At 43.8% G+C, this 72,089-nt stretch overlaps 1 protein-coding gene across 24 annotated transcripts; it reads right to left on the reverse strand.

Annotated features, from left to right (window-relative positions):
• Positions 1-4,283: 4,283 nt before the first annotated feature.
• On the reverse strand, positions 4,284-47,646 carry ZNF43 (zinc finger protein 43). 24 transcript variants are annotated; one of them, XM_065536171.2, is made up of 10 exons: positions 47,486-47,646; positions 46,517-46,602; positions 42,780-42,915; positions 41,353-41,490; positions 40,657-40,730; positions 37,607-37,788; positions 29,821-29,906; positions 26,365-26,491; positions 24,882-24,980; positions 4,284-9,028 (listed from the first exon to the last, which is right to left on the reverse strand). In XM_065536171.2, exons 5-10 carry the CDS (start codon positions 40,659-40,661, stop codon positions 6,840-6,842), a joined length of 2,688 nt encoding a protein of 895 aa, XP_065392243.1. In that variant the 5' UTR covers positions 40,662-40,730; positions 41,353-41,490; positions 42,780-42,915; positions 46,517-46,602; positions 47,486-47,646; the 3' UTR covers positions 4,284-6,839. The 24 variants fall into 24 exon arrangements, with proteins under 24 accessions (XP_065392243.1, XP_065392242.1, XP_065392244.1 ...); XM_065536170.2 differs by having other exon boundaries at positions 40,619-40,730; XM_065536172.2 differs by lacking the exon at positions 41,353-41,490.
• Between the last annotated feature and the right edge of the window lie 24,443 nt (positions 47,647-72,089).

Raw genomic sequence — 72,089 nt, forward strand, 5'->3', positions numbered from 1 at the left:
CTGTTGTGAAAAGGTAGTATCTGCTGCTCAAAAGATCTTGACCTGGCTCATGAAGAGGTTTGTGTTGGGAGTAGATGTGTTTCTACAGACATTGTGGAGCGTCTAGGAAGAGCTTTTGGATGTTCTTGGACTTCATCTCCAACGTGTCCCAGCATTTCAACCCAGCCTCGGTGGCCAGCAGCCTAGCCTAGGCCCTTCTTTTAGAGGGTGTCATCTGCTTGGCCTACTGGTTCTAGTTTCTGACCCTGGACTTAATCTTTACAGCACCGCATCTGTTGTTAAGCACTTCTTCCGGATCGTGTGGACCATCCTGTTCTCCAGGTGCTGCAAGCACATTCTGCACAAGCATAAGGGTGAGGAATGAAGTGCGCCCTGTGCTTTGCAGTAAAGTCTACCTTATGTCCTGGCCCATGGGCTTTCACAGGCATGGCAGGTCCACTGTAAATAAGAAGTTGGAGCACCTGAGAACAAGGTCAGACTTTTCAACATTTGCCTCAACAGGGGGCTAAAAATTCTCCACTGCTCCAAAGAAGAGTAAAGGTTAGCCAACCATAAGTGCTAGTTTCTTTTTTCTTTCTTTCTTTTTTTTTTTTGAGATGGAGTCTCACTCTGTCACCAAGGCTGGAGTGCAGTGGCGCAATCTCAGCCACTGCAATCTCCACCTCCTGGGTTCAAGGGATTCTCCTGCCTCAGCCTCCTGAGTAACTGGGATTACAGGCACATGCCACCACGCCCAGCTAGTTTTTGTATTTTCAGTAGAGGCAGGGTTTCACTATGTTGGTCAGGTTGGTCTCAAACTCCTGACTTCAAGTTATCTGCCTGCCTTGGCCTCCCAAAGTGCTGTTACAGATATGAGCCACCACGCCTGGCCCATCAGTGCCAATTTCTACCAGTGCACTGTCTCAAAAAAAAACAAAATGGAGGGAAAAGAACAAACACCAGACCCCAAACAGACAAACAAAAAATGGCTGAGCAAGTAGGGAAAAATTGCAAAAAAAAAAAAATTTTTTTGAGACTGAGTCTCACTCTGTCACCAGTCTGGAGTGCAGTGAGGCGATCTCTGCTCACTGCAACATCAGCCTCCAGGGTTCAAGCGATTCTCCTCCCTGAGCCTCCAGAGCAGCTGAGACTACAGGTGTGCACCACCACACCCAGCTAATTTTTATATTTTTAGTAGAGACGGGGTTTCACCATGTTGGCCAAGATGGTCTCGATCTCTTGACCTCATGATCCGCCAGCCTCAACTTCCCAAAGTGCTGGGATTACCGGCGTGAGCCACCACACCCAACCGCAAAGATATTTTTATCCTTCCATTAGTTCTTGGCACAGCTCTTCTTATTCCCAGAAGAATAAAAACAGCATTTGTGTAGATCTACACATGAAATGTCATTAGTAGAAAAGTGTTTTTAAACAATGTATATAACCACATTTATCTGTAAAAAGAAATTTGTGAGTAGAGAATAAAGTTAACTTTTCCTAGCATTTAAATATATTTTTGAAAGGGTAATTAATAAAGGCAGATTAAAGCTTTTAAAAACTTTACACTGAGGAAAGAATATGCTAATTTGACATTTTAGAAAAGTTTAAATGCAGGCCAGGCATGGAGGCTCACGCCTGTAATCTCAGCACTTTGGGAGGCTGAGGTGGGCGGATCACGAGGTCAAGAAATTGAGACCATCCTGGCCAACATGGTGAAACCCCGTCTCTACTAAAAATACAAAAAATTAGCTGAGTGTGGTGGCATGCGCCTGTAGTCCCAGCTGCCCAGGAGGCTGAGGCAGAAGAATCGCTTGAACCTGGGAGGCAGAGGTTGCAGTGAACCTAGATCGTGCCACTGCATTCCAGCCTGGCGACAAAGCAAGACTCTATCTCAGAAAAATAAGTCTAAATGCAAGTGTTTGTTTTTGCAGTTTAGTGTTTGTTGGGTAAGATCTGCGCAAATTATATTGACTTAGTTCATGAATGTTGTCACTTCTAAATGTGGACGGCTGGGCTGGAGGATTAAACTCAATCTCTTTTGAATTCTGGTGACCCTCTGCCAACCCTCCATCAGATTTCTAAATGAAATAATTATTTTTAGAAGACTTAAGGTTTTTTTTTTCCCTCTGTAGTTTGATGTATTTTAACGTCAATGTTTTGACGTTGGAAAAAGAACGGAAGAGCAAAAAAAAAAAAAAAAGCCTTTGGGGTTTGATGCCAAGAGCCATCTTGGTAAGCACTGAAGATCATTCAAGATTCAATATAATGTGCAAATTTTACTGCTAGCCAGCTAGGCATATATACAAAAGCTATACACTTGAAGATTTTTGGTTTCATTTTGGTTTTGGTTAATGTGGGACCTTAGAAGGAAAACAAACAGTAGTAGCTAATAACATTCTCAAATCTATTGCTGCTTAGAAAGCATTCTCAGGAACAGTAAGCTGCAATAGACAAGCCTTGGTGAAAATCTGAATTAGCTGGTTTTCTTTGAAATACTTACAGTAGTGCTTTTTCTGAGGTCTATTCTGCTCTCATTTTAGGTGGCCTCTATTGGCAAAGACTGAGACATACATAGTGGACAGCTGTGAGGACCCTGGGCAAGGGAGATTCAAAAGACATGGGTCAGGGACTGGTGGAAACACTAGTCTGCTAGAACTCATTAGGAAGTGAAGCCTAGCATTTGGATAATGCACCTTTGAAGGTATCTGGTGATCATAAATGTCTCCATGGCCCTTCTCAGCCCACCAGTGTGCCCTAGCGGCCACTCACAAAGCCCTGCATGCAGGTTTGTAGGCAGACCTGCCAGATCTGCTAGAATCAAGACCTTATAGTACAGGTCTCACTTCGAAGAAAAAAGCTGTCTACCCACTCTTGTGAAAAGATTGTGAAATTTAATTTTGAATTGCAAGTATTTGGGAAACAGGTGTAGATTTCTTTGAGGATGCTTACAAAACCAGTTTTTTGTTTTGAGACGGAGTCTCACTCTGTGGAATGCAATGGCATGATCTCGGCTCACTGCAACTTCTGCCTCCCAGGTTCAAGCGATTCTCCTGCTTCAGCCTCCCGAGTAGCTGGGATTACGGACACATACCACCACGATCAGCTAATTTTTGTATTTTTACTAAAGACGGGGAAAATGTCCCCTCCACATGAATAATCAATATTATTTCTTCATCACTGGTATTTTCTATCTCTGACTTGAAGTTACAAACTAACTCCAGCAAAAATATTTTTGGCTTATTATGGACAATCTGTTACACAGCAAGCACTGTCATGCTTGTTTGCTACATTTATGTATAGAAACATCCTCAAAAGGCCAGGTGCAGTGGCTCACGCCTGTAATCCTAACACTTTGAGAGGCTGAGGCGGGCACATCACACGTCAGGAGATGGAGACCATCCTAATACAGTGAAACCTTTTCTCTACTAAAAATACAAAAAGGAAAATTAACTGGGCGTGATGGTGTGTGCCTATAGTAACAGCTACTCAGGAGGCTGAGGCAGGAGAACTGCTTGAACCTGGGAGGTGGAGGTTGCAGTGAGCCAAGATCACGCCACTGCACTCCAGCCTGGGCGACAGAGCGAGATTCTGTTTCAAAACAAAACAGAACAAAAAAACTTCAGAACATATAAAGCCACCCTAGTATTTACCTATTATTAGCTCAATAAATTTACGTATGTCAATTATAGAAAGTGAAATGAATAACTAAAGTAGGTTTATATAGAAGTCTCCAATTAAATAAACAAAATCGAATGTCCTAACTAAATATAACTTAAAACACTAATTGTGGAATTCCACCTAAAAATTTTGTGTGCACAACTAAATTTCATAAAAATCATTCTTATAATCCCTGGTGAGCTTACATAATGAATACCTCATAAACTATAAAAGAAAAAATAATAAAAAAGAAAGTGATGGGTTTAGCATGAGTACCAAGCAAGTTAAAAAAAAAAAAAAGTTTGCATGGGGAGATTCTGAACCATAAGCCATAAAATCCTACAGTAATGAATTCAATAGAAAGCAGACAGTATAGATTGCCTTTCGGCATTTTTGAGGTTTTTAGTTTTCTAGTAAATTAGTCACGTTATTAAAATTACTTGTCTTGCTTCAATATTGATTTTTTTCTTCCTAAAATAGGTACAAACTCATACTCACAAGAACAGTTATTTACTCCATAATTTTCTTACACCTAAGGTTTATCTTTAGAGTGATGTATGTATATATTTAACTCTACGTAGGCCAAAACTAAAACTCTGTGTTTCAGGCAGAGCAGCCACATATTCAAGGAAAAATATATAACAATGTTTATTCATGACTCAGAAATGTATGGATTTTATTTACACTCTATATAATTTTTATAATTAAAATGACCCTGTAGTCAATAACAATTTAATTGTACATTAAAATAATGAAAAGTGTAGAATTGGCTTGTAATGCAAATGATAAATGCTGAAGGTAATGGATACTTTATTTATCCTGATGTCACTAATACATATTATATGCCTGTATCAAAACATGTCATATATTGCATAAATATATACACATTTGGCTGGGCACAGTGGCTCATGCCTGTGGTCCCAGCACTCTGGGAGGGCGAGGCAGGCAGATCACGAGGTCAGAAGATCAAGACCATCCTGGTCAACATGGTGAAACCCCATCTCTACTAAAATACAAAAATTAGCCTGGTGTGGTGGCGGATGCCTGTAATCCCAACTATTTGGGAGGCAGAGGTAGGAGAATCACTTGAACCGGGGAAGTGGAGGTTGCAGTGAGCCAAGATCATGCCACTGTACTCCAGCCTGGGTGACAGAGTGAGACTCTGTCTCCAAAAAAAAAACCAAAAAGCAACCAAACAAAAAAATTATGAATAGCACAAATAAGGTAATTAAAATCATACTATGTATCCACAGAAATTAAGAACAGTAAGTTTAAATAAGACAAGAATATTTAACCTATAGAAAAAATATTCTTTAACTTATTTGCAGTTGAAAGCCACTGATGGAGATTACTAGAAATGTTAGTCCATTATGTTACCAAATAGTATATTGTTACCATCTTTTACATACACCCTTGAGTAACGTGGAATAGGTTAAAGTTAGAAGCATGTTTCATTGAATGCACAATGGTCTTAACACATTTTTTAAAAAGTTATGTTTACATGTAAAATGTTAAAAGATATACTTCATTACATAAAATTACAATAAAATGATTTACTACTAATTTAACCAATTTTAACTATAATAAAAAACTTTTCTCACTATAATGCAGAAGATTATTACTCTGAAAACCTACCTCCTACATCACTCCTTTATAAGTTAGCCACAAAGTGCCTCTCCAATTACTGAAAATGTAATTTCATTACTGAAATGTAATTTCAATCACATGCTTTCACATGTGAATATAGCAGGAATGAAAATTCATGAATCTTACATTCTTTTTTTGAGATGGAGTTTGACTTTTGTTGCCCAGGTTGGAGTGCAATGGTAGGTATGATTTCGGCTCACTGAGACCTCTACTTTCCAGGTTCAAGGGATTCTCCTGCTTCAGCCTTTGAATTAGCTGGGGTTATAGGTGCCTGGTAAATTTTTGTATTTTTAGTAGGGACAGGGTTTCACCATGTTGGTCAGGTTGGTCTCAAACTCCTGACCTCAGGTGATCCACTGGCCGCAGCCTCCCAAAGTGCTGGGATTACAGGTGTGAGCCACCATGCCTGGCTACATCTTATATTTTAGTATCCTTACTGTTCCATAAAAAAATGTTTTAAATAATGCCCACCTAATAAAAGAATCTCTCATATCTTTGATGCAGCAACAATTGGTCACATGCTTTCACATGTGAATATAGCAGGAATGAAAAAAGAGCATAGTTATTTGAGAGTTTAATCATGTCATTATTCACTAATTCAAAAATCAGTAATTTTCTCAAGATAAAAGTATACTTTAAATGTAGTTATAACTCTGAAAATTTTCTACTTTAATGTTATATACAATTTATCCACCAAGTATTATTTTGGGTTGTTTTCTGTACTTAGCACTGATTTAGTGTAACATCTGAAGTGTCCATGCCTTAGATATTTCCACTGTGAATTCTCAGATGTTTACACAAACTTAATTTAGGATTACATTTTTTTCATATTTACTGCATCTGCAAAAACATATTTTAGTATGAACCCTCTGGTGTTTTCTATGCTGTGGTTTTTGAAAAAATGTTTTTCCAAACATTACATTTGTAGGGTTTCTCTGCAATATAAATTCCCTGGTGTTGAACAAACTTTGTACTATCAACCAACTACTATAGACCCTCATGTTTTATAAGCTGTAGTTTTTCAAAACTGTTTTTACAAATTTATTACATTTTCCAGGTTTTTCCAATATAAATTTTCTGATGTTGAACAATATTTGAGCAACTGCTTCAGGGTTTTCTTTAGTACAAAATGTGTACAATAAGATCTGTGATACACGTAATGGTATACTACAACCCTCTTTGTATTTGTAATGTTTGTCTTCAGAATGAATTCTCTTCTTCACTTTAAAGGCTTATATTTTCTGAAAGATCTTTTGACACTACTTGCATCTATAATGGTTTTATTAAGTACCGACTCTCTGATGTTGAGTAAGATATGAGCAGATATTAATGGCTTTTCCACATTCTTTGTGTATACACCTTTTCCCAAGTAAAAATTATTTCCTGTGCAATAAGGTATGAGCATTAATTAAAAGTTCTGCCACATTCTTCATACTTGTAGAAGTTTACTCCAATATAAATTATCTTACCTACAATCAAGTGTGACAACCATGTAGAGGCTGTGTCACATTCTTTACATTTCTAGAATTTCTCACCAGTATAATTAATTTCATGTTTTAAAAAGTTTGAGGTGTTGTCAAAATCACTGTCACATCTTCAGGTTTGTAGAGTTTCTCTCCAGTATGAATTTTGTTATGTGTAGTAAGGTTTGAATATTGGTTGAAAGCTTTGCCACATTCTTTACATTTGTAGGGTTGTTCTTTAGTATGAATTCTCTTGTGTGTATTAAGGTGTGAGGAATAGTTAAATGCTTTGCCACATTCTTCACATTTGTAGGGTTGCTTTCCAGTATGAATTTTCTTATGTTCAATAAGGTTTGAGGATCGGTTAAAAGCTTTGCCACACTTTTCACATTTGTAGGGTTTCTCTCCAGTATGAATAATCTTATGTGTAGAAAGGGTTGAAGACAGTTTAAAAGCTTTGCCACATTCTTCACATTTGTAGGGTTTCTCTCCAGTATGAATTATCTTATGTTTAGTAAGGGTTGAAGACCACTTAAAGGCTTTGCCACATTTTTCACATTTGTAGGGTTTCTCCTCAGTGTGAATTATCTTATGTTTAGTAAGAGTTGAGAACTGGTTAAAAGCTTTACCACATTCTTCACATTTGTAGGGTTTTCCTCCGGTATGAATTTTTTTATGTGTAGTAAGGTTTGAAGATTGGGTAAAAGCTTTACCACATTCTTCGCATTTGTAGAATTTCTCTCCAGTATGAATTTTCTTATGTGTAGTAAGGTTTGAGGATTGGGTAAAAGCTTTGCCACATTCTTCACACTTGTAGGGTTTCTCTCCAGTATGAATCCTCTTATGTTTGGTAAGGATTGAGAAATGGTTAAAAGCTTTGCCACATTCTTCACATTTGTAGGGTTTCTCTCCACTATGAGTTATCTTATGTTCAGTAAGCTTTGAGGACCACTTAAAAGCTTTGCCACATTCTTCACATTTGTAGGGTTTCTTTTCAATGTGAATTTTCCTATGTTTACTAAGGTTTGAGGACCGGCTAAAAGCTTTGCCACATTCTTCACATTTGTAGGGTTTCTCTGCAGTATGAATTCTCTTATGTGTAGTAAGGTTTGAGAACTGGTTAAAGGCTTTGCCACATACTTCACATTTGTAGGGTTTCTCTCCAGTATGAATTCTGTTATGTTTAGTAAGGGTTGAGGGCCAGTTAAAGGCTTTCCCACATTCTTCACATTTGTAGGGTTTCTCTCCTGTATGAGTTAACTTATGTTCAGTAAGCTTTGAGGACCACTTAAAAGCTTTGCCACATTCTTCACATTTGTAGGGTTTCTTTTCAGTATGAATTTTCTTATGTTTAGTAAGGTTTGAGGAGCGGCTAAAAGCTTCACCACATTCTGTACATTTGTAGAATTTCTCTGCAGTATGGATTCTCTTATGTGTAGTAAGGTTTGAGAACTGGTTAAAGGCTTTGCCACATTCTTCACATGTGTAGGGTTTCTCTCCAGTATGAATTCTCTTATGTTTAATAAGAGTTGAGGGCCAATTAAAGGCTTTCCCACATTCTTCACATTTGTAAAGTCTCTCCCTAGGATGAATTTTCTTATGTTCACTAAGGTTTGAGGATTGGTTAAAAGCTTTGGCACATTCTTTACATTTGTAGAACTTCTTTCCAGTGCGAATTATCTTATGAGTAGTAAGGATTGAGGACTTGTTAAAAGCTTTGCCACATTCTTCACATTTGTAGAGTTTGTATCTAGTATAAATTTTTTTATGCGTAGTAAGGTGTGAGGACCAGTTAAAGACTTTGCCACATTCTTCACATGTATAGGGTTTCTCTCCAGTATTAATTCTCTTACATTTAGTGATGATTGAAGGCCAGTTAAAAGCTTTTCCATATTTTTCACATTTGCAGAAATTCACTCTGGTATGAATTATTTTATGTTGAGTTAGCTGTGAAAGCATGCAAAATGATTTGTCACATTCTTTGCATTTGAAAAGTTTTCTTTCAGTATGGCTTATCTTATGTCTGTTTGAATTTGAAAATTCATGAAAGGTTTTCACACATTTGTCAAATAGAAATATGTTGCTCTGGGTAGCTGGCAAACATTGGTTAAATCCATTATAACCTCCTCTGCGCACCTTACACTCATCCACACTTTTACAGTCTTTTTTTAAATGTACATTTTTATGTCCACAGTTTTTATATCTTCTCAGTGTCACTTTTTGGAAAGGATGTTTTATATGCTGCTCTGGCCAAAAGTCTTGGGCAACATGAGAACACATAACTGAAAAAAATAAAAATAACAAATTATTCCACTTGCTAGACTCAGAGATAAATATACTTTACCTAACATATAAAATCACACAAGTTATAAGAGCAAGATGTCATAGAAAAATGCCACAGGCCCTAATTTATTTATAGACATACAAATGTAACAAAAACATACTGATCAAAATGCATCAGCGAAAAATTTATAAATAAGTGTGTGCAGTGCCCCAGGTGAGCCCAATGCAAAGAGCCACAAAGAAGGAAAAGATAATGGTTACATTTACCCAACACAGTTTTTTCTGCTCTCCAACATAACACAGTGCCTTTAGAAGTACATTGCCAACTCCAATTATTTTGCATATAGGGGAATACCTGAGAGTGGATAATTTATAAAGAAAAAAGGCTTATTGGCCGGGCGCGGTGGCTCAAGCCTGTAATCCCAGCACTTTGGGAGGCCGAGATGGGCGGATCACGAGGTCAGGAGATCGAGACCATCCTGGCTAACACGGTGAAACCCCGTCTCTACTAAGAAATACAAAAAAATAGCCGGGCGAGGTGGCAGCGCCTGTAGTCCCAGCTACTCGGGAGGCTGAGGCCGGAGAATGGCGTGAACCCGGGAGGCGGAGCTTGCAGTGAGCTGAGATCCGGCCACTGCACTCCAGCCTGGGCTACAGAGCGAGACTCCGTCTCAAAAAAAAAAAAAAGAAAAAAGGCTTATTTTGCTCACAATTTGGCAGACTGTACTACAAAGAAGTGTGTACCAGCATCTGTTTCTGGTGAGGGTCTCAGGAAGCTTACTGTTATGGTGGAAGGCAAAGAGTAACTGGAAATATCACATGGTAACAGATAGAGAAGGTATGAGGTGAAAGAGCCAGGTTCTTTCAATGAACCAGCTCTCTCTTGAATTAACAGAGTGTAAACTTTCTTATTACCAAGACGATGGTGTCAAGTCATTCATGAGGAATTCACCTCTATGACAAAAATACCTCTTTCCAGGTCCCACATCCAACACTGAAGATTACATTGCAGCATGAGGTTTGGAAACATGGACATCCAAACCATATCACAGACAAAGTAAACTTAACAGACTCATATAAACCTTTCCAGTAAAAAGCAAGAGAACGGCCAGGCGCGGTGGCTCAAGCCTGTAATCCCAGCACTTTGGGAGGCCGAGACGGGCGGATCACGAGGTCAGGAGATCAAGACCATCCTGGCTAACACGGTGAAACCCCGTCTCTACTAAAAAAGACAAAAAACTAGCCGGGCGTGGTGGCGGGTGCCTGTAGTCCCAGCTACTCGGGAGGCTGAGGCAGGAGAATGGCGTGAACCCGGGAGGCGGAGCTTGCAGTGAGCTGAGATCCGGCCACTGCACTCTAGCCTGGGCGACAGAGCCAGACTCTGCCTCAAAAAAAAAAAAAAAAAAAAAAAAAAAAAAGCAAGAGAACATACAATATTCTTCTTTGCACCTTGTGTATTCTGCTAGGATAAACTGTGTGCAGTTGCTTATGCCCCTAATCCTAAAACTTGGGAAACAAAAGTAGGAGGATCACTTGGGGCCAGAAGTTTGAGACCAGCCAGGGAAACACAGTGAGACTGTCTCTACAAATAATAATAAAAAATTTGCCGGGCGCGTTGGCTCACGCCTGTAATCCCAGCACTTTGGGAGGCTGAGACGGGCAGATCACGAGGTCAGGAGATCAAGACCATCCTGGCTAACATGGTGAAACCCCGTCTCTACTAAAATACAAAAAAAATTAGCCGGACGTGGTGGCAGGAGCCTGTAGTCCCAGCTACTCAGGAGGCTGAGGCAGGAGAATGGCGTGAACCCGGGAGGTGGAGCATGCAGTGAGCCGAGATCATCGCGCCACTGCACTCCAGCCTGGGCCACACAGCCAGACTTCGCCTCAAAAAAAAAAAAAAAAAAATTAGCCAGGGATGGTAGTGCATGTCTGTACACCCAGCTACTTGAGGGGCTGAGGTTGACTTGAGCCAAGGAGGTTGAGGCTACAGTGAGCCAAAATCATGTCACTGTACTCCAGCCTGGGCAAGAGTAAGATCCTGTCTCAAAACAACAACAGTGACAAATAAATTTAAGAAGACCAAAATTATACACTGCGGTTTTTGACCAAAATTGCATAAAACTAGGAATTAAAAGCAAAATTGGCAAATCCAAAAATATATGAAAATAAAACACACTCTTCAACATATTCTTGCTCAAGGACCAAAGAATTTAACTTTTCCAAAGTTGTCAATACAAGCTACAGTGGTGAACTAATTCAATATAATATCTACATAAAATGCAATAGTACAATTTTTCACAGAAATATTCTTCACAATTTAAAAATTTGATTAAAAACTATAGCCAAGCCAGGCACGGTGGCTTACGTTTGTTTTGTTTTTGTTTTTTTGTTTTTTTTGTTTTTTTTTTTTTTGAGACGGAGTCTCGCTCTGTCGCCCAGGCTGGAGTGCAGTGGCCGCATCTCAGCTCACTGCAAGCTCCGCCTCCCGGGTCTATGCCATTCTCCTGCCTCAGCCTCCCGAGTAGCTGGGACTACAGGCGCCCGCCACCTCACCCGGCTAGTTTTTTGTATTTTTTAGTAGAGACGGGGTTTCACCGTATTTAGCCAGGCTGGTCTCGATCTCCTGACCTTGTGATCTGCCCGTCTCGGCCTCCCAAAGTGCTGGGATTACAGGCTTGAGCCACCGCGCCTGGCCTACGTTTGTTATCCTAGCACTTTGGGAGGCCAAGGCGGGTGGATTGCCTGCTGAGCTCAGGAGTTTGAGACCAGCCTGGGTAACAGGGTGATACCCTGTCTCTACTAAAAATACAAAAAATTAGCTGGGTGTGGCAGTGTGTGCCTGCAATCCCAGCTACTTGGGAGGCTGAGGCAGGCGAATTGCTAGAACCCGGGAGGCAGATGTTTCAGTGAGCCACAATCGTGCCACTGCACTCCAGCCTGGGTGACAGAGCAAGAGCTCTATTTCTTAAAACAAAACAAAACAAAACAAAAAACTATAGCCAAGCAATTATGAAACAATAAAGAGGCATTATACTTTCTGATTTCAAAACATATTAAAAGCTACAATAACAATGTGGTACTGACACAAAGACAGATAAGTAGATGAAAGAACAGAATAAAGAACCCTAAAATGAACCCTTCTGTATATGATCAAATGATCTTCTACAAAGTTGTCATGAGCAAACAATAGAAAAAAAATACCTTCAAAAAATGATGTTGAAACATTGATACCAACACTAATAAAGTTGGATGATTTCCTTGAAGTATATATAAAAACATTTTAAACAAAACACATAAGACAGAAAAAAGGAACTAACAAATCTTCTAAAAAGAAATATGGAAAAAAGACACGACACTGGTCTTGGCACCATTTTCTTAGATACAACCTTAAATGCATGAACAACAAAGAACAGAAAAATTTAACTACACTATACCTCAAAATTTGTGTACATCAAAGAAAACATTCAATAGAGAGACAATGCCTCCTAGAAAATGAGTGAAAGTATTTGTAAATCACATGTGGTATTAATATTAATAATATATAAACAACAAAACTGACAATAAAGTTGAATAATCTGATTTGGAAATGGACAAATAACTGAACTAAATTTTTACCAAAAATATACACAAATGGGAAGAAGCATTTAAAAAGACACAAAATTACAATTTGTAGAGAAATGCATAAAAATCACAATGGAAAACAAAATCACCTCACACCCACTTAGAATGGCTACTATAAATTTTATAAAAACACAAAATCTGTTGATGATGCAATAAAAATAAAACCAGCCAGGTACAGTGGCTCACATCTTTAATCCCAGTGCTTTGGGAGGTTGAGACAGGTGAATCACCATAGGTCAGTTCGAGATCAGTCTGGCCAACATGGCAAAACCCCATCTCTACTAAAAAGACAAAAATTAGCCAGACATAGTGGTGGGTGCCTGTAATCTCAGCTACTCCTGAGGCTGAGGCAGGAGAACTGTTTGAACCTGGCACACAAGAACAAATCACTGCACTTCAGTGTAGGTGACAGAGCAAGACTCTATCTCAAAATAATAATAATAATAATAGTAATAATAATAAATTACCAATTAAAAAGAAAAACCCTATGTTGACTGCTGGTGGAAAACAAGGAGGTCGAGGCCAGCAGATCACCTGAGGTCGGAAGTTTGAGACTAGCCTGATCAACATGGAATAACTCCATCTCTACTAAAAATACAAAATTAGCCAGGCATGGGCCACCATGCCTGTAATCCCAGCTACTCAGAGAGCTGAGGCAGAAGAATCGCTTGAACCTGGGGGGCAGAGGTTGCAGTGAACCGAGATCACGCCATTGACTCCAGCCTGGGCAATGAGAGCAAAATTTTGTCTCAAAAAAAAAAAAAAATATATATATATATATATAAATGTTTCTCAAAGAATTAAAAATAAAATTATCAAATACAAAAAATCTCATTTATGAATCTATATTCATAACAGAAAATGCAGGACCTGAGTAACATATATGAACATCCATATTTTTTGTATCAGTATGCACAAAAGCCAAAGGTTGAAGAAACTTAGATGTCCCTTGATTTATAAATACATCAAAAAATGTAACATATACCTAAATGTAATATTATTCAGCCTTCAAATAGAAAATCTTGCCTCATTTTAGGATAAATTTTGAGAATATTATGTCACCAGAAATTAGCAAGTAATGAAATTATGGATACCATATGACTCAACTTATCTGAGGTATCTTAAGTAGTCACACTCATAAAATCAGCAAGTAAAAGGGTGTTTGTCAAGGGCTGAAAACGGCAAAATGAGCACTTGTTACTTAATGTGTATTTAGTTTCACATGTGTAAAATTTCTAGAAGTTTTTTGAATAACAATGTATATATTTTTATCGTGTCTGAAATGTACAGTTTTTTTTTTTTTTTTAAAAAGACAGGGTCTCACTTTGTTACCCAAGCTGAAGTACAGTGGTGCAATTATGGCTCACTGTAGACTCTAACTTCAAAGCTAATGTAATCCCTCCCCCTCAATCTCCCAAAAAGCTTGTACCATGGGTGCACACCACCATGCCTAGCTATTTTAAAAAATTATTTGTAGATAGGGAATGTCCATGTGTTGCCCAGACCAGTCTCATACTTTGGCCTCAATCAATCCACCTGTCTTGGCCTCCCAAAATCCTGGGATTGCAGATGTGAGTTACCACCATGTCTGAAATGTACACTTCAATAGATTTAAGTTGGTAAATTTTATGTTACATGTTTTTACAACACTAACATTAAAAAAAACAAAAAACAAAAAACAAAAAAATACAGCATTATAAACCTTTTTAAAAACTACCTTCAAATTACAAAAGTGTTTCTTTCATACAAAGAAAATATATTTTCATCATTAAACACATGGTGAAAATAGACTATTTCCATGATTACTTGCTTAGAGAAGATAAAACAACCATTAAAAATTAGCTGAAAAATAATATATACAAGATAAGCTTTAACCAAAACTGGGGTCATATTTATAAACACACAGAGACACACACACATATATATAATATGATTGTGATAGACATTTGGTGATTGGTTTTTTTTTTTTTTTTTTTTTTGAGATGGAGTCTTGTTCTGTCTCCCAGGCTGGAGAGCAGTGGAGTGATCTGGCTCACTGCAACCTCCACTTCCCAGGTTCAAGTGATTCTCCTGCTTCAGCCTTCCGAGTAGCTGGGACTACAGGCACACACCACCATGTTCAGCTAATTTTTTGTAGCCAAGAGGGTCTCATCTCCCGACCTTGTGATCCGCCTGCCTCAGCCTCTCAAAGTGCTAGGATTGCAGGTGTGACCCACTGTGCCCGGCCAGTGATTCTGAGGGAAGAGAGAGACCCTCTCACACTGTTTTATATTGTTTTATAGTCAGTACCTGTTTTAAGAAAAAAAACAAGGAAGTGAAACCAAAGGCTGGCAGCCTGGCACCAGGCACCAGACCCAAAACCAGACCCAAAATCAGGCCTGGGCCTGCCTGGCCTAAACCTAGTAGTTAAAAATCAACTCATGACTTAGCCACCGATGTTATCCATAGATTCCAGACATTGTATGGAAAAGCACTGTGAAACTCCCTGCCCTGTTCTGTTTCACTCTGACTACCGGTGCATGAAGCACCTGTCACGTACCCCCTAGATTACTCAACCAATCACGACCCTTTCATGTGAAATCTTTAGTGCTGTGAGCCCTTAAAGGGGACAGAAACTGTGCACTCGGGGAGCCTGGATTTTAAGACGGTAGCTTCCTGATGCTCCCAGCTGAATCAAGCCCTTCCTTCTACAACTCGGTGTCTGAGGGGTTTTGTCTGTGGCTCATCCTGCTACATTTCTTGGTTCCCTGACTGGGAAGCAAGGTGACTGATGGATGGCCAAGAAAGCCCCTTAGGCGTCTTAGGCCTGCCCTGTGGAGCATCCCTGCGGGGGGTCCAGCCAGCCTGAGTGACACGATCCAAAGAGTGCTCCCTGGTAGGCAATTGCCCCGGTGGAACGCCTCGCCAGAGCAGTGCGTAGCAGGCCCCCGTGGAGGATTAACGCAGTGGCTGAATGCCAGGAAGGAACTGGCACTTGGAATCCGGACATCTGAAACTTGGTAAGACTAGTCTTTGGAACTTGCCCACTCCATCTGAGTGGAAGCATGGCCTGATCACCCACAGCGTGCCTGCACTGGCACTTTTGTTCTGGTTTTGACTTGACTTGAATTGCGCGATACTTTGGTTTTAGTTCTGATTTGGCTTGAATTTCTGGATACTCTAGTTTTGGTTTCGCTTTTAGTTTGGTACAAACTGTAAAGGTGTGTGTGTGTGCCCTCTTTACCCGTTCTTTGTTTTATGGTGTGTGTGTGGTGTGAACATGATATTTTGTCTTGAGAAAACATGGATCAGGCACAAAGTACGCCCACCCCATTAGGGACTATGTTAAAGAATTTCAAGAAAGGATTCAAAGGAGACTATGGAATCACTATGACTCCAGGAAAACTTAGAACTTTGTGTGAAACAGACTGGCCAGCATTAGATGTAGGTTGGCCATCAGAAGGAAGCCTAGACAGGTCTCTAGTTTCAAAGGTATGGCACAAAGTAACTGGCAAGCCAGGACACCCAGATGAATTCCCATATATAGATTCCCGGTTACATTCCTGGTTACAGCTAGTTTTAAATCCCCCACAGTGGTTAAGGGGACAGGCAGCAGCAGTACTAGTAGCAAAGGGAGAGTTAGTTAAGGAACGTTCTCGCTCCACCCACTGAGGGAAGCCAGCACCTAAAGTTCTGTCTGACCCAGAGCCCAAGGACTCATGGCAGGAGATGGCACCAACAGTGCCCCCCACTTATCAAGCGGAGAGGCCCCGTTCTCCTGAGCTCACAACCCCCAGACTACCCAGAGTAGACAAGAAGGGAAGTGAAGCTGCAGGAGAAACTCCTCCCTTGGCAGCTCGCTTATGGCCCAAGGCTGGAATCCAAATACCCCTGCGAGAGCAGTGATATACTGGCATAGATGAGGATGGACACATGGTGGAATGGCATGCCTTTGTATATCACCCTTTCACCTCTGCTGACCTCCTCAATTGGAAAAATAACACTCCATCTTACACTGATTATCAATTAAACAATTATCCAGACTCATAATCCTACTTGGGCTGATTGCCACCAGCTACTCATGAAACACAGATGAAAGGTGAAGGGTGCTCCAGGCAGCAACTAAATGGCTAGAGGAGCACAGATGAAAGGCGATGAGTGCTCCAGGCGGGAATTAAATGGCTAGAGGAGCATGTCCCAGCCAATTACTAAAATCCCCAGGAATACTTTAAGAATTCAGCTGCCAGGAACGGACCCTCAATGGGATCCAAATGAAGGACTAGATATGGAGAGGCTAAGACGGTACCGAGAGGTATTAGTTGAAGGTCTGAAAAAAGGGGCTCAAAAGGCCACCAATGTAAATAAAGTTTCTGAAGTCATCCAAGGAAAGGAGGAAAGCCCAGCCCAGTTCTGTGAAAGACTGTATGAGGCCTATCGTATGTACACTCCTTTCGATCCGGACAGTCCTGAAAATCAGCATATGATTAACATGGCCTTAGTTAGTCAGAGCGCAGAAGATATCCAGAGAAAATTGCAAAAACAGGCTGGGTTTGCAGGAATGAATGCCTCGTAGTTACTAGAGATAGCTAATCAAGTATTTGTAAATAGAGATGCAACAAGCTGCCGAGACAGCTGCAAGGAGGGCGAACGCCAGGCCAGATGAAATGCTGATTTGCTGGCAGTGGCAATTAGAGGAATTCTCCCGAAAGGGCAGGGAAAGGGGCGTTCTGGGAGGAATGCCCAGTCCAATCGCTCACGTCTGCAGCATAACCAATGTGCCTACTGTAAAAAAATAGGACATTGGAAACATAAATGTCCCCAACTAAAGGAAAAGCAGGGTGATGCAGAGCAAAAGATCTCAGACAAAGATGAAGGGACTTTGTTCAATCTGGCTGAAGGGCTACTAGACTGAAGGGGACTAGGCTCAAACGTCCCCAAGGAGCCCATGGTCAGGATGAAAATAAGTGGCAAGGACATTAAGTTTCTGATCAATACCAGAGCCGAACACTCAGTAGTAACCACCCCAGTGACCCCCTTATCTAAAAAGACCATTGATATAATTGGAGCAACAGGAGTCTCTGCCAAGCAGGCTTTCTGCCTGCCGTGGACCTGCTCCGTGGGAGGACATAAAGTGACTCATCAATTTCTGTATATGCCTGACTGCCCCTTGCCTTTGTTGGGAAGAGACTTGCTTAGCAAGCTGAGAATCATCATTTGCTTTACAAAACAGGGTTCTTTACAGCTGAAGTTACCGGAAACAGGAGTCATCATGGCCCTTACAGTCCCCCGGGGAGGAAGAATGGAGACTTTTTCTAACCGAGCCAGGTCAGGAAATAAAACCAACTCTAGCTAAGCGAAGGCCCTGAGTATGGGCAGAGGACAATCCTCCAGGGCTGGCAATCAATTAAGCCCCGTACTCATAGAAGTCAAGCCTGGGGCCCAGCCAATCAGACAAAAGCAGTACTCAGTTCCCAGGAAAGCCCTTAAAGGAATACAGACTCATCTTAGACGCTTAAAAGCCTTTGGAATTATAGTTCCTTGCCAGTCTCCAAGAAACAACCCCCTCCTACCTGTCCCCAAACCAGGGACCAAAGAATATAGACTCGAACAGGACTTATGCGTGGTAAACCAAGCTACAGTGACTCTGTACCCAACAGTTCCTAACCCTTACACACTGTTAGGATTGCTGCCGGCTGAGGACGGCTGGTTTACTTGCCTGGACTTGAAAGGTGCTTTCTTTAGCATCAGACTAGCTCCTGAGAGCCAAAAGCTATTTGCCTTTCAGTGGGAAGATCCGGGGTCAGGTGTCACCACTCAGTACACTTGGACTCGGCTTCCCCAAGGGTTCAAAAACTCCCCCATCTTTGGGGAGGCGTTGGCTCGAGACCTCCAGAAGTTTCCTGCTGAAGACCTAGGCTGCGTCCTGCTCCAGTACGTGGATGACCTTCTGCTAGGACAGTCCACGGCAGTTGTGTGTGCAAAAGGGATGGATGCCCTGCTTCGGCACCTGGAGGAGTGTGGGTATAAGGTGTCCTATAAGAAAGCTCAGATCTGCAGACAGCAGGTACACTACCTGGGATTCACTATTCGAAAAGGGGAGCGCAGCCTAGGGTCAGAAACAAAGCAGATCATCTGCAGTCTACTGGAACCTAAAACCAGAAGGCAAGTAAGAATTTTTAGGAGCTGTGGGGTTTTGCAGATTATGGCTCCCAAACTGCGGTGCTAGCCAAACCGTTGTATGGGGTTACAAAGGGGGGCGATTGAGAGCCCTTTGAATGGGGGCCTCTACAATGGCAAGCCTTTTGTAAGTTAAAAGAAAAACTTATGTCAGCCCCAGCTCTAGAACTACCAGATTTGACAAAGCCCTTCACGCTCTATGTGTCAGAAAGAGAAAAAATTGAAGTAGGAGTTTTAACTCAAACTGTGGGGCCCTGGCCAAGACCAGTGGCCTACCTCTCAAAACAACTAGATGGGGTTTCTAAAGGCTGGCCTCCATGTCTAAAAGCCTTGGTGGCAACGGCCCTGTTAGCACAAGAAGTGGAAAAGCTAACCCTTGGACAAAACCTAAATATAAAAGCCCCCCATGCGGTGGTAACTCTGATGAATACCAGAGGACACCATTGGCTAACAAATGCTAGATTAACTAAGTACCAAGTCTTGTTATGTGAAAACCCCTGCATAACTACTGAAGTCTGTAACACTTTAAATCCTGCCACCTTGCTCCCAGTATCCGACAGCCCTGTTGAACATAACTGTGTAGAGGTGTTGGACTCCTGATATGCTTTTCTAACTCTTCAAGTACATGGAGCATTATATAAAGAAAAAGGCCTGTTAAATTCTGGGGAAAAGGACATAAAATATCAGTAAGAAATTCTACAATTATTAGAAGCAGTGTGGAAACCCCAAAAGGTGGCAGTCATGCACTGCAGGGGACACCAGTGAGTTTCCACCTCGGTGAGCCAAGGAAACTCCCAAGCAGACACAGAGGCACGAAAAGCAGCATCAACTCCTTACCGGGCACCAGTCATAGCCCCACTACTCCCTCAAACGCTTGATCTGGTGCCTCTAAAGAAGAAAAAGATTTTCTTCAGGCAGAGGGAGGACAAACAATAAAGGAAGGATGGATAAAGTTACCAGATGAAGAAGAATAGCTGTGCCACAGCCGCTAGGAGCCACAGTTGTGCTGGCTGTACATGAAACTACCCATTTAGGCCAAGGATCACTTGAAAAGCTGTCGGTATTTCTACATCTCACACTTGCCAGCTCTTGCTAAAACAGTAGCGCAGCAATACGTTACCTGTTGACAGCACAATGCAAAGCAAGGCCCCTCTGTGCCTCCTGGCATACAAGCCTACGGAGCGGCTCCTTTTGAAGATCTTCAAGTGGACTTCACAGAGATGCCTAAATGTGGAGGTAACAAGTATTTACTGGTTCCAGTGTGTACTTACTCTGGGTGGGTGGAGGCTTATCCAACACAAACTGAAAAAGCTCGTGAAGTAACCCATGTGCCTCTTTGAGATCTCATCCCTAGATTCGGACTGCCTCTACGAATCGGCTCAGATAATGGGCCAGCAGTTGTGGTTGACTTGGTACAGAAGATGGCAACAAGGCCGGGCGCGGTGGCTCAAGCCTGTAATCCCAGCACTTTGGGAGGCCAAGACGGGTGGATCACGGGGTCAGGAGATCGAGACCATCCTGGTGAACACAGTGAAACCCCGTCTCTACTAAAACTACAAAAAACTAGCCGGGCGAGGTGGCGGGCGCCTGTAGTCCCAGCTACTCGGGAGGCTGAGGCAGGAGAATGGCGTGAACCCGGGAGGCGGAGCTTGCAGTGAGCTGAGATCAGGCCACTGCACTCCAGCCTGGGCGACAGAGCGAGACTCCGTCTCAAAAAAAAAAAAAAAAAAAAAAAAGATGGCAACAAGTAGTTGAAGATATAAAAATATAACAAAACTGGCACATGTACCCGTGCAAGTGTGGCACGGATTTAATCCGGGAGCCATGTTTGGAAATTGGTTCGTGGCAATAGGAGGATTTAAAACTCTTATAATAGGAGTAATAATAGTAATAGGAACCTGCTTACTGCTCCCTTGTTTGCTACCTGTACTTCTCCAAATGATAAAAAGCTTCGTCGCTACCTTAGTTCACCAGAATGCTTCAGCACGAACATACTATATGAATCACTATCAGTCTATTGCACAGGAAGGCATAAGTAGTGAGAATGAAAGTGAGAACTCCCACTAATAAAATGAGTGAAAGTCTCAAAGGGGTAAATGAGGGAAGAGAGAGACCCTCTCACACTGTTTTATATTGTTTTATACTCAGTACCTTGTTTTTTTTTTTTTTTTGAGACGGAGTCTCGCTGTGTCTCCCAGGCTGGAGTGCAGTGGCGTGATCTCGGCTCACTGCAAGCTCTGCCTCCCGGGTTCACGCCATTCTCCCGCCTCAGCCTCCCAAGTAGCTGAGACTACAGGCGCCCACCACCACGCCCGGCTAGTTTTTTGTATTTTTAGTAAAGACAGGGTTTCACCATGTTAGCCAGGATAGTCTCGATCTCCTGACCTCGTGATCCACCCACCTCGGCCTCCCAAAGTGCTGGGATTACAGGCTTGATCAGTACCTGTTTTAAGAAAAAAAAACAAGGAAGTGAAACCAAAGGCTGGCAGCCTGGCACTAGGCACCAGAGCCGAAACCAGGCCTGGGCCAGCCTGGCCCAAACCTAGTGGTTAAAAATCAGCTTATGACTTAGCCACCGATGTTATCCATAGATTCCAGACATTGTATGGAAAAACACTGTGAAACTCCCTGCTCTGTTCTGTTTCACTCTGACTACCGGTGCATGAAGCCCCTGTCACACACCCCCTAGATTAATCAATCACAACCCTTTCATGTGAAATCTTTAGTGTTGTGAGCCCTTAAAAGGGACAGAAATTGTGCATTTGGGGAGCTCAGATTTTAAGACGGTAGCTTCCTGATGCTCCCAGCTGAATAAAGCCCTTCCTTCTACAACTTGGTGTCTGAGGGGTTCTGTCTGCGGCTCGTCCTGCTACAATTTCTCTCTTAATTAAATCCCACATTGACTTAAAGCATACAGAATTGAAAATTGTCTGAAATTACAATACACAGGTAAAACCAAAAAACACAATAAACTGATTTTAAGAAACCTACACTGAAGAAATACACTAATATGTAACTGGAAAACAATAATAAGAGAAATGTTTACCCATAAAATCTGGTATGCAAGGCCAGGCACAGTGGCTCACGCCTGTAATCCCAGCACTTTCGGAGGCCAAGGCAGGTGGATCACCTGAGGTCAGAAATTCAAGACCAGCCTGACCAATATGATGAAACCCCGTCTCTACTAAAAATACAAAAATTAGCTGGGCACGATGACAAATGACTATAATCCCAGCTACTCAGTCCTGAGACAGGAGAATCGCTGGAACCTGGAGGGGTGGAGGTTGCAGTGAGTCAAGATCATGCAATTGCACTTCAGCCTGGGCAAAAAGAGCAAAACTCCGTTTAAAAAAAAAAAAAATCTGGTATGGAACACTGATGCACCATTAAAGAAGAATTTGTTTAGATAACTACAATATTTGACTGTAGCTTTGTACTTCTGAATCATTGGCATGAACTGTACAGCAGTAAAATTTTAGAGAAAACACAGTATAATCATAAATACAAGATTCTGATAAACTTTTAATAAACATTTAAAAGAAACTACAGATAATTTTTATATTTTAAGTAGATGCTATACTTACAAAAAATGAAACTGCTGTAATCCAACTTTAGAGGCAAAACTGAATTACATATTTTTTATATATATATTTATATACGGCAAAATACGGTTAGAGCCTCTGATATATAAAACAAATATCTGGGAATAAATTATATTATTTAGATATAGGGTAGAAAAGTAGGTACAAATCCTATCGTTCTCTTTTACCTACAGCAAACTTAAATTTATAAGTAACTATATTAGTAAATATGGAGTGCTTACTAATTATCTAATTTACTTCAGACATAACATGTAAATTCTAGTATAACTGTCCTAAATGTCTGAATCCAAAATTACAGACAAATTTGGAAATAAAAAATAGAAACTGGGCCAGGCACGGTGGCTCATGCCTATAATCCCAGCATTTTGAGAGGCGGAGATGGGTGGATCATTTGAGGTCAGAAGTTTTAGACCAATCTTACCAACATGGTGAAAGCCTATCTCTACTTAAAATACAAAAAAATTAGCCAGGTGTGATGGGGGACACCCGTAACCTCAGCTACTTGGGAGGCTGAGGCAGGAGAATCAGTTGAAACTGGGAAGTGGAGGTTGCAATGAGCTGAGATTGTGCCATTGCACTCCAGCCTGGGCGACAGAGAGAGACTCTGACTCAAAAAAAAAAAAAAAGAAAGAAAAAGAAAATACAAACTAAAAACTAAAAATGTATAGGGAGAGTAACAAGAGTAAGATGGAAAAATAAAAGGTGCCCTACTTGCTTATCACTGCAGAGCAAGAAAATCTGTCAGCCATCCTAGACAAAAATGCCTTTATGAGAGACAGGCATCATGGCTCACACTTGAAATGACAGCTATATGGTACATTGAGGTAGGAGAATTGCTTCAGGCGAGGATTTTAAGATCAGGCTGGGTTATGTAGCAAGACCCCCTCTCAAAAATAATTTCCTTTAAAAGAGTTTTGAGATCCAGGGAGGCAGCTGTAAAACTCTCATAAAGCCCAAGATTAAGGAGTTTTCTTTTTCAGAAGGCAGGCTCTCATTCAGGTGGCAAACTACAGGACCCCTGTTCTTAACTACAGGCCAGAAAACGGCCCACCCAGCTTGGTCCCACAGAAAATTCTGAACTTACTCTGTAACCATCCCAAACTGCTTCCAGCCACAGTCTGGGAGAGGTCCTGTTCTTCAAAAGGCCTGGAGGAAGATACTGGTTTATAGCCATGCAGACCTTTACTGTGGACCCTGAAGCAGTTCAGTGACTGTTCCAGCTCCCTAAGCCACGGTTTATGGCCAGTTCTGCCTAATTAGAAACCCACACAGTTACCTGGGGAAATCCTCTCTGATACTCAGTGAAAGCCACACTCATCCACATCCTAATATAAAGCCCACCATATGCAGACCCGACTACAAAAACCTGCCCTAGTGTCTGCCCTACAGACGAAAGTCCTGAAGGATATTTACTCTGTCCAAAAATAAAATGGAAATTACAACTACCCAAGCTCCTTGTAACAAGCCAACTAAAGGTGGACCCTAGTGCAGACCCACCAGCCTTGTTACCAAGCTATGACCCCTCTCCACTACAGGCCAGGCATGGTGGCTCATGCCTGTAATCCCAACAATTTGGGAGGCTGAGGCAGACAGATCACCTGAGGTCAGGAGTTTGAGACCAATCTGGCCAAACACAGTGAAACCCTGTCTCTACTAAAAACACAAAAATTAGCCAGGTGTGGTGGCATGCGCCTGTAATCCCATCTACTTGGGAGACTGAGACAGGAGGCAGAGGTTGCAGTGAGCCAAGATCGTGCCACTGCACTCCAGCCTGGGCGACAGAGCAAGACTCTGTCTTTAAAAAAAAAAAAAGCCATGGTATCCAAAGTGATCTATAAATTTAATAAACTTTCTATCAAAATTCTAGTGGGATTTTTTTTCACAGTAATGCAGTAATGGACAATGCAATTCTAAAATATACATGGAACTAGAATAAACTTTGAACAAAGCAAACTTGAGGAAAAAGAACAAAGCAAAGAAACACCATAATTCATAATTTCAAATTATTTAAAGGCTATAGTAATAAAACAGGACGAATTGTGCAGAAAATATACAAAGAAATCCAATGGAACAGAAAGCACTTCTCACGTATTTCAGACATGAAGCAAAGAAATAACTTAAAAAACAGTTTAATATAGAGTTTCTCAAAAGCATACAGATACTTGTGTGTCCCCCAAAAGAATGGAAAAGCAGTCAGACTGTGCAGTCTCTTAAATGTCATGAAGATGACTTTGGCTCTCACGGTAAACTTGAAGGAAGATCACCAAAGGGAAATAAGAATCCTGAGAGAATTTAAAAGCATAAGACAGAAGATGCCCCTTATGTGAAAGCAAAATGAAAAAACTCAGGCTTCCCAGAAATTGTTTCCTTTGGAACACAGCTTCCCAAGTCACATTTTAAGGACTGGCTTTCCCCTTAACTTTTGGACCTATCATCTGTGTTTGTTGTATTCACTTTCACTTTCACCTACCTGAGGGTTTGGCTACCATTTCATGTCTCCTCATAGGCTCCCAAGGCTCTTTTTCTTGCTCCAGACAGGTAATCAGGTCTGGTTTAGAGACAGCAATACCTGTTTCAATAAAAAATAAATTACATGAATCTTGCTTATATTCTCCAATTATTAACCTAGCAATGTGTCCAGTATGAAGGGTGTGATAGAATATCCTAATCATTAATCCCAAAATACTAATTTTTCTTTGGAGATGGAGTCTCAATCTGTCACCAAGGTTGGAGTACAGTGGTGCGATCTCGGCTCACTGCAATCTCCATCTCCGGGGTTCAAGCAATTCCAATGCCTCAGCCTCCCAAGTAGCTGGGATTACATGTGTGTGCCACCATGCCTGATCAATTTTTGTATTTTTAGTAGAGACAGGGTTTTGCCATGTTGGTCTCAAACTCCTGACCTCAGGGTGATCCGCCTGCCTTGGACTACCAAAGTGCTGGGATTACAGGTATGAGCCACCGTACCTGGCCCCAAAATACTAATTATTAACAAAAATTTCTTTTTGTTTGAGACAGAGTCTCACTCTGTTGCCCAGACTGGAGTGCAGTGGCACAATCTCGGCTCACTGCAACCTCTACCTCTCGGGTTCAAGCCATTCTCCTGCCTCAGGCTCCTGAGTAGCTGGGATTACCGGCATGAACCACCACACCTAGCTAATTTTTGCTTTTTTTTTTTTTTTTTTTGAGACGGAGTCTCGCTCTGTCGCCCAGGCTGGAGTGCAGTGGCTGATCTCAGCTCACTGCAAGCTCTGCCTCCCGGGTTTACGCCATTCTCCTGCCTCAGCCTCCCGAGTAGCTGGGACTACAGGCGCCCGCCACCTCGCCCGGCTAATTTTTTTTGCATTTTTTAGTAGAGATGGGGTTTCACTGGGTTAGCCAGGATGGTCTCGATCTCCTGACCTCGTGATCCACCCATCTCGGCCTCCCAAAGTGCTGGGATTACAGGCTTGAGCCACCGCGCCCGGCTAATTTTTGCATTTTTAGTAAAGATGGGGTTTTGCCATGTTGGTCAGGATGATCTGCCTGCCTCGGCCTCCCAGAGTACTGGGATTACAGGAGTGAGGTACCATGCCTGGCCTTTAACAAATATTTCTAAATATTTAGAAAATATCTTATTTTGTATTTCACTACCTGGTAATACGGAATCAAAAATTAGTGTTGGCAATTAGATTTTAAGTTGTGGGCAAAAATATTTTATGCCACTTAATTTCTGGAATTACTACTATTCTGGAGTGAAAGATACAGATCAGCTCAGAAATGTGGAAAGTTCAGGTCAAGATGAAATATCTTGAAAAAAATTATTTAGTGCACCAACAAATCCCCCCAGTTTTTTTGAAAACAGGAATCTGAAACTCATGTATGCAAAGTACAAATTACCAAAAAACAGTCTACAGAAAAAAAAAATGAAAGATTTAGGGTGTATTAGGATTGAGTAGTGAAGTTATGCTCACCCAGGAAGACCAGGTTTCTGTAGTTCTCTAACATCACATTCCTATATAAATTCTGCTGTGCAGTGTCCAGGCATTGCCACTCCTCCAGACAGAATTCTATGGCCACATCCATAAATGTCAATGGTCCCTAAAAAAAAACACACACACACACTCACATTTACCAAGTGGCCACTTGCAGAATTTATAATTTGACTCAAGGTAAAATGAGAGAGTAAAGAGAACAGGTTCTGACTTATAGAAGACACTGAAATTATCCAATAAAATAATTCTCTACATGGAAATATTCTCCAATGCATTCTCTACCCCTGAGAAAAGAAAGTGGCGTAAGATCCACAATATCAGTGTATATATAATACTTTTCTGGATGATAAACTATAAAACTGAGGGCATAAACACAAACATGTAAATTTTTGAGTTCTCAATTTCCATCATACAGAATCAGTTGCGAATATTTTTCAGATAAAGACATGTTGAGTTAGAAGGGACCTTTAAAATATTAAGGTGTACAATAAACTGAGGATCCTGTTAATGCAGATTATTTTTTCAGAAGATCTAGAATAAAGTCTGAGTTTCTAAGTTTCTAACAAACTCAACAGTAATGCCAATGATTTTGGCCCAAAAAGACTATTTGTCCAACATCCAGTAAGTGGAGAAGTCTGTGTTTTTTTCTAGTTTTTCTGGCCAGTAAACAAAGAGCTTTCATTTTCAAAAGACAGATAAACGCAAAGAAAACCTAAGAAAGAAGAGCAGCTGCCAGGTTAAATGTGATGGTTTACGTACATCAGTTGCATAAAGATTCTTAAAAATATGGCGGGGCGTGGTGGCTCACACCTGTAATCACAGCACTTTGGAAGGCTGAGGCGGGTGGATCATCTGAGCTCAGGAGTTCGAGACCACCTGGCCAATATAGTGAAATCCCGTCTTTACTAAAAATATAAAAAATTAGCTGCCCGTGGTGGCAGGCGCCTGCAATCCCAGCTACTAAGGAGGCTGAAGCAGGAGCATCCCTAGAATCCAGGAGGTGGAGGTTGCAGGGAGCCGAGATTGTGCCATTGCACTCCAGCCTGGGCAAAAGAGCAAAACTCCGTCTCAAAAAAAAAAAAAAAAAAGAAAAAAAAGAAAAAACAGTTGATAATGTGAATTAGGGAGAAGAAGGTGGCATTTGTGAATGTCAGAAAAAAAGGAAAATTTAGTTTTCTTCTTTTTTTTCCAGAGGGAGTTGCGCTCTGTGGCCCAGGCTGGAGTACCATGCGAACTCGACTCACTGCAAACTCCGCCTCCTGAGATCAAGCGATTCTCCTGCCTCCCAAGTAGCTGCGATTACAGGCGCCCGTCACCACAACTGGCTGATTTTTTGTTTTGTTTGTGTTTTTTGAGACGGAGTCTCGCTCTGTTGCCCAGGCTGGAGTGCAGTGGCGCAATCTGGGCTCACTGCAACTTCCGCCTCCTGGGTTCAAGACATTCTCCTGCCTCAGCCTCTCGAGTAGCTGAGACTACAGGCACGCACCACCATGCCCAGCTAATTTTTGTATTTTTAGTAGAGACGGGGTTTCACTGTTAGCCAGGCTGGTCTCGAACTCCTCACCTCGTGATCCACCCGCCTCAGCCTCCCAAAGTGCTGGGATTACAGACGTGAGCCACTGTGCCCAGACTGAAAATTTAGTATTTTACTCAAACCCATTAGGCTGCAGGAATAGGGAGTTGGGTGTAGACTTCAGATCCTGCTTGAAACATATGAGAAAAATGCAGAGGAAAATCACTCTTCTGTGGAGTGTGAAAATAATTACGTGGCAGGCAATTAGACTGAGATCGCGCTAATGTCAAGGTTTCTACCTTATAAAAATCTAACTCAAATGTGTATTTTGTAAATTACTACACTGAGGAAAACAAAATTCAGGCTTAAACAACTATAAACTGCCAATTAACCCGAAATTTCCACCTTATATATATAAAATCAGGAAATTTCCACCTTAATCATACAAACTAAAAAACTATATAACTCTACCTAACAAATTATTGAATTTGGTTTTCTTCATCATGCACCTTCTAAAAGTCTTTCCTGGCCGAGCACATGGCTCATGCCTGTAATCCTAGCACTTCAGGAGGCAGAGGCGGGCGGACTGCCGAGCTCAGGAGTTGGAGACCAGCCTGGGCAACACTGTGAAATCCAGTCTCTACTGAAATAGAAAAAATCAGCCCAGCATGGTGCTGCACGCCTGTAGTTCCAAGCTACTCAGGAGGCTGAAGCAGGAGAATCGCTTGAACCCGGAAGAGGGAGGCTGCAGTGACCCCAGATCGCATCACTGCACTCCAGCCTGGACGACAGACCAAGACTCCGTCTCAAAAAAAAAAAAAAAAAGGCCGGGCGCGGTGGCTCAAGCCTGTAATCCCAGCACTTTGGGAGGCCGAGACGGGTGGATCACGAGGTCAGGAGATCGAGACCATCCTGGCTAACACAGTGAAACCCCGTCTCTACTAAAAAATACAAAAAACTAGCCGGGCGAGCTGGCGGGCGCCTGTGGTCCCAGCTACTCGGGAGGCTGAGGCAGGAGAATGGCGTGAACCCGGGAGGCGGAGCTTGCAGTGAGCTGAGATCCGGCCACTGCACTCCAGCCTGGGCGACAGAGCGAGACTCCGTCTCAAAAAAAAAAAAAAAAAAAAAAAAAGTCTTTCCTTCATTCTCCATGGACCACGAACTACAAACCATTGCTGGGCGCTCTACAGTCTTAAATTACTCTTTGATTAAATTATTTAATATTTTTGTGGTGACTTATGTGTGTGTGTATATATGTTTTTGAGACAGAGTCTCACTACAATGCCCAGGCTGGAGTGCAATGGAGCGATCTCGGCTCACTACATACTCCGCCTCCTGGGTTCCAGCTATTCTTCTGTCTCAGCCTCCCGAGTAGCTGGGATTACAAGCGCGCGCCACCACGCCCAGCTAATTTTTGTATTTTCGGTAAAGACGAGGTTCACCATATTGGCCAGGCTGCTCTCAAATTCCTGACCTGGTCATCCGCCCGCCTGGGCCTCCCAAAGTGCTAGGATTAAAGGCGGGACCCACTGCGCCCGGCCGACTCTCCTAAGTTTCTAATAGACAAAAAAATGGACTGGAAACGCCACGGACCAAAGCTCTTACTATTCATGAAACTGCATCACCAGTCAGGATTCTCCCCTGACTACCCTCCCGTGGTCCCCGCACAATCTGGGAGAGACGCCGCGTTGCGGCTGCGGAGCTGCCCACAGAGGGCTCCAGGCCGGGACACAGTCACTGAGCAGGGAAGAGACAGGACGCCCGGGCCCGGCTGTCAGCGCAGCCGCCATCTTACGACTGAAGGGGACCGAGACTGAGCTGGGCAAGAACTCCAGCCGCGCAGATTGTGGAGCTGACTGCAGGGAGGCCTGAGTCCCGCCACGGCCCCTTCCCCCTCTCAGGATGTCGGACCCGGCACTCACCATTTCTAGGCTTCCGGAGGGTCCTGGCGTCTTTAGCTGTGGATCCCCCAATACGTGCAGGTCACAGGGCCACAGAGGATCCGCCCCTAGGAGCAGAGGACACAGAAGAGTGAAGACGAAACACGGAGCTCCGACTGCACCCAGAGACAAAGGCCCCGCCACATCCCGGAAGCCGCCCTGTCCGCCTCTGCCGCGTGCCTGATTGGACGGTTTCCAGCCCAGCGTCCCTGATTGGACAACTTCTAAGGTCCTGCCCCCTCAAACCCTGAGTGAAGGAAGATGTGATCAGACGCTGGACTGAATGAGGAAAGAGTGACAGCCTAGGCTGCAGGCTTTTCAGGCAGGGCTTCCTCCCTGAGCTGAGCAGGCCCACCCCAGAGGGTATCTGCTTTTAACGTTGTGTATAAGGTCATACGCACTTATAAATAATATACTATATGGCTACTAAAAAATGAAAATAATTGTTTTTAAATTTCAGCTTTTATGACCTTCCTGGCTTCTGGTCCTTTGAGTAGGAAGCATTACATTGAATATTTTATTATTGATTCTCTGTGGGGGTTTTTTTGTTTTGTTTTTTCTTTTTCTTGAAAGGGAGTCTCTGTTACCCAGGCTGGAGTGCAGTGGCATGACTGCAGCTCACTGCAGCCTCAGCAATCCAGGCTGGAGCAAGCTGGGACGACTGGCAGGTGCCCCCATGTTCAGCTAATTTGTTATTATATTTTTATTTGTAGAGATGAAGCCTCACTGTGTAGTCCAAACTGGTCTCAAACTCTTGGGCTCAATGAATCCTACAAACTCAGCCTCCCAAAGTACTGGGATTATAGGCATGAACCATCACATTCAGACTGAGTTTTTATTTTTATATCAAAAATTTTTTTAAAGCATTGAGGTCCATTAATAGAATTCAAGGAAATGTTATGCATATTTTTAAAAAATTAAAAAGCACATGCAAAAAGAGAAAGAAAATTTAAAAAAACCTAAGTATTATATAGGTAATATTACCAGAAAGAGAAAAGTTTAGATTTCCTGACTTTTAAGTTGCAGTATGCTAATGGAATATTCTTAGTGGACAGTATTCTATTTTCATAAGAAATTCAAAAACAGATAATTTCCAGGTTTTGGAAACTGATGCAAAACATAAAAATATAGAAAATCTCTAACGTCTTCCCATGATATAGTATTACTTGAAATATAAACTGGGCAAACTCAGCAAAAGACAATTTAATCTCAAGTTTCAAAATAGGTACAGAAGTTCTAATAGAATAAATGGAATCCAGAATTTTATTAAATAATGTTGGTATATATATGTATTGTGAGCATAAATGTAACTGAAGATGAAAAATCTGTTGTTTTAATTACATAAAAAGGTTAAAAAGTGACCATTCTCTATGATTTTGAAAGCAGGAATTGTCTAGACAGACGTGTATTTGCATCTACATTTGCCTATACTTACATTTATATATCTATTCTTTTTTCTTTTTTTTTTTTTTTGTTTTGAGACGGAGTCTCGCTCTGCCACCCAGGCTGGAGTGCAGTGGCGCGATCTCAGCTCACTGCAAGCTCCACTTCCTGGGTTCACGCCATTCTCCTGCCTCAGCCTCCCGACTAGCTGGGACTACAGGCACCCGCCACCTCGCCCGGCTAGTTTTTGTATTTTTTAGTAGAGATGGGGTTTCACCGGGTTAGCCAGGATGGTCTCGATATCCTGACCTCATGATCCGCCCGTCTCGGCCTCCCAAAGTGCTGGGATTACAGGCTTGAGCCACCGCGCCCGGCCTCCTTTTTCTTTTTTTTTGAGACAGAGTCTTGCTCTGCCAGCCAGGCTGGAGTGCAGTGGCACGATCTTGGCTCACTGTAACCTCTGCCTCCTGGGTTCAAGTGATTCTCCTGACTCAGCCTTCCAAGTAGCTGGGACTACAGGCACATGCCCCCATGCCCAGCTAATTTTTTATATTTTTAGTAGAGACAGGGTTTCACCCTGTTAGCCAGGATGGTCTCGATCTCCTGACCTGGTGAACTGCCCACCTCGGCCTCCCAAAGTGCTGGGATTACAGGTTTGAGCCACCGCACCCGGCAGCTTTTAAACATTTGAGGAAAGCATGAGACATCAATCAATATGTGTGAGATGTATATTGGTTTGATCCAGTAATGCAGGACAACTTGAGGTGGGGGCTTCCAAGTCATAAGTAAGTAAGAGATAAAAAGCTGGATTATTTTGAGTCCTTGATAAGCATTCAAGTGAATACACAGTTTATTCTGGCTCAGTGAATCTACATATCTAAATTAACAACAGTGCAGAGGAAGCAATTGGATGTACATTTGTCTCAGGCTAGGCTCAGAGAAATGACTTTTGAGTTCTGTCTGTAGTTTGTTCTCAAGGAATTTCCTTGTTGGCTAACTGTAAAGAAGGTATGTAGCTTTTTTTTTTTTTATCTTTGTAGCTATCTTATTTAGAAATAAAATGGGAGGCAGGTTTGCCTGACATAGTTCCCAGCTTGACTTTTCTAGTGGCTTAGTAATTTTGGCATCAAGAGATTAATTTTCCTTTAACAATGGAAACCTCTTTCATTATCAAGTGTAGAGAATTAAAAAACTCATAAATGCAAATATAATTATTGCTACATCTTTCAGAATAGCCCATCCTAATTTTTTTTTTTTTTGAGATGCAGTCTCGCTCTATCGCCCAGGCTGGAGTGCGGTGGCACAATCTCAGCTCACTGCAACCTCCACCTCTTGGGTTCAAGCGATTCCCCTGCCTCAGCCTCCTGAGTAGCTGGGATTACAGGCGTGCGCTACCACGCCTGGCTAATTGTTGTATTTTTAGTAGAGATGGGGCTTCCCCATGCTGGCCAGGCTGGTCTCAAACTCCTGACCTCAGGTGATTCGCCCGCCTTGGCCTCCCAATGTGCTGGGATTGTAGGAGTAAGCCACCGCACCCGGGCCAGAATAGCCCATCCTAATTTAATTATCATTTACTACAGATTTTTTTCATAATTTTATAGTGGATCTTAATGTTGGAGGCATTCAAACCAGAGCAACTCAATCCTGAATAGCAGCTGTGTGAAATATGCTAAAACCTACTTGGCTGCATCCCCAGGTTTGGCATTCTTAGTCACAGGATGAGATAGGAGGTCAGCACAAGATACACTGCACTCAGCAATTTGCCATAATCTCTGTTAGCAGGGTGCAGGAAGAAACAAAGAATCACATATTTAGGTCATGGATACAGAGATATGTCACAAAGCTCCTGTGGTTAGGGTCAAGAAAGAAGCTTCCCATCCCCTAGATGTTGGTCTCAGCAATATATCACAATACCGAAATTATGTGAGACCCAGGAAAAAAGGAGAGTCACATCACCTAGCTGTTGGGTCCAGTGATATTTCACAATTATCCTTTGTAGCAGGTTCTAGTCAAAAAAGGAGCGTCGCAACACTTAAGTGACAAAGAAAAAAGAATATGTCATAATACCTTTCTGAACAGAGCCCATGCAGGAGACTCATAATACCTAGGTGTTGGACCCAGCCATATATATATCACAATACAAAATGTATGCAGAGATCAGGCAAAAAAAAAAAAAAAAAAAAGTCACATCTTGGGCAGAACCAAGGCAGAAGACAGTCACATCACCTAGGTTCTGGGTCCATAAACGTCACAATACCCTCTGAGAAAACAGCCTTGGCAGAAGACTCACATCATCTAGGTGAAAGGAACAGAGATGTCACAATGTCCCATGTGTAGGACTCAAAAAAAAAAAACAAAAAAAACCACTAAGATCACATAACCTAAGAGCTGGGTGCAGCTACATATCACAAGCACCCCAGTGGACAAGGCCAAAGTATGAGAAAAGAGTCACATTGGTCAGGAGACCGAGACCATCCTGGCTAACCTGGTGAAACCCTGTCTCTACCAAAAAAATACAGAAAACTAGCCGGGCGAGGTGGCGGGCGCCTGTAGTCCCAGCTACTCGGGAGGCTGAGGCAGGAGAATGGCGTAAACCCGGGAGGCGGAGCTTGCAGTGAGCTGAGATCCGGCCACTGCACTCCAGCCTGGGCGACAGAGCGAGACTCCGTCTCAAAAAAAAAAAAAAAAAAAAAGAATCACATCACATAAGTGCTGGACTAAGTGATATGTTACAATCCAAACTGTGAACACATCCCAAGAAGAAGAGGAGTCACATCATCTAAGTAATGGGCCCAGAGATAATTCAAAGTAACCCCTGTGGAGAGGAACCAGGCAGAAGAATCACATAGCCCGTGTGCTAATCCCAGCGATAAGTCACTCTCTTTTATGGGAGCATGGCCATAGCAGGAAGGAAGAAGGAACACATTATTTAGGTTCTGGGCCCAAATATATGTCACAATCTCTCCTATAGGGAAAAGCCAGGTAAGAAAGTCACATTACATAGATGATGGGTTCACAAATATGTCACCATGCCCACTATGGGCAGGAGGCTCACATTACCTTAGTTTTGGGCCAAACAATGTCACAATGCCTGATGAGGAAAGTGCTGAGGAAAAATGTAACACGGTTTTGTATTTAGCCCAGCAGCATGTCAAAATCTACATTGTGAGCAGAATGTAGGTAGAAAAAGAAGCATCACAACAGCTAGATGCTGGGCCCAGTGATAGGGAATAATTCTTTCTGTGAGCAGCAACCTGGTAGAAAGAGAGTTGCATTACCTGGGTGATGGGTGCACAGCTAGATTATAATGCTTCCTGCAAGCAGGACCCAGCAAGGAAAGTTACATCACCTGGATGTTGCATATAGCAATGTCACAATGGCCCAAGAAGGCAGGGCACAGGCAGGAGTCACATAACCAGGGTGTGGAGTTCAATGATGTGTCACACTGCCCCCCTGTGGGCAGTGCTGAGGCAAAAGTACAGTCACACCACCTAGGTGTTGGATTCAGCAATGTGTCACAATCCGATCTGTGCACTAGGTACCAGGCAGGAGAGTCAAATCACGCAGGTGCTCGGCAAAGGTATATGTCACAATCACAGTCGCAAAAAAAATGTGCGAATGAACAATCCCACACATCCCATTTCTAAGTATTAGAGTCAACACATTTTGTATGTTGAGTCCAAGTACAGGAGTCACAATCTCAATGGTGGACTGGATACATGCATGAGAGCCTCAGTCTTTGCTGTGGACCGTGTCCCTTAGTGGAGTCACAGCCTCACAGATATGCTGGATCTTGGATTGAGAGTCACCAGCTCACGTGTGAACCCAATCCACATTTGAGTCAATTTTCCAACCACCTCCAGGTGTGAGATTCAGAACTTCAACAGTGAGCTGTGTTCATGTGGAAAGTTGTTCATTTTTACTGTTGGCTGGGTGTGCACACGAGTGTCACAATGTCACCTGCGTGCTAGGCCCTGTTACAGAACTCTCTGTACCACCTGAGGGCTTTAAACAATATCCATGATAGTCACTATCTGCTCTGAGACTTTTTTTCTAATACAAACTCATAATGATACCTGTGGACCTAGGCTCATGCATTAGAGTCAACCTCTCTCCAATCAGCTGGGTCTAGAGAAGAGTTCTCACCTGCCGATGAGTTGGGTTTAGAAATGAAGCACCAGCTTAACTGTTGTCACATGATTACATGACAGTCACAATTTTTACTGTGGACTCCATTCACGTGTGAAATTCAGGATCTCTCCAGTGGGCTCCGTCCATGTGTGAGGGTGACAATGCTAACATTTGGTAGGTTGTACATTTCAGAAACAGTCTCACCTGTGTGCTTGGCCCTATGATAACACTCTCTGTACTGTCCAAAGACTTTATACAAAATGTGAAGGAACGGTAATCCTTTGTTCTTACCTAGAGAAAACTCAGGACTTTACCCATTTCTCTAAGTCTAGCTACCAGCACCAGTATCTCTGCTATTGACTGGTTTGTGGTATGAGTATCATCATCGCAACTGTGAACTGGGCTAGTGTATGTCACAATCTAACCTGTGAGTAGAAAGCAAACGGGAGAGTAACATCACCTGCATGCTGAGTTGGAAATACGTCACAATTTTTCAGGACAAGGACCAGGCAGGAGAGTCATATCACCTGGTTGCCTGTCCAGGGTTATGTTACAATTCCTTCTCGAAAGCAAGGCACAGACAACAAAGTCATGTTACTTGGATACTGGGCCTAGCTACGTCATAATTCTCTCTGCAGGCAAGGCCTGGGCATAAGAAACACAGCACCTGGTTGCTGAACCCAGAGATGCAACACAATCTTTCTGTGGGCATGGTACAGATGGAAGAGGAGAGTCACACCTCCAAAGTAATGGATGCACAGATATGTCACAAGGTGCTTCTGATAGACAGGGGCCCAGCAAGAGCTTTTTACCCATTTGGTTTGACCCAGTGATATGTCATAATACTCACAATACAAGGGGCCCAGGTTAAAGAGGAGAGTAATATCACCTAGATGTAGAGTCCAGTGATATGTCACAATCCTCCCCTTTTACAGGGTTCATGTAAAAAAGAAGAGTTACATCACTTAGGTGATAAACTAAAAGATATGTCATAATTCCTCTATTAGCAGGACTCATGCGAGAGAGTCACATCACCTAAGTGTTGGACTAGCCATATTTTAATATATACAACACATAATCCACCAACACCTAGGTGAAACAATTGTGTATACTGAAATATGGTGGGGTCCAATGCCTAGGTGATGTGACTCTCCTGTATGGGCCCTGCCAGTAAGAGAATTATGACATATCTTTCTGTTTATCACCTAAGTGATGTGACTCTCCTTTTCTACCTGAAACCTGTAGTAGGAAAGGAGAGTGACATTACCAAGGTGCTGGGCCCAGTGATAAATCACAATCCCTGGCCAGGCGCAGTGGCTCACACCTGTAATCCCAGCACTTTGGGTGGCCGAGGCTGGTGGATCACCAGGTCAAGAGAACGAGACCATTCTGGACAACATGGTGAAACCCCGTCTCTACTAAAAATACAAAAATTAGCTGGGTATGGTGGCATGTGCCTGTAGTCCCAGCTACTTGGGAGGCTGAGGCTGGAGAATCACTTGAACCCAGGAAGCAGAGGTTGCAGTGAGCTGAGATCGTGCCACTGCACTCCAGCCTGGCAACAGAGCGAGACTCCTTCTCAAAAAAAAAAAAAAAAAAAAAAAATCACAATCCCGCCTTGGGCAGAAACCAAGCAGTAGACGACGGTCACATCACCTTGTTACTAGGTCAAAAAATATGGCACAATATTTTCTGAAAAAAAGGGGCCCATGCAGCAGAGTCACCTCATCTAAGAAAGGGCTCCAGAGACATGTCAAAATGCCCTATGTGGGTAAGGCTCATAAAGAAGAGTCACATAACCTAGGACATGAGCCTAGTTATATGTCACAATCACCCCAGTGGGCAGGACTGAGGCAAGGAACAAAATTCACATCCCTAATGTGGGCAAGTCTCAGAGACAAAAGGAGAGTCATATAAATGTCACAATGTCCTCTCTGGACAAGGACCAGGCAGAAAAATCACATAACCTGTGGTCAGGGCCTAATGATACGTCACCCCCTCTTCTGTGGTCAGGGCCCAGGCAGGAGAGAAGAGTGACATCATGTAGGTGCTTGGCACAGACATATTACAATGTCTCCTAGGGAAAAGTCCATGTAAAAGTGGAGAGTAACATCAAATAGATGGATACAGAAATATGGCAAAATGTCCCCTGAATCCAGGGTCTAGGTAAGAGATTCGTATCATCTGGGTGTTAGACCCAGTAATATGTTACAATAGCCCATTTGGGCATGGCACAAAAGGAGAAACATATTACCTGGGTGCACGGACCAGTGATATGTCACAATGCCCTCTGTGGCAGCACCAAAGCAAGAGCGTAGGGTCATGTGATCTACATGCTGGGTCCAGCAATATGTCACAATCCCATCTGTGTGCTGGGCCCAGGCAGGAGAGTCATATTGCTCGCATTCTGAGCAGAGGTATGTGTCACAATCACACCTGCAGAAAGACCCAGAAATAAGATAAATAATTCTTCACATGTCTTCATTCTAGGTATGAGTGAATACCATTTGAATACTGGGTCTAAGTACACAAGTCACCATCTCAATGTATATGAATTCATGCATAACAGCCTCAATCTATTCTGCAGACCGTGTCTCCTCAGTAAAATAATAGCCTCGGCCAGGCATGGTGCCTCACACCTGTAATCTGAGCACTTTGGAAGGCCGAGGCAGGTGGATCACCTGAGGTCAGGAGTAGAGACCAGCCTGGCCAACATGTCGAAATCTCATCTCTACTCAAAATACAAAAATTAGCCGGATGTGGTGGGGGGCACCTATAATCCCAGCTACTCGGGAGGCTGAGGCAGGAGAATCACTTCAACGTGGGAGGTGGAGTAAGCCAAGATCCTGCCATTGCACTCCAGCCTGGGAAACAAGAGTGAAACCAGGCCTAAAAAAAAGAACAAAAAAACAAAACAACAACAAGAAAAAACATAGCCTCACAGGTGTGCTGAATCTTGACCTGAGAGTCACCAATCCACCTGTGGACCAGATTCACCTATAAGAGTCAATTTTGCAATTTTCCACTGCCTCCAGGTGTGACATTCAGAACTTCAGAAGTAGATTATATTAAGGGATGACAATATTTACTGTTGGCTGGTTATATATATGAGTGTCACAATGTCACCTGTGTGCTGGGCCATGTAAGGGCACTCAATGTATTACCCGAGGGCTTTATGCGATATGCAGGAGAGTCGAATCCACTCTGAGATCTTTGTGATCGTATAAGCCCATGATCGTACCTGTGGCCCTATGCCCAGGTATGAGAGTCAACATCTCTCCAATTGGATGATCCATATAGGAGAGTCCTCACCTGCCTGTGGGCTATGTTGAGAAATGAGTCATCATTCCTACTCTGGCGATGTTTGCATATCACAGTGATAATTCCAACTGTGGACTGCATCTGCATGTGAGATTTAGGACCTCATCAGTAAGCTTTGTCTGTACTGAGGTTACAAGTATAATGATTGGCAGGGTATTCATTTAAGAAACACAATCTCAGGCTGGGCATGGTGGCTCACGCCTGTAATCCCAGCATTTTGGGAGCCTGCAGCAGGCGGATCATGAGGTCAGCAGTTCGAGACCAGCCTGACCAACATGGTAAAACCTCATCTCTACTAAAAATACAAAAATTAGCTGGGCGTGCTGGTGCACGCTGGTAATCCCAGCTGCTCAGGAGGCTGAGGCAGGAGAATCACTTGAACCTGGGAGGCGGAGGTTGCCGTGAGCTGAGATCGTGCCACTGTACTCTATCCTGGGTGACCAAGGGAGACCCCGTCTCAAAATAAAAAAAAAAGATACACAAAATACAATCTCATCTGTGTTTCTGGTTTGTGATGACACTCTCTGTACCACCTGAGAGCTTTTTTATAATATTTGAGAGAGTGGTAATTCTCTATGACCTTTGCAAAAAAAGAAAACTTAGAATCATGTTTGTTTTCCCAAGCCTAGCTAGGCAAGGTGTACCTCTTTTATTGCCTCGTTCAAGATACGAGAATCATCATGGTAATTCGTAAGCTGGGGCAAAATATATGTGACAAGGGCTGGGCGCGGTGGCTCACGCCTATAATCCCAGCACTTTAGGAGACCAAGGCAGGCAGATCACGAGGTCAGGAGATAGAAACCATCCTGGCTAACACGATGAAACCCCATCTCTACTAAAAATACAAAAAACTAGCCGGGCATGGTGGCGGGCATGGTGGCGGGCGCCTGTAGTCTCAGTTACTCAGGAGGCTGAGGCAGGAGAATGGCGTGAACCCGGCAGGCGCCACTGCACTCCAGTCTGGGCAATAGAGCGAGATTCTCTCTCAATTTAAAAAAAAAAAATTACAAATATATATATATATGTTACAATATTACAATTACACCTATGGGCAGGGAGTGAGCAGGAGAGTCACATCACCTGGGGCTGGCCTAGAGATATGTCACAATCTTTTTTGAGGGCAAGGACGAGACAGGAGAGTCACATCACCTAGGTGGTTGGCCAGGGATGCCTTAACATCTCTTCCTATAAGATGGGCACAGGCGCCAGGCGCGGTGACTCACGCCTGTAATCCCAGCTCTCAGAGGTGGGAGGATAGCTTGAGCCCAGGAGTTAGAGACCTGCCTGGACAATATAGCGAGACCCCATTCTCCACAAAAAGGAAGAAAAAAAAAGAAGAAAAAAAAAAAAGAAAAAAAAAAGATGGGCACAGGCAGGCCGGGCGTGGTGGCTCGTGCCTGTAATTCCAGCACTTTGGGAGGCCGAGGCAGGCAGATCACCTGAGGTCGGGAGTTCAAGACCAGCCTGACCAACATGGAGAAACCCCGTTTCTACTAAAAAAAATACAAAATTAGCCGGGCATGGTGGCACATGCCTGTAATCCCAGCTACTAGGGAGGCTGAGGCAGGAGAATCGCTTGAACCTGGGAGGCGGAAGTTGCGGTGAGCCAAGACTGCGCCATTGCAGCAACAAGAGTGAAACTCCATCTCAAAAAAAAAAAAAAAAAAAGATGGGCACAGGCAGCAAGTTACATCGCCTGGCTGCAGGGCCCAACAATATGTTACAGTGCTCTCTATGAGCAACACCCTGAGAGATGACACACATTATCTGGTTGCTGATCCCAGTGATATGTTACAATGTTTTGGCGGGGCAAGGTGCATGTAGGTGAGAAAAGTCACATATTATAATTGATAGATGTCAAAATATGTCACAAGGACCCCTGTGGGCAGGCCCAGGCAGGGGCCTCCCATCCCCTAATGTCAGACCCAGTAATGTGTAACAATACCCAAAATACGCAAGGTCCAGGCAAAAGATGAGAGTTACATCATCTAGATGCTGAGTCCAATGATACATCACAATCCTCTTTTGGCAGGGCACAGGCTGAAGAGTCACATCACCTAGGTGATGAATGAAAAGATATGTCATAATCTTTTGTATGAAACTCCTGGGTGATAGACCCAGCTTTATGTCACAATACAAAATGTATGCAGGGGCCAGGTGAGGCGGCTCATGCCTGTAATCTCAGCACTTTGGGAGGCCGAGGTGGGCAGATCACCTAAGGTTGGGAGTTTGTGACCAGCCTGCCCCACATGGAGAAACCCTGTCTCTACTAAAAATACAAAATTAGACAGGTGTGGTGGCACATGCCTATAATCCCAGCTACTTGAGAGGCTGAGGCAGGAAAGTCGCTTGAACCCAGGAGGCAGAGGTTGCGATGAGCTGAGATTGTGCCATTGCACTCCAGCCTGGACAACAAGAGCAAAACTCCATCTCAAAAAAAATAATAATAATAATGATAATAATAATTTGCAGGGCCCAGACAAGAGAAGAGTCCCATCATGTAGGTGCTGGGCCCAGTGATAAATCTAAATCTTTTTTTTGTTCAGAGTCCAAGCAGTAGAGAAGTCACATCACCTAAATGCTTTATCCAGCAACATGTCACAATACCCGGAAAGGACAGCCCAGGCAGAAAAGTCACATCACCTAGGTGAAAGGCCCAGGGATATTTCCTAGTGCTACCTGTTTGCAAGGCTCAGGAAGAAGACAAGAGTGATATAACGCAGGAGCTGGCAGCACAATCACTACAGTGGGCAGGGCCTAGGCATGAGAGGAGAGTCACATCACATGGGTGCTGGGCCAAGCGATATCTCACATTTCCTATTGTGGACAGATTCAGAAATAAAAAGAAGAGATCTATTATTTAGGTGACTGGCCCAGAGTTATGTCACAATGACCACGTGAACAGGGACCAAGCAAAAGAATCACATCACCTGTGTGCTGGGCCAAGCAATAAGTCACTCTCTTTTCTGTTAGCACAACCCAGGCTCAAAGATATATTACAATCTGACCTATGGACAAAGCCCAGATAAAAGAGGAGAGTCACATAAAATAGTTGATGAGCTTACAGATATGTTAAAATGTTTTCTGTAAGCATGGTACAGGCAGGAAACTCACATCACTTAGGTGTAAAACCCAGCAACATGTCACAATGTCTTATGTGAGCAGGGCCAAGAAAAAAATACAGTAACATCACTTTGGTGCTGGGTTCACCAATATTTTACAATCTTCCCTGGAGGAAAAGCTAAGAAAAATAAATAAATAAAATCAGCTATGTGCTGCAAAATGTCGCAACACTTCCTGTGAGCAGAGACCAGGTAAGACAAGAGTCAAATCACTTGTGTGACTGGTGCAAAGACATCTGGAAATGCCACCCATAGGCAGGGTCCAGGCATAAAAGTAGTATCACTCGGCTGTTGGACCCAGCGATATGTCACAATGGCCCAGGTGGCCAAATCATAGGCAGAAGACTCACATGTCAGTGCAGAGCCTAGCAATATTTCACATTGTCCGCTACAGGCAAAACTTAAAACCAGGGGAGAATCTCATCAGCTAGGTGCTGGGCATAGCAATATGCTACAATGTTCCTGTAAGCAGGGACCACACAGAAGAAGACTGTCACATCACCGGGATGCTGGGCCCAGCGATATGTCAACCATCATTTCTGTAATAAAGACCCACACAGAAAAAAACACATCATCTGTCGCTGGCCACAGCAATATGCCTCAATTTTCCCTGTAGGCACGGTGCAGGCAGAAGAGGAGAGTCCCATCCTCTAGGTGATGAATGCAGGGACATGTCACAATGCTCCCTGTAGGAAGGGCCCAGGTAGGAGACTCCCATCCTTTAGGTGTTCAGCTGAGCAGTATGTCACAATACACAAATATGCAGGGCCTAAGAAAAAGATGAGTCACATCACCTTGATGCTAGGTCTCTGTGAGCAGAGACCAGGCAGAAGAAAGTAACATTACTGGCTGGGCGCAGTGGCTCACGCCTATAATCCCAACACTTTGGGAGGCCGAGGAGGGTGGATCACTTGAGGCCAAGAATTCGAGAACAGCCTGGCTAACATGCTGAAACCCTATCTCTACTAAAAATGCAAAAATTACCTGGGCATGGTGGAACATGCCTGTAGTCCCAGCTACTCAAGAGGCTGACGCAGAAGAATCGCTTGAACTTGGGTGGCGGAGGTTGCAGTGAGCCAAGATCACACCATTGCACTCCAGCCTGTGCAACAGAGCGAGACTGTCTCCAGAAAAAAAAAAAAAAAAAAAGTAACATTACCATGGTGATGGGCATCATTGAGTTATGTCACAAAGCTCCAGAGAAAAAGTAGGCAGGGTCCAGAGAAAAAGTGTTACATCCCCTGGGTGTTGAACCAACAACATGTAACTATTTATTTACTTATTTATTTATTTATTTATTGACAGGGAGTCTCACTCTCTTGCCCAGGCTGGAGTGTAGTGGCGCATCTCGGCTCTGCAACCTCCATGTCCCAGATTCAAGCAATTCTCCTGTCTCAGCCTCCCAAGTCACTGGGACTACAGGCGCACACCACCATGCCCGGCTGATTTTTGTATTTTTAGTAGAGACAGCATTTCACCATATTGATTACACTGGTCTTGAACTCCTGACCTCACGTGATGCACCCACTCTCAGCCTTCCAAAGTTCTGGCATTACAGGCACTAGGCCACTGTGCCCAGCCTTATATGTAACAATTTCTTTTTTCTTTTTTTCTTTCTTCGAGAAAGAGTATTGCTCTATTGCCCAGGCTGGAGTGCAGTGGCGCGATGTCAGCTCAATGCAACCATTGCCTCCTGGATTCAAGCGATTCTCCTGCCTCAGCCTCCCGAGTAGCTGGGATTACAGGCATGCACCACCATGTGCGGCTAATTTTCGTATTTTTTTTAGTAGAGACGGGGTTTCACCATGTTGGCCAGACTGCTCCTGAACTCCTGACCTCAAGTGATCCGACAGCCTCAGCCTCCCAGAGTGCTGGGATTACAGGCGTGAGCCACCGTGCCCAGCCATATGTAACAATTTCTAGTGTGACATATTGTGCCATAATATGGCACAACACGTAGGGCACAGGTGGGAGAGTCACATAACATGGGTGCAGGATCCAGTAATATTTTTACAACACCCAAAACGTGTGGGGTCCCATAAAAAGAGGAGAGTCATATCACCTAGGTGCTGGGACCAGTGATATATTACAATCACACCTTTGGGCTAGGACCAGACAGGAAACTGAAATCACTCAGGTGCTGGACAAAGGCGTATGTCACAATCCGACCTGTAGGAAGGTCCAGTAATGAATTAATCCCGTACGGGTCCCAGTTCTAGGTATGAGAGTCACCAAATTCTCTATGTTGGGTCTAAGTACGCTAGTGACAATTTCACCAATGAACTGAACCTGTGCATAAGAGCCTCCAACTCTTTTGTGAACTGTGTTAGCTCTGGCCCTCAGCCCAGGTATGACAATCAACATGTCCTCAGGAAGGTAGACTTCTCATTGGTTCAGATAGAAAAATTCTCACCTGCCTATGAACTAGATGTAGAAATGAGTCATTATTCAAACTCTTGCATAACGTTCACATATAACAGCCACAATTTTAACTGTGGACTATGTCCATGCATGAGATTCAGGACCTCACCAGTGGGTTCCGTCACTGTGTGAGGGTGACAATTCTTTTTTTTTTTTTTTTTTTTTTGAGACGGAGTCTCGCTGTGTCCCCCAGGCTGGAGTGCAGTGGCGCGATCTCGGCTCACTGCGAGCTTCGCCTCCCAGGTTCACGCCATTCTCCTGCCTCAGCCTCCTGAGTAGCTGCGACTACAGGCACCCACTACTGCGCCCGGCTAATTTTTTGTATTTTTAGTAGAGACGGGGTTTCACAGTGTTAGCCAGGATGGTCTCAATCTCCTGACCTTGTGATCCGCCCGCCTCGGCCTCCCAAAGTGCTAGGATTACAGGCGTGAGCCACCGCGCCCGGCCGAGGGTGACAATTCTAACGATTGGTGGGGTGGGCAAAGAAGAAACACAGTCTCACCTGTTTACTGAACACTCTCTGTACCACGAGAAACTTATATACTATTCAAAACAGTGGTAATTAGGCTGGGCACGGTGGCTCACGCCTGTAACCCCAGCACTTTGGGAGGCTGAGGCAGGCGGATCACCTGAGGTCGGGAGTTCTAGACCAGCCTGACCAACACTGACAAACCCCGTCTCTACTCAGAATACAAAATTAGCTGGGCGTGGTGGCACATGCCTGTAATCCCAGCTACTCGAGAGACTGAGGCAGGAGAATCGCTTGAACCAAGGAGGCAGAGGTTGCAGTGAGCCAAGATCTCACCATTGCACTCCAGCCTGGGCAACAAGGGCGAAACCCTGTCTCAAAAAAAAAAAACGTGGTAATTCTTGGCTGGGCATGGTAGCTCACGCCTGTAATCCCAACACTTTGGGAGGCCAAGGTGGGTGGATCACTTAAGGTCAGGAGTTCAAGAGCAGCCTGGCCAACATGGCAAAATCCTATCTCTACTAAAAATACAAAAATTACCCAGGAGGCGGAGGTTGCAGTGAGCCGAGATTGTACCACTACACTCCAGCCCGGGAAACATGAACAAAAGTCCTTTAAAAAAAAAAAAAAATTCTCTATGACCTTTGTACAAGAAAGAGACCCAGGATAATACTCATAACCATAAGTCTAGCTATAAGAGGCAGCATCTCTCCTATTGGCGGGTTGAAGGTAGAAGAGTCATAATTGCACCTGTGAACTGGGCCAAGCTATATTTCACAATTCCACCTGTGAATAGGGAGAGAGAAGAGTCTCATCACCTGGGTTTTGGGCCAGGAATATGTCACAGTCTTTTCTGAGGGCAGAGACCAGAAAGGAGTGTCACATCACCTGAATATTTAGCCAGGAATATGTTACAACCTTCTCCTGAAAGCAGGACACAGGCAGCAGAGTCACATCACCTGGGTGCTGAGCCCAGCAATGGATAACAATGCTCTCTGTGGTCCACGCCCAGGCAGGAGAGACACATTACCTGGTACCTGAGCCTAGTGATAAGTCACAATTTTTCCTGTAGGCAGAAGGCAAGCAAAAATGGAGAGTCACTTTCCTAGGTGACTGATACAGAGATATGTCACAAGGCCCTCTATAGAAAGAGCCTGGGCAGGGCCAGGCACATTGGCTCACACCTGTAATCCCAGCACTTTGGGAGGCCGAGGCAGGCGGATCACGAGGTCAGGAGTTCAGACCAGCCTGGCCAACATGGCAAAACCCCGTTTCCACTAAAAATACAAAAATTAGCTGGGTGTGGTGGCAGGCACCTGTAATCCCAGTACCTCAGGAGGCTGAGGCAGGAGAATCGTTTGAACCTGGGAGGCAGAAGTTGCAGTGAGCTGAGATCGCAGCACTGCACTCCAGCCTGGGCAACAGGGCGAGACTCTGTCTCAAACGAAAAAAAAAAAAAAAAAAAAGGAAAAAGAAAGGGCCTGGGCAGGAGCTTCCTATTTTATAGGTGTTAGACCTAGTAACATGTCCTAACATCCAAAATATTCAGGGACTAGGGAAAAAAGGAGAGTCACATAACCTGAATGCAGGGCTTACCAATATGTCACAATGCACCCTGTGGGCAGTGCCAAGGCAAGAAAAAAGACTCCCATCATCTCAGTGAAAGGCCCAGCTATGTGTCACAATGCCACCTGTGGGCATCAACAAAGCTGGAAAAAAGTCACATCTTCAAGGTGCAAAGTCAAGCGATATGTGACAATCTTCATCTGTGGGCTGGGCCAAGGCACCGAGTCAAATCACTAAGGTGCTTAGTAGATGCATACAATCTTACCTGCAGGAAAGTCCAGGAATGTGTTTAGAAATTCCACACATGTCCAGGTTCCAGGTATGAAAGTCAACACCTCCTGTATGTTGGGTCTAAGTACATGAGTCACAATCTCAATGGTTGACAGAAGTATTGCAAGAGAGCCACAATTCTGTCTGCAGACTGTGCCTTTCAGTGCAGTCACAGCCTCACATGTGTACTGAATCTTGGTCTGAGAGTAACCAACCCACCTATGGACCAGGCCCACATATGAGAGTCAATTGTCCAACTTTTGAAAGCCTCCCAGTGCGAGATTCAGAAATGTTCGTAAGAGGCCGGGCGCAGTGGCTCACGCCTGTAATCCCAGGACTTTTGGGAGGCCGAGGCGGGCGGATCACCTGAGGTCTGGAGTTCGAGATCAGCCTGGCGAACATGGTGAAACCCCATGTCTAGGAAAAGTAAAAATAAAAATAAAAAATAAAAATAAAAAAATAAAAATTAGCCGGGCCTGGTGGTGCGCACCTGTAATCCCAGCTACTCGTAAGGATGAGACAGGAGAATCGCTTGAATCCGGAGGCGGAGGTTGCAGAGAGCCGAGATCACGCCACTACACTCCAGCCTGGGCGACAGAGCAAGATTCCCTCTCCAAAAAAAAAAGAAACAGAAACTGAAGACTCCAGGGCCGCAGCCCCTCCTGCGCAGACACCGAGTCGGGATTCTGCCCCGATGACCCGTCCGGCATCCCTGAACAATCTGGGAAATACTCGGGGCTGCCGGTGCAGACTTGACCAAAGAGATCCAGACAGGGTACCGTGCAGGAACGAGGCAGGACGCGGGAGTCTGGGCTGCAGGTCCAGGCGCCATCTTGCGGCCAGAGGGGCCTGGGGCGGAGCTGCGCCAGCGACCAGGACTCAAGGAGCGGACTGTGAGGGGGCCGGTCCCGCCAGTTTCATAGCCCGCTCTCCCCTCTCGGGATGCCCAACCCCGCGCACTCACCATTTCCCAGCCTCCAGGATGTCCGGGCATCTTAGCTGTGCGTCTCCCAGGACCTGCAGATCACAGGGTAACGGAGGCTGCGACAAAGTCACCGGGGGTTCCCGAGGCGGAGGACGCGGAAAAGCAGAGACGGATCCCAAACTCTGGCGGGAGCGGGAGACAAAGGCCCAGCCAAAAGCCGGAAACCACGGCCCTCTCTAACTGCGCGTCTGATTGGGTGGTTCCCACGCCAGCGCCACTGATTGGATAAAGCTCCGGGACCCTCCAGGACCCACCCTCCCCGGCATTAGCGCATTTTATGGACCGGGAAATAGGCTCAAGTGGGCGGGGTCACGTGCCCAGGGAATTACACCTAATTAACAAGTGAGCTGAGCCTTGAAATGCACTTTCTCTTTTCCTTACCTGGGTCAGCTTGTATAATGCATGTTAGTAGCTACTTAAGGGTAAGAAACAGAACATTTTGATACCCTTTTAACAACTTTTTAATCGTTTTGATAATGCAGGGAAGACCCTCATGCCATCCCTGAGGTCCTTTCTCACCATGCTGTACCATACTGCTGTACACATCTTGGGATGACCATTAGGAATGGGGAAGCAGGGGAGCTGGGGATAGATAAACATGAATTACGTTGCCTAAATTTGCTCATTTTAGAAAAACATCTAAACCAATCTGTGTGAAGTGACTATTTTTAGGGTGATTGTGCCCTGACTGTGCTCATTAACGGGGTTATTTCACTTTCTATTGGAAAATCGCCAATTGTCCTCTGTAGGTGTCCTGAGGTGATTTGCTAGTTTAGACCCTGGAGGTAGGGGTAAGAAAATACTTGAGCTACATCAGAACACTTAACTGGAAAATATATAGGAATTCCTTAATAATATCTAACAGTTTTCTCAATACCCATTATATTTAATAGTGATAGCTAGGAGGGCAGAGAGGGGCAACGGATGACGCAACCTTAGAAGTTCACTTTTGTTATAAGTTTATTTGTTTTGTTTTGGTTTTGGAGATAACGTCTCACTTTGGCGCCCAGGCTGGAGAACAGTGGCACAATCACAAATCATGTTTTGGTTGTAATCGTTTTTTAAATTTTTATTTATTTATTTATTTATTTTTGAGAAAGAGTTTCACTCTGCCGCCCAGGCTGGAGTGCAATGGCACAATCTCAGGTCACTGCAACTTCTGCCTCCCGGGCTCAAGTGATTCTCCTCCCCCAGCCTCCCGAGTAGCTGGGATTACAGGCGCGAGCCACCACGCCTGGCTAATTTTCGTATTTTTAGTAGAGACGGGGTTTTACCATATTAACCAGGCTGGTCTCGAACTCCTGACCTCGTGATTCACCCACCTCGGCCTCCCAAAGTGCTGGGAATACAGGAGTGAGCAACCGCCTCCGGCCAATTTATTTTATATTTATTTTTTGAGGTGAAGTTTCACTCTTGATGCCCAGGCTGGGGTGCAATGGCGCGATCTCGGCTCACTGCAACCTCTGCCTCCCTGGTTCAAGTGACACTCTTGCCTCAGCTCCCAAGTAGCTGGGATTACAGGCACATGCAACCACGAGCGGCTAATTTTTTGTATTTTTGGTAGAGGCGGATTTCACCATGTTGGCCAAGCTGGTCTCCAATTCCTGACCTCAGGTGATCCGTCCGCCTTGGCCTCCCAATGTGCTGGGATTACAGGCGTGAGCCACCGCACCAGGCCTGTAACAGCTTTTTGTAAAATATTTTTGTCTGGGTGTAGTGGCTCATGCCTGTGATGCAAACACTTTCAGAGGTCATGGTAGAATGCTTGCTTAAACCCAGGAGTTGAAGATCTGTCTGGGCAACATAGTGAGACTCAGTCTCTACAAAACATTGTGAAAATTAACAGCCGGGCGCGGTGGTTCATGACTGTAATCCCAGTACTTTGGGAGACCAAGGTGGGCATATCACAAGTTCAGGAGTTCGAGATCAGCCTGGCCAATATGGTGAAACCCCGTCTCTACTAAAAATACAACAAATTAGACGGGCGTGGTGGCGGGTGCCTGTAGTTCCAGCTACTCGGGAGGCTGAGGCAGGAGGATTGCTTGAACCCAGGAGGCGGAGGTTGCAGTGAGCCGAGATCGGGCCACTGCATTCCAACCTAGGTGACAGAGCAAGACTCTGTTTCCAAAAAAAAATTAGCCGAGTGTGCTGTTACATGCATGCCTGTAGTCCCAGCTATTCAAGAAGCTGAGGTGGAAGAATCACTTGAGCCTAAGCAGTTGAAGCTGCAGTGACCTATAATTTAGCCACTGCATTCCAGCCTGGGTGACAGAGTGCGAACTGTATGGGTGTGTATACACACACACTCATACCCACACACATATGCACACACACATATATATAATAAAAATAGTATGTATATTAAAAAAAAATTCGGCCAGGTGCAGTGGCTCCTGCCTGTAATCCCAGCACTTTGGAAGGCTGAGGCGGGTGGATCACGAGGTCAGGAGATCGAGACCATGCTGGCTAACACGGTGAAACCCCGTTTCTACTAAAAATACAAAAAACTAGCCGGGCGTGGTGGCAGATGCCTGTGGTCCTAGCTACTCTGGAGGCTGAGGCAGGAGAATGGCGTAAACCCGGGAGGCGGAGCTTGCAGTGAGCCGAGATTGCACCACTGCCCTCCAGCCTGGGCGACAGAGCGAGACTCCGTCTCAAAAAAATTAAAAAAATAAAAATGATAAAAATAAATAAATAAATTCAAGCACAGAAGAAAAGTGAAGGACCACGGTGTGGGATGTGAGGAAAGGTGAGTGTGGCTCCTGCTGCTCAATGAGACTTGGTGCTCCATCTTGAACAACTGCCCATCCACATTGAAACCACAACTCAATTCTCACGTGAAACTGCTCAAGTACCACTATTTACCTTTTTTTTTTTTTTTTTTTTTGAGACAGAGTCTCGCTCTGTTGCGCAGGCTGGAGTGCAGTGGCAGCCCACCTATGCGGAAGGCTGAGGCAGGAGCATCGCTGGAACCCAGGAGGCAGAGGCTGCGGTGAGCAGAGATCGCCCCATTACACTCCAGCCTGGGCAGCAAAAGCGAAACTCCATGTAAAAAAACAAAAAAGAAGAAAAGAAAGAAAGAAAGAGAGAGAGAAAGAAAAGAGAGAGAGAGAAAGGAAAGAAAGAAAAGAAAGAAAGAAAGAAAGAAAGAAAGAAAGAAAGAAAGAAAGAAAGAAAGAAAGAAAGAAAGAAAGAAAGAAAGAAAGAGAGAAAGGGAGGGAGGGAGGGAGGGAGGGAGGAAGGAAGGAAGGAAGGAAGGAAGGAAGGAAGGAAGGAAGGAAGGAAGGAAGGAAAGGAATCTTTCACGAAGGAGAAGAAGAAAAGGATTTCACATCTAAAGAGTTTGTTTCCTTTATAAAACAACAGCCTCTTGTCATTTGAGTTGTCCAGAGATGTCTGAAAGCACGAATACACTTAAGAATAAATGGATCTCTCAGGTGACAAAGAGGCACAGTGGTAACTAAATATAATCTATTCTCCATTCTCAAAAAGCAGTTTTAACTGTGTGAACCGTATTCACTGGACAAGGCCAGAGAAAAGCGTCTTTAGGACAATACAGCCATGAGGCTGCAAATCAAACTGGGGGCGGGAAGGATGCAGGAGGCTTCCATGGCCAAGACACCGGTGGCTATCCTTGGGTGTCACTCAAAACTTCAAGGTAGGCGGGGCGCCGTGGCTCATGCCTGTAATCCCAGCACTTTGGGAGGCCGAGACGGGTGGATCACAAGGTCAGGAGTTCCAGACCAGCCTGACCGACATGGTGAAACCCCGTCTCTACCAAAAATGTCAAAAATTAGCTGGGTGTGGTGGCATGCGCTTGTAATCCCAGCTACTCGGGAGGCTGAGGCAGGAGAAGCGCTAGAACCGGGACCCGGGAGGCAGAGGCAGCAGTGAGCGAGATCGCGCCATTGCACTCCAGCCTCAGCTACAGAGCAAGACTCTGTCTCAAAAAAACAAAAACAAACTTCAAGGCGGAGACGCGCGGCGCAGGCGCAGAGCTAGGTGGCAAGGGCAGTGCGGCCGTGGAGACAAGGCCAGCGGCCGGGCGCGCAGGGCTTGGGGCGCGGCGGGAGGGAGAAGGGCCGGCCCAGCACAGCGTCCGGGAACACTAAGGCTTGAGTAGCGCGGCCCGCCGCCTTGGGTGGGCTGGAAAGACCACTCGGCCGGGCGGGCCCCGGGGGACTGATTGGCATTTTTTACCATCTACAGAAGCTCACTGTAAGCCGGGAGCGGTGGCTCACGCCTGTAATCCTAGCACTTAGGGAGGCCGAGATAGGCAGATTGCCTGAGCTCAGGAGTTCGAGAGCAGCCTTGGCAAAATGGTGAAACCCCCTCTCTACTAAAATACAAAAAAAATCAGCCGGGCATGGTGGCGCGCACCTGTAATAGGGAGGCTGAGGCAGGACCCCAGCTTGAACCCAGGAGGTGGAGGTAGCGGTGAGCCTAGAGTGCGCCATCGCAATCCAGCTTGGAAAACAAGAGTGAAACTCCATTTCAAAGAAGAAGAAGAAGAAGAAGAAGGACGGGTGCAGTGGCTCACGGCTGTAATCCCAGTACTTTGGGAGGCCGAGGCAGGCGGATCACGCGGTCAGGAGTTCGAGACCAGCCTGGCCAACATGGTGAAACCCCAGTCACTACTAAAAATACAAAAATTATCCAGGCGTGGTGGCGGGAGCCTGTAATCTCAGCTACTCGGAAGACTGAGGCAGGAAAATCGCTTGAAATAGGAAGGCAGAGGTTGCAGTGAGTCAAGAATGCACCACTGCACTCCAGCCTGGGCAAGAAGAGTGAAACTCCGTCTCAAAACAAAACGAAACAAAAAAAGCTGGGCATGGTGGCTCACAACTGTAATCCCAGCACTTTGGGAGGCCCAAGCGGGCGGATCATGAGGTCAAGAGATCCAGATCATCCTGCCCAACATGGCGAACCCCCATTTCTACTAAAAATACCAAAATTACCCGGGTGTGGTAGCAGATGCCTGTAATCCCAGCTACATGGGAGGCTGAGGCAGGAGAATTGCTTAAACCCGGGAGGCGGAGGTTGCAGTGAGTGGAGATCACGGGGTTGCACTCCAGCCTGGGTGACAGAGTGAGACTCCATCTCAACAAAACAATAAATAAATAAATAAATAAATAAATAAATAAATAAATAAAACCACTGCAGCTCTCATCCTGCCACAAAACTAATGTGTACCCCGACCCCCAGCCAGCTCTACACAGATCTCTGACTTCCCATCCCAGAACACAGAAAGCCCTCCATCTTTTTGACCTAAAGCCTGGACTTTAAGCTAGGTTGGGCCTGGGGGTAGTGGCAAGGAAAGCAGCAGCCATAATGTTGAACATAAGAATGACATGAGAAATCCCGTGGGCACGTCATTCACTCAGAACTGACCTGGAGTTGTGTACAAGTTAAGCAGGACAGACCTACACACTCACAGGCGTGCACACATTCCACACTTCCTGGGAAGAATGAGGGGCCTGAGAGCTACCTGTTTCCCAGCTGCAAGCTGACGTCCACATACACCATTCACGTGTCTTCATTTAGGCCTCTGCATTGTATATTCATTGAGCCAATGTACACATATTTTTTTGGGAGGCATCATTTAGTGCAACACCAGCCCCCACTTGTCCTGGGGGGCAGTCAGGAGGGATCTGGTCAGCTCCTCATCCCCTAGGACAAAGGAACTGCCCCCTTTCCAGCACTACATCCAGCAGCACCATCTCACTTTGGTTATTATCAAACACGAACAGCATGAGGTAGCTTACCTTTCTTCACATCCCCTACAATGGCCTTTCATTTTTCTTCTGTGCTTGAGTTCTTCTTTTACATACATATCATTTTTATATATACATATATATATGTGTGTGTATATGTCTATACATGATTCAGTGCAGTGACTGAATCATGGTTTACTGCAGCCTCAACCTCTTAAACTTAAGTGATTCTTCCGCCTGAGCCTCTCAAACATGCAACACCACATCAGATCAATTTTCAGAATTTTTTGTAGAAACTGAGTTTCGGGCCGGGCGCGGTGGCTCAAGCCTGTAATCCCAGCACTTTGGGAGGCCGAGACGGGCGGATCACGAGGTCAGGAGATCGAGACCATCCTGGCGAACACGGTGAAACCCCGTCTCTACTAAAAAATACAAAAAACTAGCCGGGCGAGGCAGCGGGCACCTGTAGTCCTAGCTACTCGGGAGGCTGAGGCAGGAGAATGGTGTAAACCCGGGGGGCGGAGCTTGCAGTGAGCTGAGATCCGGCCACTGCACTCTAGCCCGGGCGACAGAGCCAGACTCCGTCTCAAAAAAAAAAAAAAAAAAAAAAAAAAGAAACTGAGTTTCACTACGTTGCCCAGGCTGATCTTCAACGCCTGGGCTTAAGCGATCATTCCACCATGGCCTCCCAAAGTATTTAGATTACAGATGTAAGCCACCACACCCAGACAAAAATATTTTAGAAAAAAACTTACAACCAAAATATGATTTATGATTGTGCCACTGTTCTCCAGCCTGGGTACCAGAGTGAGACCTTGTCTCCAAAAACAAAACAAAAAAGACTTATAACAAAATTGAAGTTCTAGCCGGGCGCGGTGGCTCAAGCCTGTAATCCCAGCACTTTGGGAGGCCGAGACAGGCGGATCACGAGGTCAGGAGTTCGAGACCATCCTGGCTAACACGGTGAAACCCTGTCTCTACTAAAAAATACAAAAAACTAGCCGGGCGAGGTGGCGGGCGCCTGTAGTCCCGGCTACTCGGGAGGCTGAGGCAGGAGAATGGCGTAAAAACCCGGGAGGCAGAGCTTGCAGTGAGCTGAGATCCGGCCACTGCACTCCAGCCTGGGCGACACAGCGAGACTCCGTCTCAAAAAAAAAAAAACAAAAACAAAATTGAAGTTCTAAATTTGTGTCATCTGTTTCTCCTTTCTGTCCTCCAAGCTATCATTGTTAAATGTAATGAGTACTGAGAAAACTGTTAGATATTATTAAGGAATTCCTATATATCCTCCAGCTGAGAACAAATTGTTCTAATTTGGCTCAAGTATTTTCTCACTGCTACCTCCAGGGTCTAAACTACTAAATCAAATCAGGACACTTGCAGAGGACATTTGGCCATTTTCATTTTCAAATTGAAAGTGAAATAACCCCTTAAATCCTAATCCAGTAATTAAAAAAAAAGAAAAATCAGACTGAGATGCAGCACAGTCAGGGCATAATTTCTCTGGGAATAGCCACTTAATACAGAATGGGTGAGGAGCCTTTCTAAGATGAGCAAATTTGGGCAACATAATTCTTGCTTATCCATTCCCAGCCCCCACTACCTGCCATTCCTTTTTGTTTTCTTTTTGTTTGTTTGTTTGTTTGTTTTTGAAATGGAGTCTCGCTCTGTTGCCCAGGCTGTAGTGCAATGGGGCAGCTGGAGTTCAGTGGTGTAGCAGGACGAGCCACAGACAAGAACCACTCAGACATTGAGTTGTGGAAGGAAATGGCTTTATTCAGCTGGGAGCATCAGCAGACTCATGTCTCCAAAAACTGAGCTCCCTGAGTGAATAATTCCTGTCCCTTTTAAGGGCTTACAACTCTAAGGGGGTCTGTGTGAGAGGGTCGTGATCCACTGAGCAAGTCGGAGGTACATGACTGGGAGCTGCATGCACCGGTAATCAGAACAACAGAACAGGACAGGGATTTTCACAGTGCTTTTCCATACAATGTCTGGAATCCATAGAGAACATAACTGGTTAGGTCAGGGGTCGATCTTTAACTACCAGGACCAGGGCATGGTGCCGGGCTATCTGTCTGTGAATTTCATTTCTGCCTTTTAGTTTTTACTTCTTTCTTTGGAGGTAGAAATTGGGCATAAGACAATATAAGGGGTTGTCTCCTCCCTTATTCCCCCGCTTTGAGAACCTCACTCATTAGTGGGAGTTCTCACTTTCATCCTCACTACCCATGTCTTTTTGCCATTCAGATCAGTAGTGATTTATATAGTATGCTTGTGCTGCAGCATTTTGGTGAACTAAGGTAGCAATGAAACTTTTTATTACTTGAAGGAGTACAGGTAGCAAACAAGGGAGTAGTAAGCAGTTTCATATTACTATTATAATTTTTATTATAAGAGTTTTAAATCCTCTTAGTGCTGGAAACCATTTTCCAAACATGGCCCCAGGATTAAATCCATGCCACACTTGCACGGGCACATGTGCCAGTTTTGTCATATCTTTAACTATGTCTTCAACTACTTGCCCTTGATCATTTATGTGCAAACAGCAATTGGTTAGGTTAAATTTTCCACAGACCCCTCCTTCAGCTGCTAGCAAGTAGTTGACAGCTAATCCATTTTGATAGATAGCATTTCTCATCTGAGTTTCTTGCCAGGCCAGAATAGTCAAGGCTCTGCCAGTTTTATTAGTGATTATTTCTAAGACAGCTTGTAACCATATGATTTGGTTGAGCATATAAACGGGGGCTCGGTATCCCCACGAGCCATCTTGTGCCTAAGTGGAAGGCCCATAGTACTGTATGATTTTTTCAGGTGGCCACTCGTCATCTTTCCAGTGGCCTATAGCTATGTTTCTCCTTTCTCAGGAAGCATAGACTGGAAAGCCTAGAAGTTCACCTGTTTTTATGGGCAGTAGAAAAAAAGATGGGTTATAGCACACATCAGGCTGGTCAATTCCTGGGCTATATACTTTGTTTAGAATAGCATTACACAAACAAGTTCCTTTTAGAGTCCTGGTACACTTATAATAACCATAAAATAATAGGACTGTAGCAACCTTTTGTCCTGCCTCAGAGACTTGATGTATATACTGGAAATAGTCCTTAGTCTGAAGAAGGTCAGTTGAAGTCCTTAGTGTACAAGTCCAAATTTTAAGGAAAATGAGACATGCAATGAGTTTCCTCATGCTTCAGCCATGTGTGGACCAGTCTGCTTCCGGGTGTGACTGGAGCAGGGCTTGTCGTCTTCTCCAGAGTCACTTTGCAGGGGTTGGCGAAGCTGCTCCTGCCCACTACAGCTCCCATTCCACTGATGTTCAAGGATGGTCTTGGAGGTTGGGCCTGCTAGAATAAATTGAGTCCAACACCTCTACACAGTTATGTTCAACTGGGCTCTCTGATACTCGGAGCAAGGTGGTGGGGTTTAGGGTGTTGCAAACTTCAGTGGTTATGTGGGGATTTTCACAGAGCAAGCTTTGGTATCTAGTTAGTCTAGTATTCATTAGTCAATCATGTCTGTATTTATTAAAGGTATCACAACATGGGGGCCTTTATGTTTAGGTTTTGCCTAAGAGTTAGCTTATCCACTTCTTGTGCTAGCAGGGCTGTTGCTGCCAAGGCCCTCAAACATGGGGGTCAACACTTAGAAACCCCACCTAGTTGTTTAGAGAGATAGGCCACCGGCCTCAGCCTGGGCCACACAGTCTGGGTTAAAACTCTAACCGTCATTTTTTTTTTTTCCCCTCTCTCTGACACATATAGTATAAAAGGTTTTCTCAGGTCAGGTAGCCCCAGGGCTGGGGCTGACATGAGTTTTTCTTTTCTTTTTTTTTTTTTGAGATGGAGTCTTGCTCTGTCACCCAGGCTGGAGTGCAGTGGCACAATCTCAGCTCACTCTAAGCTCTGCCTCCCCAGTTCACGCCATTCTCCTGCCTCAGCCTCCCTAGTAGCTGGGACTACAGGTGTCCACCACCACGCCCAGCTAATTTTTTGTATTTTTAGTAGAGATGGGGTTTCACTGTGTTAGCCAGGATGGTCTTGATCTCCTGACCTCGTGATCCACCCGCCTTGGCCTCCCAAAGTGCTGGGATTACAGGTGTGAGCCACCATGCCCAGCCTCAGTTTTTCTTTTAGCTCATGAAAATCCCATTGCTGTTGGTTGTAATAGATGTAGTTTATTTAATTTACATTTTTATTAACTGTCACCTACCAAAATATTGACTCAAATCCTGCAGCTATTTGATTTTGGGCTTTCAATTGATCTGGTAGTCCCCATGGGACTCCAATTGCATCTAAATAGACGTGAGAGTCAAAAGACCCATAGGGGGCTTCTCTTGCTTTACGATGTTTTATTTTTCCTCCCTCTGGTTGATGAACTGCCAGGATGAAAGGGATAGCCAATTGCACTAAAGCACAAGTGCCAATCCAGTTATTTGGCACAGTGCCCAGTAAAGGTCCAGCACAATACCACCACACATCTGCTTGGGGATGAACAAGGGCTGACTGTTTGATAAGCTCTTGAAAATTCTTAAGCTCGCTGCATCCCTTCAGGTCTCCAAGGAATGTTAAGTTTCCTCCCTGTTGTGAGAGACATGAAATGAACTTAGTATTGGGAGACGGAAGCTGGATGGCCCTTGGGAGCTGACCTGCAGGGTGCCGGATTCAGGATATAGCAGAGAGGGCTTGGCACGACTTATCACTCCAGGCTGTAGAATCCTGAAAAAGAGCTACCATTCTGCCCACACCTGGTCGACTGGACAACCACGTTAGTGGAAAGGCGACAATCTGGGCCTCTGGCCTGCCACATGCACAAGCATAACAATTGCTTTTGTTTAACATGTGGATGGAATATTTGATCCATTCCAACCAGGCATTTGCATCTTGGTATCCTGTCTTAATTGCCAAAGTTTGTTTTAAGTATTTAACTTCTATAATTCTTTAGTAAAATGAATATATGGTTTTAGGAAATTACAAAAACCAGTTGGGGCAGTTTATTCTTGCTTTTTAGTGGTCTGCAGAACGTTGGACCAACTACAGCATAAAAGCTCTACATTGGGGGAAAGACTCCTGGTTGACACTAGGGTCTTTATTGAAATCTCCCCGGATTAAATGGTCCTAATTTACTAATGTCCAGTCTGAGGAGAGTCAGGAGGAACAGAGGTACTTTTCTGAAGTAGAGAGCTGTCTTTGACTTGGCAAGTCCCCACAGGGTATAACAAGGCAAGCATTAAATGCAATAGTTTGAGGTGAAATTGACTTGGTTACATTAATAACTAGATGGGCAGCAATTGACCGAGGAAAGAAGAAAGAGTAATAGAATAGATTGAAGAGTTAAATTTTTCTTTTTTTTTTTTTTTTTTGAGACGGAGTCTCGCTCTGTCACCCAGGCTGGAGTGCAGTGGCCGGATCTCGGCTCACTGCAAGCTCCGCCTCCCAGGTTCACGCCATTCTCCTGCCTCAGCCTCCCGAGTAGCTGGGACTATAGGCGCCCGCCACCTCGCCCAGCTAGTTTTTTGTATTTTTTAGTAGAGACGGGGTTTCACCGTGTTAGCCAGGATGGTCTCGATCTCCTGACCTCGTGATCCGCCCGTCTCGGCCTCCCAAAGTGCTGGGATTACAGGCGTGAGCCACTGCGCCCGGCCTTAAATTTTTCTTAGCTTTAGTTTGGTAGGGTTTTCCCTGGGACTATGACCCACGACTCTGGAGGGGGTGGCGCTTTCTTGACTTGGATGTGATGAGTCCATTCCTTTTCCACTGAATGAACAGCAGTCTCTGTGGTTAGCAGCACAAGGTAGAGTCCTTCCCAGAATGGCTCGAGTTTCCCTTCTTTTCACCCTTTGATGAGAATGTGATCTTCAGGCTGGTGCTGGTTTACTGGAAATTCTAGGGGTGATACATGTGCTAAAGGACTTTTAGTTTTGAGGGAAAGGAAAGTGGAAGATAAACCAAGTATATAATTTTTAAGAAACTGACCTTTTGTTTTAAGGTGAGGACATCAGCAGTGGACTTTACAGTCCTTGGTGCCTTTCTACTGAGAAATTTCCTTTAGCACCTATTTTTATTAGTTTTTAAACCAAAGAAAGCCAAACACCATTTTGTATTTGACAATGCTTCCTGTATGATTTTTATACCAGATAAGCTAAATTTCATTTTTATATTAGTGTGTTATTAATGTTAAACTTAGTTTTAATAAAACTTTGTAGATATGTTTATTCCATTTTTAAAGTTTGACCATAACAGGTTAATGCTTTAAGAAAAACCTGTTTTTTGTTTGTTTGTTTGTTTTGAGACTGAGTCTCCCTCTTGTTGCCCAGGCTGGAGTGCAATGGCGCAATCTCGGCTCACCGCAATTTCCGCCTCCCAGGTTCAAACAATTCTCCTGCCTCAGCCTCCTGAGTAGCTGGGATTACAGGCATACACCATCACGCCTGGCTTATTTTGTATTTTTAGTAGAGATGGGGTTTCTTCATGTTGAGGCTGGTCTCGAAACCCTGACCTCAGTGATCTGCCCTCCTCAGTCTCCCAAAAGGCTGGGCTGACAGGCATGAATCACCGCACCCGGCAACCCGTTGTGTTTTTAATGTTCGGTTCACAGAAAACCTGGATGATACCTCTTTAACTTTAGCCAATGTGTTTATACACAGATTTCAAGACTTTCACAGACAATTTTTTGACATGTTTCAACTTTTTGACGTGTTACAAACATTCCTTTTGTTAAACAACCAGTAAGTTTATTTCAGGACGAGAATTTACTGTGTAACATTCTTTTTACATAAATTCTGCCCTCCCTCCACTTCCCCCTCCCCCTTTTTTTTGAAGATGATAACCATTCCTTCTTAAAGTGAACTTTCTTTATGTCTGTGGACTAGACTGTCTAAGGCCACAAGATTATAAGTTACTGTAGTACATGTTACACTGTTAACTTTTAGCAAACTTTACTTTTGTTGAAAATCTAGTAAGTTTGGGATTTTAATTATCCTTTGCTATTAATAAGAACTTGTTTAGTCCAAACTAACTTAGAATTGGTACAGATGGCTTTTAAAGGAGTAGGGTACACTGTTTTTATCCTTAACTACTTGTATATCTCTTTCTTTCCCTCTTTCTTTCTCTCTTTGACTTTCTCTCTCTCTCTCTCTCTCTCTTTGACTTTCCTTTTGCCTCTGTCTCTTTTTCTTTTTCTCTGCTGGTCTTTCTTTGCCTCTGCGAGCTGCTTATGTTGCTGTTCTCTCAACACTGTCAGCCAGGGGGCATGAGGGTCTAAAACCAGCTGTAACCAAGTGTGTATGTACGGGAACTGATCTGGGTGCCCTGACTTACAGGTTACCTTGTGCCACCCCTTTGAAACAAGGGACCTGTCCAGGCTTCCTTCTGATGGCCAACCCACCTCTAATGCTGGCCGGTCTATTTCACACAAAGTTCTAAGTTTTCCTGGTGTCATAGTAACACCATAATCTCCTTTAAATCCTTTCTTGAAATTTTTCTACATAATTCCTAGCAGGATGGGCTTACTTTGTGCCTGACCCATGCTTCCTTGAGATAAAACATCACGCTTTCACCACACACACACACCACAAAACAAAGAACAGGTAAAAAGGGCACACACACACTTTTACAGTTTACACCAAACCAGAATCAGAACCAAAATCAGAGTATCGAGAAATCCAAGCCAGGTAAAAACCAAAACCAAAGTGTCAAGCAAGCCACGTCAAAACCAAAACCAAAACCAAAGTGCCGACACGGGCATGTCATGGATGATCAGGCCACACTTCCACTCAAATGGAGCGGGTAAGTTCCAAAGACCAGTCTTACCGAGTTTCGAATGTCCGGACTCCAAGTGCCACTTCCTTCCCGGTGTTCAGCCACTGTGTTAATCCTCTGTGGGAGCCTGTCATGCACCGCTCTGATGAAGCATTCCACTGGGGCAAATGCCTACCCAGGAGTGCTCTCAGGATCTGTGTTGCTTAAGCTGGCCAGAGTCCTCTGCAGCGATGCTCCACAGGGCAGGCCTAAGCTGTCTAAGGGGCTACCTCGACGCTCTGTTAATCACCTCGCTTCCCGATCAGGGAACCAAGAAATGTTGCAGGATGAGCTGCAGACAAGAACCCCTCAGATAGCAAGTTGTGGAAGGAAAGGGCTTTATTCAGCTGGGAGCATCAGCAGACTCATGTCTCCAAAAACCGAGTTCCCTGAGTGAGCAATTCCTGTCTCTTTTAAGGGCTTACAACTCTAAGGGGGTCGCATGAGAGAGTCATGATCAATTGAGCAAGCAGGGGGTATGTGACTGGAGTCTGCATGTACTGGTGATCAGAACAGAACAGAACAAGACAGGGATTTTCACAATGCTTTTCCATACAATGTCTGGAATCTATAGAGAACATAACTGGTTAGTTCTGGGGTTGATCTTTAACTACCAGGCCCAGGGCACAGTGCCGTGCTGTCAGCCTGTGGATTTCATTTCTGACTTTTAGTTTTTACTTCTTCTTTGGAGGCAGAAATTGGGCATAAGACAATATGAGGGGTGGTCTCCTACCTTAGTGGGGCAATTTGGGCTTGCTGCCACCTCCACCTCCCAGGTTCAAGCCATTCTCCTGCCTCAGCCTCCTGAGTAGCTGGGACAACAGGCACATGCCACTATGCCTGGCTAATTTTTTGTATTTTTAGTAGACATGGGGTTTCACCGTGTTAGCCAGGATGGCTCAATCTCCTGACCTCGTGATCCACCCGCCTGTGCCTCCCAAAGTGCTGCGATTACAGGCATAAGCCACTGCACCCAGCCTTGCCCCCTATTTCTAATGGTCATCCCAAGATGTGTATAGCAGTGTGGTGCAGCATGGTGAGAGAGAGGCTCAGGGATGGGATGAGGGTCTTTCCTGCATTATCAAAATGATTAAAAAGTTGTTAAAAGGGTGTCCATGGCTGGGTGCAGTGGTTCATGCCCATAATCCCAGCATTTTGGGAGGCCCGGGTGGGAGGATCATGAGGTCAGGAGTTCAAGACCAGCCTGGCCAACATAGTGAAACCCTGTCTCTACTAAAAACACAAAAAATTAGCCATGCGTGGTGATGCATGCCTGTAATCCCAGCTACTCAGGAGGCTGATGCAGAAGAATTGCTTGAACACAGGAGGCGGAGGTTGCAGTGAGCTGAGATCATGCCATTGCACTCTAGCTTGGGTGACAGTGCGAGACTCCGTCTCAAAAAAAAAAAAAAAAAGGTGTCCAAAGGTTCTACTTCTTACCCTTAAATAGCAAATAGGATGCATTATACAAACTGACCCAGGTAAGGGAAAAATCAAGGGCATTTCTTTTTCTTTTCTTTTCTTTTTTTTTTTTTTGAGACAGAGTTTCCCTGTATTGCCCAGGCTGGAGTGCAGTGGTCTGATCTCGGCTCATTGCAACCTCTGCCTCCCAGGCTCACTGCATTCTCCTGCCTCAGCCTCCTGAGTAGCTGGGACTGCAGGTGCCTGCCACCACACCGGGATAATTTTTGGTATTTTTTAAAAATATACTTTAAGTTCTAGGGTACATGTGCAAAATGTGCAGGCTAGTTACACATGTATACATGTGCCATGTTGGTGTGCTGTACCCATTAACTCGTCATTTACATTAGATATATCTCCTAATGCTATCCCTCCCTCCCCCTCCCCCATTTTTTGTATTTTTAGTGGAGATGGGGTTTCACCATGTTAGCCAGGATGGTCTCGATCTCCTGACCTCATGATCCACCTGCCTTGGCCACCAAAAGTGCTGGGACTACAGGCGTGAGCATATATATATATACCTGTTAGTTACATGCATGGCTTCTTTTGACCTGTTCATGTCCTTTGCCTACTTTTTAATGAGGTGTTTTTTTTTCTTGTAAAACATGTTTAAGTTCCTTATGGATTCTGGATATTAGACCTTTGTCAGAAGCATAGTTTGCAAATATTTTATTTTATTCTGTAGGTTGTCTGTTCACTCTGTTGATAGTTTTGTTTGTTTGTGGGTTTTTTTTGTTTTTGTTTTTTTTAGTTCAATTAGGTCCTGTCAATTTTTGCTTTTGTTGCAATTGTTTCTGGTATCTTCATCATGAAATGTTTGCTGTTCCTCTTTCTAAAATGGTATTTTCTAGGTTATCTTCCAGGGTTTTTCATAATTGTAAGATTTACCTTTAAGCCTTTAATTTATCTTGTGTTGATTTTTGTAAGGTGTAAGAAAGGAGTCCAGTTTTAATCTTCTACATAGTGCTAGCTAGTTATTCCAGAACCATTAATTAAGTAGGAAATTTTTCCTACATTCCTCTTGTCAGCTTTGTCAAATATCAAATGATTGTAGGTGTGCAGGATTATTTCTGGGCTCTCTATTTTGTTGCATTGTCCTATGAGTCTGTTTTTGTACCAGAACCATGCTGCTTTGGTTACTGAAGCCCTGTAGTACAATTTAAAGTCTGGTATTGTGATGCCTCCAGCTTTGTCCTTTTTCTTAGTATTGCCTTGGCTATATGGGCTCTTTTTTTGTTCTGTATGAATTTTAAAAATAGTTTTTTCTTTCAGTTCTGTTAAGAATGTTTTTGGTAGTTTGTTAGGAATAGCATTCGATTTGTAAATTTCTTTGAGCAGTATGGCAATTTTAATAATATTGATATTTTCTATACATCTCTTTCTATTAGATTTCCTTTTTTTTTTTTTTTTTTTTTTTGAGACGGAGTCTTGCTCTGTCACCCAGGCTGGAGTGCAGTGGCCGGATCTCAGCTCACTGCAAGCTCCTCCTCTCGGGTTCACGCCATTCTCCTGCCTCAGCCTCCCGAGTAGCTGGGACTACAGGCACCCGCCACTTCGCCCGGCTAGTTTTTTGTATTTTTTAGTAGAGACGGGGTTTCACCGTATTAGCCAGGATGGTCTCGATCTCCTGACCTCATGATCCGCCCGTCTCGGCCTCCCAAAGTGCTGGGATTACAGGCTTGAGCCACCGCGCCCGGCCTCTATTAGATTTTCTAGTTTCTGTGCAGAGATGTTCATAGTAGACTTCATGTGTTATTTGTCAGTGATAATGTCCCTTTTGTCTTTTTTTTTTTTTTTTTGAGATGCAGTCTCACTCTGTCACCAGGCTGGAGTGCAGTGGTGCAATCTCAGTTCATTGCAACCTCTGTCTCCTGGGTTCAAGCGATTCTCCTGCCTCAGCCTTTCAAGTAGCTGGGACTACAGGCGTACGCCACTATGCCCAGCTAATTTTTGTATTTTCGGTAGAGACAGGGTTTCACTATGTTGGCCAGGATGGTCTCGACTCCTTGCCCTTTTGTCGTTTCTAATTGTGTTTATTTGGTTATTCTCTTCTTTCTTCATGAATCTAGCTAGTAGTTCATCTTATTTTTTTTTTAAAGATTTAACATCTAGATTTCTTGATCTATTGTATAGTTTATCATGTCTAAATCTCCTGCAGTTTAGATCTGATTTTGGTTATTTCTTGTCTTTTACTATCTTAAAGATTGGCTTCCTCTCGCTTGTCTCATTCTTTTATTTATAATTTAGTTTGTTAAATTGAGATCTTTCTAATTTTCTGATGTAAGCATTTAGTGCTGTAAATTTTACTTTTAACACTGCCTTAACTGTGTTGCAGAGATCCAGTATGTTGTATTTTTGTTCTCATTTGTTTCAAAGAACTTCTTGATTTCTGCATTAATTTTGTTATTTTCCCAAAAGTCATTCAGGTGCATGTTGTTTAATTTCCATGTAAGTATGTTGTCAAGTTATTTTCTTTGTTTGAATTATATTTTTGTCAAGCTGTGGTCTGAGTGTGATTGGGATAATTTGGAGATTTTTGAATTTGTTGAGTATTGTTTGATTTCTGATTGTGTGGTCAATTTGAGAGTATTTGCCACATGGTGATGAGAAGAGTGTATATTATGTTTTTAGATGGAGAGTCCTGAAGATATCTATTAGGACTATTTGGTCAAGTTTTGAGTTTAGGTTCGGATGTCTTGTTAATTTTCTGCCTCAGTGATATAGTAGTGTCTGTGGAATGTTGCAGTCTCCCACTCTTATTGTGTTAGAATCTAACTATTTTTTTTTTTTGGAGACATAAGCTTACTCTGTCACCCAGGTTTGAGTGTGGTGGCACAATCTCAGCTCACTGCAACCTCTGCCTCCCAGGTTCAAGTGATTGTTTTGCCTCAGCTTCCAAAGTAGCTAGGATTACAGGTGCATGCCACCAGGCCTGGCTAATTTTTTTTTTTTTTTTTTTTGAGATGTCTTGCTCTGTCACCCAGGCTGGAGTGCAGTGGCACAATCTTGGCTCACTGCAACCTCCACTTCCCAGGTTCAAGCGATTCTCCCACCTCAGCCTCTTGAGCAGCTGGGACTACAGGTGTGCACCACCATGACCAACTAATTTTAGTGTTTTTAGTAGAGGTGGGGTTTCACCATGTTGGCCAGGCTGGTCTCAAACTCCTGACCTCAAATGATCAGCCTGCCTTGGCCTCCCAAAGTGCTGGAATTACAGGCATGAGCCACCATGTCCGGCCAAATTTTTGTATTTTTATTGGAGATGGAATTTCACTATGTTGGCCAGACTGGTCTTGATCTCCTGACCTTAAGTGAACTGCCCGCCTTGGCCTCCCAAAGTTTTGAAATTATAGATGTGAGCCACTGTGCATGGCGAGAACGTAAGTTTCTTCATTGGTCTCTAAGAACTTGCTTTATTCATGTGCACAATGGATTTTTTTTAACATCTTTCTGTCTTCATTTTTTTTTCCATAAACAATCTTCCAAGTGCACATAGTATGCCCAAGGCTACACCTTAGATTCCTGAATCCACTGTCTACTGAAAATCCAATGTCCAAAAGTTTAAGAACATGCCCAGAGGCCTGGTTGTTGTAGGAGAAAATATAAATAACAAATAAGAGGCTTAATTATTCCACCTGAAAATAAAAGAGGGCATTTTTTTCTTCTCTTTTTTCTTAAAGCATTTAGGTTATATGTATACTTTTTCTTTGTTGTTTTGAAACACATGTATATGATATTAATAGCTAAATAAACCTTTTGTCATTATTTTTGACTCAGGATTCTTTATCTAGGACCTCAGATTTATTGCCTTTTTTTTTTTTTAGTCTTTCTTATTTATTTATTTATTTTGAGTTGGAGTCTCACTCTGTTGCCCAGGCTGGAGTGCAATTGCCCTTTGGCTCATTGCAAACTTTGCCTCCTGGGTTCAAGCAATTCTCCTTCCTCAGCCTCCTGAGTAGCTGGAATTACAGGTGCCTGCCACCACGCCCGGCAAATTTATTTTTGTGTTTTTAGTAGAGACGGGGTTTCACCATATTGGCTAGGCCGGTCTCTTGGCCAGGCTAGTCTTGAACTCTTGACCTGGTGATCTGCCCACCTCAGCCTCCCCAAGTGCTGAGACTACAGGTGTGAGCCATCACGCTCAGTCTTTGACTTGTAGTCTTTTAAAGTAGAAACAGATTTGATTAGATTTAAGCTCATTTTGAGAGCACACAAACATTGAGGATAAAAATGGGATTAAATTTCACAATACAGAATGATGAAGACTAGAAAATACTGAGTATTTTTCTTTGACAGAAAACTGATTATTCAAGGTAATTATCTAACATTTGCAGGCCAAAGTACTTACACTGCAAAAGCAAGGTTCAGTGTATAAACTGAACCGGGTGGTCTATAGTTGTTTTTTGATTTCTATTTATTAGTTCAGAACAATTAACATAGTTATCTGTAGTGTTTCGTAGACAACCCATATTCATATAAGTTAAACAGTATTTTTTACAATAGTATAAATATAAGATCACAATATTTATATTAAATACATCTCTTAAATCATTTTAATACTGTTATTCATACTTTTGTAACATAAAGTATCTTAGGCCAAGTGCGTTGGCTCACGCCTGTAATCCCAGCACTTTGGGAGGCTAAGATGGGTGGATCATGAGGTCAGGCATTCGAGATCAGCCTGGCCAACACGGCAAAACCCTATCTCTACTAAAAATATAAAAAAAAATTAGCCAGACTTAGTGGTGGGTGCCTGTAGTCCCAGCTACTCAGAAGACTGAGGCAGGAGAATCACTTGAACCCAGGAGGCAGAGGTTGCAGTAAGCAGAGATTGTGCCACTGCACTCCAGCCTGGGCAACAGAGCGAGACTGTCTCAAAAAAAAAAAAAAAATGTATTTTAACTGAATTATGGTTACAGACTTTTTAAAATCCTATGTGCTTTATGACTAGTAAATTGAAATCATTTATACTTAGATATTTATAGCTAACATAAAAAAGACTACTAAATTGTTACAATAGATACTAGTCTGATATGTTTATTAATTAATCCAATAGGGATAATTATATGTAAGCATGATTTGTGTCTTTCATTTCACTAAATTGGAATGCTGCTATTACAGGACAAATAAACAAAAGTGATGTGGCCACCCCAAAACCAAAATAGTTTTTATGTTAGCTATGTTGCAAGCTCAAATATATTTCACTATGTGAACAAAGTCAGATTCCAATTTTTTATCGGAAAGTGCTGGTGGAAGTTGTGAGATGTATTTCAACATAGATTTCCCATTCAGTGGCTAGGAGACGAGAGAGCAACAGAGATGGAGGAGAAACCTAAAATTCTGCTGAGAATACGACCACTTTCTTCATAACGTTCATGTTTCTCATGCTAAGAGTAGTTTTGCCGTTTGAGTGTTTCCAGAGAATTTTCTTGAGATGGAGTTTCGCTCTTGTTGCCCACGCTGTTGCCCAGGCTGGAGTGCAATGGCGTGATCTTGGCTCACTGCAACCTCTGCCTCCCGGATTCAAGCAATTCTCCTGCCTCAGCCTCCAGAGTAGCTGGGATTACAGGCATGAGCCACCATGCCCAACTAATTTTGTATTTTTAGTAGAGATAGAGTTTCTCCATGTGGGTCGGGCTGATCTCGAATTCCTAGCCTCAGGTGATCCTCTCGCCTCGGCCTCCCAAATTGCTGGGATTACAGGTGTGAGCCACTGTGCCCAGCACAGAGAAAAAAAATTTTTTTTGAGACGGAGTCTTGCTCTGTCGCCCAGGCTCACTGCAAGCTCGACCTCCCGGGTTCACGCCATTCTCCCGCCTCATCCTCCCGAGTAACTGGGACTACAGGTGCCCACCACCACTCCTGGCTAATTTTGTTTTTGTATTTTTAGTAGAGTTGGAATTTCACCATGTTAGCTAGGCTGGTCTTGATCTCCTGACCTCGTGATCTGCCCGCCTCGGCCTCCCAAAGTGCTGGGATTACAGGAGTGAGCCACCGGGCCCGGCCAGTTTTTTTTGTTTTTGTTTTTGTTTTTTTTGAGACGGAGTTTTGCTCTTGTCACCCAGGCTAGAGTGCAGTGGTGAGATCTTGGCTCACTGCAACCTCTGCCTCCCGGTTCAAGCAGTTCTCCTGCCTCAGCTTCCTGAGTAGCTGGGATTACAGGTGTCCGCCACCACGTCTGGCTAATTTTTTTGTATTTTAAGTAGAGACGAGGTTTCTCCATGTTGGACAGGCTAGTCTCTTTAAACTCCTGACCTCAAGTGATCTACCCGCCTCAGCCTCCCAAAGTGCTTTCATTACAAGTGTGAGCCACCACGCCTGGCCGAAAAATTCTTTTAAAGGGATTTTTTTTTTTTTTTTTTTTTTTGAGATGGAGTCTCGCTCTGTCGCCCAGGCTGGAGTGCAGTGGCCGGATCTCAGCTCACTGCAAGCTCCGCCTCCCGGGTTCACGCCATTCTCCTGCCTCAGCCTCCCGAGTAGCTGGGACTACAGGTGCCCGCCACCTCGCCCGGCTATTTTTTTGTATTTTTTAGTAGAGACGGAGTTTCACCATGTTAGCCAGGATGGTCTCGATCTCCTGACCTCGTGATCCGCCCGTCTCGGCCTCCCAAAGTGCTGGGATTACAGGCTTGAGCCACCGCGCCCCGCCTGATTTTTTTTTTTTCTGACTTGATCAATCTTATATCTAATTTGAGTTTTTTCTTAAGATGCTTTTAACTTCTTTTTTTCTCTCAATATAATCTTGCTCAGACAGAGCTATTTTTCTTTTCAAAGCTTTACGTGTCTGTTTCAGAAGCCTTATTAGTATCCCATGGTTTGTATAAATGAGGTGGACTGACCCAATGATAACTCCTAGAGCCATTGTCTGTCTGGACTCATGCTGGAAATTCAGCAGTATATTTTAATGTCACTATTATAAATAGAAACTGAGGCTGAAACACTGCTCCCAGTCCCATTGTTGTGAAGGTACAATTCTACCCAGGAAGCCTGTAGGCTCTCCTCCTGCTGCTCAGGCCTCCCTCTGATGTGGCACTGAAGTGCTGCTGTGGCAATTGGGGTTCATGTAAGATGTGAGCTGCCAGCTGTGAGCTGTGTGCTGTGGGCTGTTACTCAGTGGTATAGAGTAGGAGTCAAGAGAAGACACTAGCCATCAGGAGATGGCAAGCAGGAGTTCTTTAGATCAGTGCTCAGGGAGTACAGAGCCATTACTTTATTTATTTATTTGAGATGGAGTTTCGTTCTTTTCCCCCAGGCTGGAGTGCAATGGTACGATCTTGGCTCACTGCAATCTCCGCCTCCTGGGTTCAAACTATTCTCCTGTCTCAACTTCCCAAGTAGCTGAGATTATAGGCGCATGCCACCACGCCCGGCTAATTTTGTATTTTTAGTAGAGATGGGGGTTTCATCGTATTGGTCAGGCTGGTCTCGAACTCCTGACTTCAGGTAAGCCATCCGCCTCGGCCTCAAATGTGCTAGGATTACAGGTGTGAACTCCCGTGCCGGGCCAGAGCCATTACTTTAAAATGTAAATAGCCAAAAAGATAGCACCCTATTTAACTATTTATGTAGGAGATTGAGAGCCTACAGTCAGCAGGCACCTGGCTTCAAGGTGCAAAACTACCTCTTGTCATGAAACTGTGAAGCTTATTTTGGCATCAACTAGAACCAATGAGCATACACAGATGGCCTCCCCAATTACGAGGTGAATTTAGGATGAACTATTTATGATATGATGTAAATTCTTCTACTGGATAAATTATGGTGACTGCCTTTCTGTCTTTGCAATCTCTTAAGTGGCTTGAATGTGATACATGTCACATTCTGGATTACAAGTGTTCAGAAAACCAACAGGAGACATTTTCTACATTGTGAGATGTCAGTATAGACATCTTTTTTTTTTTTTTTTTTTTTGAGACGGAGTCTTGCTGTGTCGCCCAGGCTGGAGTGCAGTGGCCGGATCTCAGCTCATTGCAAGCTCCACCTCCCGGGTTTTTACGCCATTCTCCTGCCTCAGCCTCCCGAGTAGCTGGGACTACAGGCGCCCACCACCTCGCCCGGCTAGTTTTTTGTATTTTTTAGTAGAGACGGGGTTTCACCGTGTTAGCCAGGATGGTCTCGAACTCCTGACGTCGTGATCCGCCCATCTCGGCCTCCCAAAGTGCTGGGATTACAGGCTTGAGCCACCGCGCCCGGCCAGTATAGACATCTTAAAGCTCCCCCTTTGAGAGTGTGGCTCTTTGAGGTTTTCGTATCTTGTTTAATGACCTGCTACAGTTATGGGAGAGTCTCCAGGTGTAAATAGAATCTAATGGCAGGATCTATAAGTGTAAACAAACATTTTTGGAGTAACAAAGTAGCCAGAGCCATGACCACAACTATCACTACCTGTAAAAAAATGTAATATTTGAGTAGAGTATTCTTGTCCTTCCTTTTACCCACGAGCTGGCTAGTCAGGTCAGGGAAGTTTCATTTTCTATTTAGAGTAAGCCTGAGTCTCTCCTGCTTGGCTTATCATTGGGCCATCAGCTCAAAGTCACTGGGAACCCTCTCACAATCACCTAGGCATTTTTGAGACATTTAAGGATGTCCGGAAGAGAACGGTTTCAGGCTGAAAAGAGTGGTATATTCTGCTTCTGTCTCGGTTTAAGAGAAATGAGTTATCCTGTGCTTGTTCCTCCTCTCATTCAAGAGATACCTTTGGTTGGTACCCAGATGACAGTTTCTTCAGTTTCCTGGTATTTGGGTGAGAAACATGGAGAAAGTCTGGAGACTCAAAGAGATAAACTAATTGCTTTCATTTCATTTGGCTATTCAAAGATAGATGAAACAGTTGTGGTCCCAACCATCTAGAAACTAGTCCAGACTAGCAAATGGATACATGGTTGAAGTAAGCAACATATGGCTGGTACAATGAATAGATGTGCGCAGAAAACTTGGGCTTTATTTGGTACATGTTCTTTATACTGTTGTGACTTCAGATGTCATCACCTGAAGGGATGTTTATGGACAGAAAAGTTGTTATCATTTATATTTTTTACCTTGCTAAATATATTATTTATCTTCTAATAAAATTACCCTAGAACACCTTAAAAGATTTGTTTAAGTTGCTTATGAAAATATAAAATTGACAGGGAAGTGACTAAAACAAATTAAAATTACACAAATCTTAAGATTCAAGTTTCTCTTAGGTAAGCTTAGGAAAAACAAAACTTAAAATACTCCAGTAGCATAGAAAACAGAATTCTACATAACGTCCACTTCCTGACCCTGTTCTGTTCAAATTCACCCTTTATGGGGGCCTTATTTAGGTCTGGCGCCACCCTGGAATCTTGATGTATTTGACTGCCTTTCTAGAGCTAGTGCTCACAATTTTCTGAAATCTAAAAGCAGATAAATGGAAAAAAGTATACATTTTAGGGCCTAATCTTTTAATTTTTTAAAATTATACTTTAAGTTCTAGGATACATGTGCACAACGTGCAGGCTTGTTATATAGGCACACATGGTGCCATGTTGGCTTGCTGCACCCACCAACCAGTCATTTACATGAGGTATTTATCCCAATGTCATCCCTCCCCTAGTCCCCCACCCCATGACAGGCCCCAGTGTGTGA

The sequence above is a fragment of the Macaca fascicularis genome, chromosome 19, assembly GCF_037993035.2.
Source record: "Macaca fascicularis isolate 582-1 chromosome 19, T2T-MFA8v1.1".
In the NCBI taxonomy this organism is placed as follows: Eukaryota; Metazoa; Chordata; class Mammalia; order Primates; family Cercopithecidae; genus Macaca; species Macaca fascicularis.

Coding starts and splice junctions, on each gene's coding strand:
- ZNF43 (XM_065536167.2), bottom strand. CDS start 47,515: ATGCCCGGACATCCTGGAGGCTGGGAAATG. Junction 42,916..47,485: donor ATCCTGGAGGCTGGGAAATG/GTGAGTGCGCGG, acceptor TTCTGGAGACAG/TCTCGCTCTGTTGCACAGGC. Junction 9,029..24,881: donor AATGGTAGCCAAACCCTCAG/GTAGGTGAAAGT, acceptor TATTTTTTTCAG/TTATGTGTTCTCATGTTGCC.